This window comes from Danio aesculapii, chromosome 2 (genome assembly GCF_903798145.1).
Source record: "Danio aesculapii chromosome 2, fDanAes4.1, whole genome shotgun sequence".
Classification (NCBI taxonomy): Eukaryota; Metazoa; Chordata; class Actinopteri; order Cypriniformes; family Danionidae; genus Danio; species Danio aesculapii.
The window spans coordinates 36,600,324-36,672,412 of record NC_079436.1 but is presented as its reverse complement, the minus strand read 5'-3'; the positions used below and the strand labels follow the sequence as shown (position 1 = coordinate 36,672,412).

Genomic DNA, 72,089 nt, shown 5'->3' with positions numbered 1-72,089 from the left:
ATCCACAATATCATTTGTAAATAAAGAGGGAAAAATGCATCAAAAAGTTATCAAATCTATTCCTTTTATTAACGGCACATACATTTCTTAGAATTGCAACATTGATATATGTTTGATCCACCATTACGAGAACCGGACCTCATGCATGTCGCTATTTTGTCCTGCCCCTATTATTAAATAAATGTAATGTAAAATGTAAACACTGCTCATGCTTCATTGCTGATCAACTAGAATAATCCCAACTCCACATTGCAGATGCTGCGATGTGACTATTGCGAATGCACACATTGCGATATGGATGCTGAAATAAAATATTGGGCAGCCCTAATATAAGCATACACTGAATGCAATGTAAAATGTCTATTTTTTAAAATATTTGTGAAAAAATATTGGTGATATGATGTCCTATCATCAACATATTTAAAATAAAACCTAAATATTAAAGCAACAAATTTATTCTGTATATAATACACTAAATATTATTTTAGATGACTAAAAACTAACAAAAGTGTTTGAAGGATAACTGTATAAAGATAGTAAATGACATTTATTTAGTATTTTCTGCGCTGTTATTTGATCCTTAAATAGAATATTTTAATATACTGAGGGGCAGCGCGGTGGTGCAGTGGGTAGTGCTGTCGCCTCACAGCAAGAAAGTCACTGGTTCGAGCCTTGGCTGGTCAGTTGGCGTTTCTGTCTGGAGTTTGCATGTTCTCCCAGTGTTCGGGTGGGTTTCCTCCAGGTGCTCTGGTATCCCCCACAGTCCAAAGACATATGCTATAGGTGAATTGGGAAAGTTAAATTGTCTGTAGTGAATGTGTGTGAATGAGATTGTATGGGTTTCCCAGTGGAGGGTTGAAAAACAAAAAAAACATATGGTGGTTCATTCCACTGTGGCGACCTCTGATTAATAAAGGGACTAAGCTGAAAAGAAAATGAATGAATGAATGAATACAATGAATGACATTCTAGGTGTCAAAGTAACTGTATGTTGCACTGTAGTTTTGATGCTTTAAAAACCCTTCTCGTCTTTCCTTCCATCTTCAACAAAATAGATATATATGTATTTTACATTAAAGTGGAATTCCTCCTCCATAACTGATCTGATAACCCAGACAGACATCTATTGCCTTGGGGTCTTTGTCTTGCAGGCGTATCATTAGTATCTTAAGCAAAGCTATTGACCCTGGTTACTCTTCATACATGGCCTCAATCATCTATGCCGCCTCGCCAGATCAGTGTCAATATTGTACTTGACCCAGAATCATCCAGTTCATACTATCCTCTGATTTTAGTCTGCCACATATTTTGAGCCATTTTATATATTCATTTAGGCAATTTGTGAGTTTTATTTAAATGTATTTTGATAGTAATACTATGTGTTTTTAAAGGATTTACTAGGGAAGTCGACTCACTCAATTTATTTATATTTTTCATAAGTCTGACCTCTGGTGGTGTATAAAGGCATTGCAGAGGTTTTGCGACCACATACTAATATAATATATAGGCTACACTCTAAAATAAAACACTCATAGATGAAAAAAAGTATCAGTATATTATGCTAGAAAACCCTGTTTCAGTTTTTCATAGTCAAAATTCAGCTTCTTTAAAGGTTACGTTTTTAAAAAGATACACTTTAACCAACTAGAAATTAAGTAGTGCTTCAGACAATCATTAACACACTTAACTGGTGTAACAGAACAGGTCTTGTTGTAGATACATGAATGCAACTAATAATATGAAGGCTTATAATATCATGTGAAATGTTTGTTTACAGTAATTACTGCAGTAATACTTAAAGTTACAGCAAAGAGTGACCAGAAAAATGTTGCTTTTGATCATAATCAGATGTATATATGGAAACACTTCCCAGCAGGCACAGAATGTCAACATGACGTCAGATTGACTTTGTACCTCAATGTCGTGAGATGTTGCATTTTGTTTGGAAATAAAAATCGGGTTGACATCAGAACTCAATGTCCCATGTCCAACCTAAAATCAACCAAATATCAACATCTATTGATGTTACAGCTTGATGTTGTGTGGATGCTACCACTATGACATCTATTAGATGTTGGATTTTAGTTGCCAAATTTCAGTATTTGACTTCAATATGATGTTGGCTTGACATTGGATTTTGGTCACTTTCCAACACAAGCTAAAATCAATCAAATATCAACGTCATTTGAATTCGTTATTGGACATCTATATAACGTCCTTAGACGCTGGCTAGACATTCGAATTTTGGTCACCTGACAACATGACCTAAATCTAACCTAATAATAATGTCTTATGATGTTGTGTGGGTCTGAATCGTGGCTCAGTGGGTAGCGCTGTCGCCTCACAGTAAGGTTGCTGGTTCGAGCCCCGACTGGGTCAGATGGCATTTCTGTGTGGAGTTTGCATGTTCTCCCCGTGTTGGCGTGGGTTTCCTCCAAGTTTTCCGGTTTACCCCCACAGCCCAAAGACATGTGCTATAGGTGAATTGAATAAACTTAATTGGCTGTAGTGTTTGTGTGTGAATGCGAGCGTATGGGTGTTTCCCAGTACTGGGTTCCAGAACTGGGTTTCCCAGTACAGGGTTGCATCTGCTCCGTTCATTCCGCTGTATCGACCCCTGATTATCAAAGGGACTAGGCCAAAAAGCCTAAGCCTGCTGGGTTACATACAAATAGGCCCACACAGAATCTTTGCCCGCAGAATTCCACAGAAAAATGCAGATTCTGAATTGCCTATATATTTATTGAGGTTTTTATATTACTTTCAGTAATTTTATTGACTGATATGCAGATGGTTGGGTGATATATGAACAATTTAATTTGTGAAGTACTATTTTCTGTCTTTCACTGTATGTATTACATGACAGATCTTTTTTTACTGTAGCTTTGTTTACCAAACAAATGGTTCTAATTGGATTAGCAATGTAAACCTTAAATAAAAGTTATTTGTGTTACATTTTCAACCTATTTACTCTCCCATGTAAATCCGCAGATTAGATACTAAATTGTGTACAGAAATATATATATTTTATGTAAATCACCGAATTCTGCTTGTCACTATAGGTAAAACACAACTGCATCTGCTTTATTAGGCATTTTACTTATCTTTTCTCACAAACTATACCACAAATATAAAATATGGTCTTGTGTAGCTTAATAACACATGTGTCCCCGAGGGCTGTCATCATGAATTTTTTAGCAGGTGATGTTGAATTCATTTATAAAGAGCAAGTGCTCATCACACCCTGAGATCACCAAGAGATTTTGGAGAGCAAGGAAACTTGTCTTAGCACCATGTTTAGTAGACGGATTGTCCTTATCGCTGCTGCTTCTGCCCTGTCCATTATTATCACCCACTGTGATGACTCTCTTGAAGATCGCTCTTTGGACACTGCTGCAAAAAGACAGGACGAGAACAATTTGGTGAGTTCTTTTACTCTTTAAAGTTTTGTGTTTTATATTGAGAATCAATGTAAAAATATAATTACTTTGCAGATAGAGGCACTGCAAGAGGTTCTTGAGAAGTTAAAGAACAAACAACTTCCACAAACTGGAAAAAAATTGAGCCTACTTCCTTCGGTAATGTATTTTACACAATCAAAGCACATTTACAATGCATAATTGTCCAGAAGTTATTTTAGTCAACACTGCAGTGAGACAATAAGGGTGATTCTCTATGGTAGGCTTTAGTTGTATTTGAAAAAATTCTAGTTTCTAGTCTATTTCGATATACAGTGTAAATATATATATATATATATATATATATATATATATATATATATATATATATATATATATATATATATATATATATATATATATATATATATATATGTGTGTGTGTGTGTGTGTGTGTGTGTGTGTGTGTGTGTGTGTGCATGGGAAATTAGGATCTTGCTAAGCTAATGCTGAATATATTTCACATTGATAGATATTTGTTTGATATTTGATGCATTTTTTGTATGAAATTAATTAATTGTTGTTTTTGTTATCTGAAGTGCGATGCAGGTGAGCAGTGTGCAATACGTAAAGGTGCAAGAGTTGGAAAGCTATGCGGCTGTCCACAAGGAACATCGTGCCATTTTTTTATTCTGAAATGCCTTTAATAAGATTAAAGATGCTCAAGGAAAAATCTCTGTGCTTGATGTTTTGCTTATTGATCACGCATATTATTGCTGCAAAATGCATTGAGATTCAAAATAAAATTTGAACAACTGTATGGTTTAGTAGTGTTGCCTTCTTATCTATACCACATGTTCTTAATTCAAACACTTTTAAAAATGAAAGGTTCTAATAGGCAGGTTTGGCAAAGATGCCTTGGAAATCGATTTGTTTGGTTCACAGTAGAACCTGAACATATCTTAAAAGAACTGTTTTGATAATAATAACCCACTTTAAAGAATATTTTCCCAATGGAAACAGATGTTCTTAATTGATAACTAATGCCAGTAAAGAACCTGTTATAAAGTGTAGCCTGTATTTGATTCATATAAAATATGAGTCTGCCAAATGCATTGCTTAATTATTGAAGACTGCTGAGAGTGATGCACGCAACAAGGCGGTCCGAATCCCGCTTTGGATTGGCCAGCTTCAGTTCCATTCAAACCATCCGCCTATTCCCTCAATAATGCTTGATTGTTTGTGTATTACATCATATGAATAACTGTCCAACATGGCGTCGGGTCTCACGGCAGCGATGGAATCGGAGGACCTGACAGCCCATCCTGGATTCTGCAATGACAGATATTCAATGCTGATTGTCATCGGCGCGCTCTATAGACCGCATTTACTGGACTATGTTGTGGTGGAGATTGAGCGAGGTATTTCCTTTTTTTCTTACATAACTTGGGGTTAAAACGTGATGTTAACACTTATAATAAACGTTATTACATTAGACAATACAATTATCTTTCGTATCTGCATTTTGCAGAACAGGTTACGAGTGTTTCCGATGTTGCTTTTTTTGTCATTTTGAGATAGCTGCTTGCTGATTTTAAATGGTTGAAACACCGTCCTACAACGTGACGCCAGGCGTTTTCTTTCGCGCTGTGAATAAAATAAAAGATAATCTATATTCATATTTCAACGAATTGTCGTAGATACATGCATATATCGTTTAAAGAATTAATGTCATGTTTATTCTGAAACAAGATTTCTCGCAGATGTTCCCTGCACTGCAGTGTTATGGCATCAGGTAAACATCGGAAAATAGACACCTTGTGCTTTAGCCTTTTCGGTATGCTTAAGGAGCCAACATTTGCCTTAGTAGTTGAATATGTGATTATAGAATTGAGTTTGTCAAGATGTGGTTCTCCGTAGGTTTAGTGAAAGCTCTGCATATTCACACACACACACACACACCCACCACCCAGCGGTGGCTTTCTGCTTGCTTGTAATTTTTAGTGGCATCATCTTGAATTGCGAGAAATATTCATCTTAACCTAGCTGATCGTGATTTGCAAACTGTAACTGGTGCCTACTAGTCAGCTATAGAACATGGCTATAGATACCAGCTATGCTACGAAACTCGGTTATCTTAAAGGGATAGATCACAAAAAAAAAAAAAAAAATTGCTGTCTGTATTTGCCCTCAGACCATCCAAGATTAAGGTGACTTTTTTCTTCAGCTAAGTATTAAAGACGATTTTGGCTGAAACCATTTTTCTTGTAGATTCATATTGCAATGAAGGTTGGCATCTACTTTGAGAGTCAAAAAATATATATACACTAACAAATTTATTTCCTTCATCTCCCGAAGACACATAAAAGCCTGTAAAGATTGGTTTGTGCAAGTAACTCAACATTATATTATTCGCCCCAGCAGACTGTCATGAGCATGTGATCTCACTGAATCATCAGTTGTGGTCTTAATTTTGTTTTGCTTGCTTGTGTGTGTATTTCTGACTCTTAAAGTTCTGGTATTCTTTGAATTGCTTTATATGAATCAGCAAGTGGTGGTTCATTCTAGGCATGGGACGATAACCATTTTCAGGGTATACCGCGGTTTGGAAAAGTCAAGGTTTTAATTCTGCCAAAATTTTCTGTAATACCGTTCCTATGGTATGTGTAAGTTTTTTTTATTTACGTTTTTTTTTAGGACGGCAGTATCCCCAGCAGAAAGAGATATCCAAAGATGCCGTTTTAAATCGTAAAGAAATCTGTGTTTTTGAAACTAATGACGACAGCAGAAGTCGACGATTCATTTTCATTATTTAGCCTGACATGTTTACCGCTCCAAAGTATTTTAAATCTTTCAAAAAAGTTGTTGTTTATTTATCCAGACATTTAAAAAGAATATATTTAAGAGCAGTAATCACAATACCGTGAAACCGTGATATTTTATGCAAGGTTATCATATTGTCAGAATCTTATACCGGCCCATGCCTAGTTTATCCTGCTGTTGCGACTCCTGATAAATAAGGGACTAAGCCAAAGGAAAATGAATGAATGAATGAATCACCAGGTTGAATCACTATGATTTAGCAAATGGGGTTTAGTCTGCTTGTTTGCAAATCAATGCTGTAACTTATTGTATTAGTCATAAATTCATAGTAAGTGACAATAAGCTCATGTTGTAACATATTGAGCTTTTGATAATGCTTAGAATGTTTACATTTATTTACATCTCCTTACGCAGGTATCCGTGCATGGGATGTAGACCTGACAGTGTGTAACTTGGACGAGCAGCTGAAGCTTTTTATTTCTCAGCATTCTTCTTATGAATCCAAGGATATAAGAGGTACGTTTTTTATTGACAGTGAAAAACATGAGCTTCAGATAGGCTACACTTTTAAAGAACATTACTAGGGATCTTTTCAAGCTCATTTCGAGTGCATGATATGTGTGTGGGTTGCAATCTTATGAATAAACAAAGAAGCAACTGTGTAGTTCGGCCCCAGTAGAATACTATATACAGTATCATTGCTATACATATACTACATTATTATATAGTTAATAATGAAATCGTATTTTAAGAATTAACAATTGCCAGAACTTTAATAAACCAAGATTATTTTAGATTTTAAATCTATTTCAGTTTACAGAAATTTTTAAAAAGGCATATAGCATATTATGGGTCATGCAAATACATAGCTGTTAGATAATTATTTAGGCGGGCTGCATGGTGGCTCAGTGGTTAGCACTGTCACCTCACAGCAGGAAGGTCACTGGTTCTAATTTCTGTGGCATTTCTGTGTGGAGTTTGCATGTTTTCCCTGTGTTCGCGTGGATTTCCTCCGGGTGCTCCAGTTTGCGCTATAGGTGAATTGGGTAAGCTAAATTGTCTGTAATGTATGAGTGTGAATGAGAGTGTATGGGTATGGGTGGAGAGATTGTGTAGATTGTGATGGTATGGGTGTTTTCCCAGTGATGGGTTGCAGCCGGAAGGGCATCCGCTGCGTAAAACATATGCTGGATAAGTTGGCGGTTCATTCCGCTGTGGCGACCTTTGAAATAGAGACTAATCCAAAGGAAAATTAATGAACACATTTTTAGATGATGTTTTTTCTTCTGATCTTCAGAATTTTGCTACACAGAAGCAACAGTCTGAACATTGATCACAACAATCTAGCACCACTAAATGTTTAAAGTTGCTCTTGCTTCTTGGATTACAACTTTTTTTTTTATTAGAAGTTCTTGAAACAACATTATTTCCATTGATTACAAATCAAAAACGTAACTTTCTTTTTATTATTTGATCTAAGAATATGGTCTCCAGTTTATTTCGTATATACAGTTGAAGTCAGAATTATTAGCCCCCTGAATTATTAGCCCCCTGTTTAGTTTTTTCCCTAATTTCTGTTTAACAGAGAGAAGAGTTTTTTCAACACATTTCTAAACATAATAGTTTTAATAACTCATTTCTAATAACTGATTTGATGACAGTTGATTACAGTGCAAAATATATTACTAGATATTTTTCAAGACACTTCTATATAGCCTTAAGTGACATTTAAAGGCTTAACTAGGTTAATTAGGTTAACTAGGAAGGTTAGGTTACTTAGGGTAAGTTATTGTATAATGATAGGTAACACAAGGCTAACACAAAGCACACTGTCTGATGAAGAGCCGGGGTGCTCGAAACGTTACATGCTTTGTGTTAGCCTTTTTAATCTAATAAATTGGTATTTTTGACTCATACTGAAAATCAAGATCAAGGGAGTTTTTGTCCTTATGCTCTACGGGAGGTTTCTGTCCCCCCTGAGCTCGCCTTAGGACACCTGCGTTGCCGTTTGACAGGTGTACCACCCCAGTCAAACTCCACACCTGATGCTGGTATTTCTGGCTGGTATGTGTGTGCTTTTCGCGCATTTAATCATATTTATTATTATTATATTTGTGCAAATACAATAGTTCAGTCAGTACTGAAGCCAAATCTGGAGCTTATCTAACAAAATAACTTACGATGACGGTCCAAAAACTAGTACACCCAAATTTAGATGTTATAGAAAAATATTAAATACAAATTTTAAAAAGAGGAAAAATAAAGAAAGGCAAACAATGGGAAAATTTAGTTGAAATTTTGTAGGTTGTAATTTTTTTGCAATATTTTGCTTGAATTTAATTGTATTATCTTTCAATTTCTAAATATGTTTGATGACTAAAATATTACTTTAAATATATCTGTTTAATAAATCTGTTTTGTTTAAATGCACCAAAATACACTGCATATATTCACTGAGAAATGGATACAAATATTTATTTTCAAAATTAGGTGTACTCATTTATGCTGAGCACTGTATATGAAACGCACTATTGCAATATCTTTGCTCTATCGGAAGAGCAATCATTAATTTAATATTTTTCTAGTTAAATGAGGGATATTCAAACTGAGCGCAAGTAAACTGAGTGGCAGCTCATGTTATTCAGGGAATGTTGTATTAGGTTGGCGTGTTGGTCCTAATTTGCTATTCTAGAACACAGAGCAGAAAGGCAGGAAGGAAGTGCTTTCTACCAATTGTTCAGACTTTGGCTGCTGTTGGAAAAACAGCAGTGAAACATTTTTGTTGCAGCAGTTTTGAAAATAATTTTGCTGACAAATCAAGGACAGATGTGTTCAGAACTAATACTCTGGAAATCTCACTTTTTAAAATTTCGTTACTTGGTTCAACTTAAGATCAGACTGGCAGCATTAAGACAATTATATGTGACTTTTGTTTAGTATGTCATTTAAAAACATTACAGCTTAGTCAAGTCTTCTAATTCTTATGCACATGTTTTCTCTTTTAAGTTTAGTGGAATTAGAATTAAATGTATTAATTCACATTTGCACACCATCTTACATATTCTGGTTAATTCTCTTATTGACTCATTTAGTCTGTCTCCATTTTCATTACAGGTCAGAAGACATTTCATTTCAGTTCAGATGTTCTGGACATTAAAGTTGTAGTGAATCCATCTGAAGGGGTTCTCTACTCTGAGGTGTGTGACACTTAAATTAGTCTCTTCTTCATATTTTAAAATATATTGTATTGAAATACAAGCAATATAATAATATGCATAATTCTAATATACACATTTTTAAAAATAAAATATATATTTTAAAATATAATTTCAGGTTCACAGCTTGATATCGTCCATACCTCGACACAAGTTGCTGGTGCTCACAGGACAGTCTCTTGAAGACTCTGGAGATCTGGTCTTGCACACGGGGCAGTTCACTCCAAATGATTTCACCCAGATCTTTTCAGATGAAGAGGTTTGTTGAACAGAAAACATGCAAAATAATGTAAAATAATGTGTAAAATATAGCAGTATTTGAATAGATTGTCCTCATATTTGCAAGTCGAATCTATCTTTGTATATATGATTTCTCAATTGATTCTGTTATGCAGAAATATAATAGCTTTTTTCATATATGTAAATAATGCAATTTGTTTGTACATTTCCAATAGATTCAAGCTTTGTTAAACTCTGTAAGTTCTCATGGCAAAGCAAACCTCATCTTAAGCTGCCCTAAAACTGGAAAATGGAAAAACTCTGTGCTTGGGAAGCACAACATAAATGACATTATTGAAATTAAGGTGAATCCCCTAATGGTACTACCAAAAATGGGGGGCCTTCAAGAGTTCACGGACCACCTTTTTGAATCCTTAGAGTCACAGTCTCCATTTGACCTCTTAGAGCCTCCTGGCACAGTGGGATTTCTCAAGCTATGTCGTCCATGCTGTTATGTCTTTCCAGGAGGGAGAGGTGACTGTGCCTTTTTTGCTGTCAATGGCTTTAATGTTTTGGTCAACGGTGGAGCAGATCCACGCTCTTGTTTCTGGAAACTGGTCAGGCATTTGGACCGTGTTGATTCAGTGCTGCTTACACATGTTGGAATAGACAACCTGCCAGGAGTTAACAGCCTGTTGGAGAGGAAAGTCGCAGAGCTTGAGGAAAATAAACCAGACTCACAGGAAAAGGAGCAATGGGTGAAGAATCTAATCTCTCCAGAGCTTGGTGTGGTTTTCCTCAATGCCCCTAACCGGCTTAAAAAACTTCAGGGTGATCCTAATGTACTACGAAGCAGTGATCTAGCAGCACTTATATTACAGCATTTGGAGAAACTAAAGATCTCACCAGAGCCCCTTTTTCGCAATTCAAGTGGTCCCATCGAACCAATTATTCTATTCCAGAAAATGGGAGTGGGATGTCTTGAACTTTATATCCTAAATCCAGTGAAACGTAGCAAAGAGATAGAGTCTTTCATGAATAACTGGCCAGATAATAGCTCAAAATCCAAAAGTGTAGATGGACACCTAACATCTTTAGTCTCTATATGTGCTTTACTAGTTTGGCATCCAGCTAACCCAGCTGAGAAAATAATCAGAGTTCTCTTCCCTGGCTCTACACCACAAGGAAAGATAATGGATGGTCTGGAGAGACTTAAGCATCTAGAGTTTCTCAAGCAGCCTGTAGTGTGCTCCAAAGATTTTGAAACAAGAAAATCAGACAAGAATACAAAAATTTCAGAGAGTCAAGACAATCCCAAATCTGGTAAAAATGAATCAAGATCAAGTAATGGTGCTTCAAATGACAGAGTGGGTCGTGGAGTTCAAGAACACAAAGACAAAACCAAAGCCATGACTGGGAATGATCCAAAAAGTGAAGCAAATATGAAAACTGTAGAAAGCAATGCAAAACAAAACCCCTCGAGACTTGTTACAAGAAAGGAGTCTCTAAAGGACAAAAGCAATGAAAAAACAAACAAATCAGACTCAAAGAAGCAAGAAAATGGGCAGAAAAAAACATCAGGTAGCAAGGATTTTTCAATTAGAAGACCAAAGTTAGACAGCAAAACTGAAGAGAAAAAGGCAGCAAAGTCTCTTGGGAAAGATGCCAAGAAATTCTCAACAGAACTACTAAACTCAAATAAGCCTGGAAATGTAAAAATTGAAACAAAATTACTCAAACAAACAGAGGAAAAAGCCAAAAACTTTAAGTCTAACAAACAGCAGCAGAATCAGAAGTTGTCAACAGATTCAGAAGATGTAAATTGCTCCATAATATCCTCACCTGAAGATATGACTGCAGAATTTCTGCAAATGGATCGAGAACAACACGAATTACTTGTGAAGAGTCAAGCTGTTGAATCTGGAAACCTCAAAAGTGTCTCAATGGGACAGTCTAAGTGTACTAGCATAGTTAACCCTGCAGCAACTGCAAGAACCTTTGTCAAAATAAAAACAGAGCGCAATGTGAATCTAGACCTTACTCCCACTGAGTATACCTTGCTGGATGGTGCTTTAAAAGAAAATATTCCAAAAAATGAGCATGAGGAAGTTTGTGTCAGTCCGGATGAAAAAACATTAGAGCTAACAACTCCTAGATCAGGTCCTAACAGCGCTGGTCATACTCCTTATCACCTGTCACCTGAAGAGACCTGGGCCTCCAAGGATCATAGTAGTTTTGGGGTTAAGATGTGTCTTGGTTCAGAAAGCCAGCAGATGGGACTGTCCAAGTTTTCAGAATCTGGATGCCCTAAAAGTACCCAAGAGAGCATCTCGACTTCCTCTAAAGAGAAGCATTCTAGTTTCTTGTCTCTCAGCTCTTATAAGGATATAATGCCTGATATATCTCCCACTGTTACCACCACTCACTCAATGCCTGCAGAAGTAAGTTCACCACAGTCCACTGAGGTTGATGAGTCATTGTCAATGTCTTTTGAACAAGTGCTGCCAACTGTGAGTGAGTCCACCAACGAAGACGAAACTTCCTACTCCAATGGACACCATGTCAATTCTGATTTCAAAGTAGGGATGTCTTTGTCTTTAAAGAAGCCTCACACCCAGAGGACACCTCATGATGGCTCTGATGGGTGTCCATCTGGACAACAGGGCCTGGCGTTAGAAACTAACCATGACGTTGATCTCTGCTTGGTCTCTCCATGTGAGTTTAAACATTTCAAACCGGTTGGCGAGCAAGAGGATCCACTCTCACCAGGCATCTGTAACACCAGCCCATTAAACCTTTCTGATGATAGTGACCACTCCCAAGATGCAGCTAAGCCATTTCCACCTTCATGTTCAGGTAGCAAGACCTCTCATCCAGCTCAGGACACCCCTCTCACTTCTACCAGCGACTGTTTCCCTATGGCGACAGACTCAGATGTACATCCGGGTATAGAGGATTGCTCCATTACAGCAGACGGTCTTTTGGATTCTGATGAAGAAGGTGTTGTCCACTTGCAGTCCCATAACCTAAATGATGGTTTGAATTCTTACAGAGGGAATCATCCTTTGCCGAAGGATCCCCCACCTGTGCCTGTAAAAGACTTACCTCCTCTTCCACCTCAGCCTGGTGCCTGTATGCCTGATCCTGTTAGTGGTGTAAAGTCAGGTGTAACAAAAGGCAGAAAATCAGCAGGAGTCACACAGAGATTAACATCCTCTAGTGCTTCAACTCTAGGCACCAAATCCAGGGCTGGAAGTCAAGGAACTTCTGTTAGCGGCTCACGAAGCAGCTCAGTAGGAGATGTAGTGGCTAGTCGTAGTACAGGCTCTGCTTCTAAAAGATCCACAACAGCAGGTTTGGACTGATTTCACTTTTGTCTCATTTCAACTGAGCAGTACGGTTCAATACAGTAAATTTCCTATCCCAAAAGTACCCTTACTTGGTAGGAGTGGAGTATACCAGAAAGTTACATTCAAATCATTCTCACAAAAAAAGCTGTATTGGCCATTCCCATACCTCATCTTTTGCAAACTTAGGTTCATTATTTCAAATGTAGACATGCACAGTAAAAAGAGAGAGGAAGTAGCACCTCTTGCAATGAGATGAGATGGTTCAATGCTGCTCGCAATTTTAGTATTATTACAATGTCGTGATTCCGCTATCTACATAAAAATAACACTTCTTGTGTTGTCGTTCCCTTGTCTTGTTTGACGTTTGGGTTATGATCGTCTGGAAACTAAAGGCTGGTTTATACTTCTACGTCAAGTGATCAATAAACAACTTATTATAAGCTTTGTATATCCATGAGAGAATTTGCATTCCGCGAATCCCATGTTTCTGTGGAGTTGCTTCAACTGCACACATTTTTTTAAACGGAGAATCAGTTGCCTTATTGGTTAAAATTTCCATGATTACATAAATATTCAATTAAGAAATCTCATTAAATTTTAAAGTAATCACTATTAATTTATACTTTTGAGATGTAACTTGTAATTTGAATACCACAATTTAAAATGTAATAAACGAAAAAGCTTAAACCAGCATAGTCTGGTTGGCTGATTTTAGCTGGTCGACCAGCCTAGTTTTAGAGGGGTTTTGACCATTTCAGGCTGTTTTTCAGTGATTCCCAGCCTGGCATTAGCCGGTCAGGCTGGTAGATGACCAGGTGCAGAAAAAGTGGTATGGTATGGTTTGCTAATTTGTTAACACAGTGAAAATAAATGCATACCGTATTGTACTGTACCAAACCATACTGCTCAGCAGAAAAGGGCCATTTGTATAATTTTCTATGTCAGTGAATGTTTGTGTGGCACTCACTGATTTCTTGATGCATCAACAGGTAGCAAGGTTGGTGCTTCAGTATACTTGGACTTGGCTTACCTTCCATCGGGCCATGCAGCTTCCACTGTTGATGTTGAGTTCTTCTGCCGCATACGCTCATCCTGTTACATAATTAGTGGGGATGACACGCTCAAGGAAGGCTTGATGAGGTCTATTCTGGATGCCTTATTGGAGGGAAAATCTATTTGGCCTAATGATTTGCCAGTACGTATGATAAGATATACAGTATAAGTTGATTTAAAGGTGCACATCAAAACTTTTCCCTTTTCTGTCAACATCTATGCCTAAAACATACACTAAAATAGATCACCAATTTAGTGCAAATACAAAAACATCTTCTGATATTTTTATGGGCGAAAATAACACGCTTACTTTATATTAACTTTGTGTAATCTTCCAGGTGACCCTGATTCCTACGTTTGAATCATCGATGATGCATGAGTGGTACAGAGAAACTCAAGAAAAACAGCGGCAGCTGGGCATTACAGTCCTAGGCAGCAACAGCACTGTGGCTATGCAGGAAGAGACGTTCCCTGCGTGTAAAGTAGAGTTCTGCTAGATGGACATTGAGGGCACATGTTTTAATTTTTTATTTGTGTATCCCAGCCACACATGCATATTTTCACCACCATAGATCCACATGCGATGTAATGTTTTGGCAGATGCTTTATCTATCAACATACTGTATGTTGTGTTCATGAAAGATACCTTAAGAGGTTCTGTAGCTGAAACTGAAAATCACAGTAAAATCATGAGAATTAAATCAACACAGATAGATGTATTTACTCTAGGAGTATAACTCTAATGGCTAATTACTGAGGAGAGGATTTGCTAGATTTATCATAACCAAGATTTCAAATCCAAAGAGGTGTACCCAATTATTAATAAAAGGCTTTATTGTGGTTTATTCGGTTGACTGTAAGGCTACGTTCACACTGCAGGCGAATGTGGCCCGAATCAGATTTTTTTCCCCTCATGTGACTCAGGTGATGACAGTGTGAACAGCCCAAACCGCATGGAATCTGATCTTTTCAGTTCAGATTTGTGCCACTTTTGTACCACTGATCTTAAATCACTCTCAGATCTGATGTTTTGCATGCGACCGCAGTGTGAACGGTTATGTCGGATTTCATGTGACTTTTACATAATCTTTGAGCGACATGCGTCATCATTCTGTGATGCAGACTTCATCTACTCCTTAGCATCACAGTAGAATGGCACACATGGTGATTACCACAGAATAATAATAATGGAGATAAACAAACTCTGCCATCACAGTTCAGTCTGCGGCCGCTAACCCTTTATGAGTTCACTACACCGGTGGTCAGAGTGCCACGCACCGCTGTTGTCATAAATCACAAATGATGAGTGTTTTCAATCACAAGAGACTTATTTTAGGTCTCAAATGCCGAAGTACACATTAGTAGTAGCAGAACAACCCTTAACAGTTCATGAAATACACCACGGTTGTCTGTGAAAAAAACAATATTCATATAAGCATGATCTGACAACGTGCTCACATCATACAGTAAACACATTGTGTGCATAATTAGACATTTTGTCCTGTCCGTAGCTGTACTTTTGCGCATGCGGGTCAGTTTAGTAACAGGATCTGTTCACACTGCAAATATGATATTGGCCACATTTATAAGAGCAGTATGAACAGCCATGCAAAAAAATCAGATCTGAGCACTAAGCCTCGCAGTGTGAACGTAGCCTAAGAGTCTTATGATGATTGTCCAATTTCGATATGGAGAACAATGTGCCTGAACATAGTAGGACTAGCCAATTGCATTGATAATGTATCTCACTGTGCATGAAGACTATTTAAACAGCCATTCAGACACAGAAAATTGGAATTAGCAATTAGTTTAGATTATGTGTGGTCCCAATATATTTCTTTCAGGTTTCCAAACATATCATCATGATTGTACACACACACACACACACACACACACACACACACACACACACACACACACACACACACACACACACACACACACACACACACAACCACGCAAAACCCCTTTTTTTTCTTTTTTTTTTTTTACTTGACAACACAAGGTTTTGTTTTTTCTCTTAAAGCATCCTTTTTCTGATTGTCTTGGGACCAGTGGCTTTACTCTAAATCACACAAATATGGCATGAATGCATTGGACAATGATAAAAAAATCTATGTAAAATCAAATCTGTAGAAATATCATAGCATGTAAGTTGTCATTTTAATTCATCCCGTTTGGAAATCTGATATGTGGTAGGTGTGCTAACTGTGACACAAGTGTGACTTGTAACTGCAACGCAAAGCCTCTAAAATCTACTCTATGCCTACTGTGCTTGTGTTCTGCTGTAGTGGACACTGGACTTTATTTTCCTATATGCATTTCCTTAATTCAGCACTATAAAGAGAATGTCTGATAAGTTTGTGGAGCACAAGAGACTTTTGAATTCATGCATTGCTACAGTACATCCACATATAGAGTAACTTGTAAAAGCATTTAAATGTCATTGTAAATACTGTGCTGATCTCACAATGCACTTGTGTTTAGACACATGATTAATGGGAAAAATGCCTAAAAGTGGAGAGGGAAAATGAATAAATATAATTCATTCAATACTGTAAACTATCAATAAAATAGTTGCTGAAATTTGACTATTTTGTCTATGTGTGTGTAGTAAGTAATATGCTAATCAGACAAATTGTAGACCTAAAGTGTAGTTGAATTATAATGATAAATTTGATTATGTTTCTTTATTTTGAGTGGATTATTAAATTAATTGTTTAGAATCACTCACCTGTGCAGTAACATTTAAGTTAGCTTTCATAAGAAAGGATGCAGCCAATTACTAATTTTTAATTAGAGGAGGATAGTGTTGAGCTGATAATTGGTATTTGTATATGTGATTATTATGAATTATTTATTTTCTTTTCAATGCTTTGTATGCCTAGGATATAGTTTGTATTTACAGAATACAACATTTCACTCAAACATAACACATAATTACTAATTCTTTTAATCAAAGGCTGATCGAGGTATAATCAGGTCTTTGCTTCTGTACAGGTACTAAAATATTTAAAAAAATATATTAACCATATTTGATGTAAAAATATATACAATAATAAAATGTTTTGGAAGCATATTACTGATGAGTGTAGATATATAAAAAAAGTATATTTATATTTTTTAAATGGGTGTGCTACTTTTTACACTGATTTGCATATTGTTTTTTTTTTATTAAATAAATAAATTTCTCACCCTCAAGTGGTTTCAAAACCTTTGGGTTTCTTTCTTCTTTCGAAGAAAAACTTCAATCATTTACTTACATATATGGAAGACAATTGGAACAAACTATGGAAGTCTGTGGTTACAGGTTTCCAGCTTTCTTCAAATATCATTTTGTGTTCAAAAAAAGGAGAAAAACATCTGATTTGGAACAAGTCATGACAGAAAATGATGACAGAACTTTTGTTTTTGGGTGAACTATCCCTTTAAGCAAGGCCAGCAACTAAGCTGAATATTTATGACGAATGACGCGCTGGAATGTAGGCTAATGTCTGTTTCAGAGAAAACGAAAGTACGTAAACCCCTGCAGTTTGTTTCAGGTATCAAGGACTAGAGGTGTAAGCGACTTATTCTAAGGTACGCGTATTTCATAACGCTTCTGTAAAATAACTGCATGGTTATCTTATTTACATTGTATGTAATTATAGGAACATGTTTTTACAACGTTGGTTGCATGTTTTTTTCTTCTCCAGATGAGCACCGTCACATCTAGCTTGAGTAAATGGCAAGAAAAGAAACTCAGCTCATTGCTAAACCACGCCAAACTCAGCCTGCTGTACAAAGCCAGCGTGCATGGCTACCATATTACTACATTTCATCAAAAGTGTAATACGCAGGGATCAACTGTTATTGTAGCTTACAATAAGTCTGGGTATGTTTTTGGAGCTTTCATTAGCAAAAATTATACACAGTCAGGACAAAATGTTATCGACGACAAAGCTTTTCTGTTCAGTTTTAATGACAAAGAAATGAAAGAAGCTCCTCTGCGTGTGGTTAGTGGAAATCCACAGTTGTCTTTCACGGACAATGGGCCCAACTTTGGTTCTTTAATATTTCTTTACAATAATACGGCCACAGTCTACAGTTACCCAACAGGTCCATACCAATTTGATCCACTGCGGGTGCATGGCAATGACTTACAGCTGACAGAATGTGAGGTTTACAGAGTGGAAGGTTTGTATTATTTTAGTGCTTTTTATTTTTTAATATATTTAGATCATTGCAGAGAGAGTTGTGCACTTTCAGTAATGGTTGTGAATTACTTGCACATGTGAACTGGCAGTGTTTTGTCACCAGATTGTGGAGGACTGATGGAGAAACCATGGAGAAATGTGCACTGGGACCCAGAGTGAGTAAAGCAAAGCAAATTTTGTGTCCTTCCTCTTTTTAGTTTAGTTTTGTCTGTTTTCTTTATTACTTGCCATGTTCTTTGCTTAGGAGTGTCTGACCTTTACATATACTTGAAAAAATGTAAGTATTTTTAAGTAACATCCATTTATATTAAAAGATGCTTTATAGTATTATCATGTACTAATAGCATACTTTTCATTTTTTCATTTTTATTTCAGTACTATTTTAAATGCTTCTTTGGACAACTTTAAATTCATACAATATACTGTTATGTACAGTGGCTAATAAAGGTCAGCATGCTGCATATTAAAATACATGCAAATATAAAAAAACACCAGCAAATTAGCAAAACATCTTCATCAGTTTGACGGCATATGTGCTGCAAATCCTCACAACACACAATGGAAATGTTTCAGGGGGATGAACTGAAAAAAGTGACAGACCCAGTTGGGATTTGCATATTGTGCAGGGACTATTGGTTAGTGAAGTTGTAGGTGACTTGAAAGGTGGGTTTTTATGCTTATTTTAAGACCCTGCTTACAAGATTCATTTGTCTTTTGCACATTATAAGATGGCAAAATTATATTTTCCTTTATTATTATATAAGATGAAGTCAAAATAAAATGCAGATAAAAATAATAAGAAAAAATGTTCCCAGCCCTTTTAGTTAGCTAATGATGGAAAGGCCAATATAACAGTTGACTTTTTTTTTCAGATCAAAATGTGCATGTCAGTTTCAGTGCTATATATCATCAGTAATTGTTCTTTAGTTGTTCTTTGGGAGGTTAAGATGCTACATATCAACGTCTTTAAATATATAGGAGCTATTGTCTGTGTTAGTTATGTAAAATATGATTCAAAAACAAGTATTGAGTTTTTATATTACATATATTTACTACACATACCACACTTATAGAAAATGTCAATGTCAATTTTATTTATATAGTACTATTTAACACAACCAGAGGTTGACCAGTACAAATAAAAACAAATGAATTTATAAAATTATAGCTAAAACAGACAATTTTCATTGATAAAATGCCAAATCAAAGAGGTAAGTTTTCAACCTAGATTTAAAAACAAAACAGGATGAAACAGATCTAATACAGAGGGGCAGAGCATTCCACAACCTAGGACCAGCTACTGCGAAGGCACGGTCACCTCTGCATTTCAGCCTCGACTTAGGGATGCATAACAGTCTCTGGTTAGATGACCGAAGAGACCGACCAGGCTGATGCTCAATTAAAAGGTCTGACGAATAAGAAGGTGCCATGCCATTTAGATATTTAAAAACCAAGAGAAGCATTTTAAAAGTAACTCGATAGTGCACAGGCAGCCAGTGCAGTGAGCGTAAAATTGGGGTAATGTGGTCATGTTTCTTGTTACCTGTTAAAAACCTTGCTGCAGCATTTTGAGCTAATTGTAACCGGGATAAGGTTTTATGACTAATCCCAAAGTATAATGAGTTACAGTAGTCCAATCTAGTGGTAATAAAAGCATAGATTGTTTTTTCTAAAATTTTTCTAGATAAAATAGATTTGACTGTTTTTAAAAGTCGAATCTGAAAGAAGCAGGATTTGACCACTGCATTTATCTGTTCGTCAAAGCTCAAGCCATCGTCCAGAATAACACCTAGATTTTTTACCCAAGTTTTCTGTCAATGTAAGTCAAATACTTCAGTGTCATTTTATGTATTTTTTCTGAGAAGAACATAAAAAGTAGACTTCGATTAAACATAACAGTTTAAAAGAGGTAAACTCGTACAACACTTCAAAGAACTTTTTTTGTGCAAGTTAATGTAAAGTTTTTGTATTAGTAAAGAATTTGATAACGATAACTGATAATAATGTTTTTAGGAGAAGGAAGGCACTCTTGAGCATGATATCCAGCTGGAAACCTTCTGTTAACTCAGTTAAACAGGCCCGGATTCTTTTGGTGGGTCCCATTGGTGCTGGAAAATCAAGCTTTTTCAACTCCATCAACTCTGTATTCAAGGGTTACGTGAGCTTGCAGGCCAACACTGGCACTGCTGGAACCAGTTTGACCACTCAGGTAGAAATGTGTCTTGGTTACTCCATTTCTAATGTTTTTATGTTCTACAAAGTTTCTATATGTGCTTTGGAAATAACACTAACATTTATGCTATGTAGTTTCGTACCTACAAGATAAAGCCAGGCAGCAGTATCAGCCATGTTCCCTTTACTTTGTGTGACACGATGGGTTTGGAGGAGGGTTTGAACTGTGGATTGGATGTAGATGATTTTGCCAGTATTTTGAAGGGTCACATTCAAGACAGGTATCAGGTGAGAGTTTAGAATAATAAAGACCAGCGTGATTGCGGGAATTGAAAAAAATCATAGACCTTTCAATCGAATATAGTGATTTAAAGATATTCTGTTTCTTTTTTCTTAGTTTAACCCATCGATGCCTCTACAGCCAGACACTCCTCATTTCCATAAATCTCCTGGCTTGAAGGACAAGATTCACTGTGTGGTGTATGTGATTGACACCTGCAAAGTCAAGCTCCTCTCTGACAAAGTGATTGACAAGTTTGCAATTTTTCGGAGAAAAACCAACCAGCTGGGTGAGTGACTAATAATAATGGAGCCGCTTTAATTAATTCCAAATAACAATATTGTTTTATCACATTAAAATTAAAATGGAAATTCAATGGTAAGACACTTGTTACAGGTTCAGCCTGCACATTTGCTCAAGAGCACCTCTTGTGGGAGTTGAGTGTACAACTATCATAAATATTTAAAGGGGTGGACCAGTGCTATTTCATGCACACATGGTTATTACCATAGACTGTAAAAAACATGCACGTAGTATTTGTGACGTCACCCATAGATTTCTGAAGTAGAAAAATAAAGCTACAAAGTGCCCATGGCCAATCGTCAAAATTTTGTTCGCACGTCATCATGTCAACCCCGGGTAACGGAAAATGGGCAAAAAAAAAGGTAGTGTGTGAGCAAAGCTAGAGATACCTGCTAGGATTTTTCTTAGATGGGTTCACTCACCTGGGAAATGGAGGCCACGTGAATAGTTTGTGAGCACAATTAAAGTGCACACAGCATGCCCTATCATCTGATAATTGTAAGAAATAATCACAAAAGGCAATTGACTGTGTAAAGCCACAAAACAAAACAAGAATATGATATACAGTATATGCCGAGTTCAGCAGCTAATTAGCTGAAATCAGTTGATGTGACGTGACGGAAAGCAGCAAGACTGTCACTTAAGTGGCCACATCTTTAATTATGCAGACCTAATATAGATGAAACGAATAAAAGTTCAAGAAAAAAATTCACCTCCCTGTTGGCGACAGAGGTGTAGTGGTTAGAGTGTCGACACATGCACTCCGGTGCACACGGTGACCCGAGTTCGATTACTGCCTCGATGGTCTCATGCTTTCCTATCAATACTCTCTACTTTCCTATCCAATAAAGGTGAAATCTTAAAAAAATGTAAATAAAAAAAATTCACCCCCTCACAGTTGTCATAAAGGGTAACATTAGCTATATGCACCAAAACCATCTTTTGTACCAGGATTAAAATTGGTCAATTTAGCATTGCATTCAATATCTGGAGTTTCTGGAGCCAGCCCCAAATGTCGAGTCTATGAATTTCAGTTACTTCCGTATTTGTATACAAGGGAGAGCGGGATGTTGCCGTTTGGTTATTAGACTTTGAAAAAGGATAATTTTAGTCTCCTAGGTTTAATCTGTTGACTTGAACCATTTTTAAAATCCATTCAGCAATTACTTGTTCTGTTATGGTCACTTTTAGCTTAGCTTGCGCTAATTAATTGAATCTAAGTAGTAACAAAAGTCATATAATTGTTTTTAATAGCATTAATTTAATTTATTTTTAACACTGAGTTTGCAGTGACACTTATGCAGTCTGCTTATATTTCATTATATTTTTTGATATGTAATGTTAGATTATTTTAGAAGTGCTTTGTTTATAAGAACTATTATTAACTGTAATTCTCTGAATGAAAAAGGTTGGTTTGTTGGTGTAACACATCAAATCATACTAAATCTGTTGTGTTATCTGATGGAGTGCAACACAGCGTCTCATGTGTCCATAGTTTCTAGGCACCCTCTGAATTCTTACGATTCTCACACGTGTAATATCATTCCGCCTGGTGCAGGCATTTTATGGCAGCAGATGTTCTTGATGATTATTACGCCAGAATAAGAATATAGTTTAAAGAAATATTTGCCTAGAAAAAAGGAACTTTTATATTTTAGTTGATCATTTTAAACAGTTTAACTACAGAAAACTCAAGCTTTAAATAGGAAAATTATCGAAACTTTTTTTTTGTGAAATGCTAATTCGATTAATTAAATTATGCTAAGATAAAAGTGGCCCAGCCAGAACAAGGAATCGACTGAATATATAAAAAATTGCTTCAAGTCTAACTCTAGAAGACTTGTAAATTGAGTCTTTTCCAAAAAAAGGTGGAGTGTTTGTTCCTTTTAAGGAGTTTTACGAGAGCACACCCATCACCCCACAAGCAGTGCTTGGGTGAAAAAGAGTGCGCAAAGGTGTGCTTTTGGATGTGAATGAAAGCTGATCTTGTTCAGCTATAGTTAATTTAACCCCATACACACATAAGTTTTAATTACTTAAGCTGAGGGAGGTTATTTAGAAGACATAACTTTTATATTCCCATTTATATTTCCATTGTCTTATGACATGACGCTGCAGCCCCATTCACTGCAGATGAAAGATCAAAGTGCTGTTTAAATAAAAATCTCCAAGAATAAAGACCTGATAACCAATTCTGAATTACTTAAAAGGATTTGTCGATTATTTCTGTATTGCTTCTTACATAACCTTATATAGGTTTGTTCAGATCTGCATAATTCGGTCTTACAAATTTTGACCTTGGATGAATGTAAACCTAATGTATGAGACATATAACAAAATAAGTGTCTTTGATAACATATACAGTTAGATGGTGTTGTTGTTTTCTTCTTCAGGTATTCCTCAGCTAGTTCTGTTGACTAAGGTGGATGAAGCCTGCCCCTTAGTGGCAGAAGACCTGAAAAACATCTACCGGAGTTTCTACGTCAACAAAATGGTACAAATTAATTTATTTCAGCGTGTATTCTGTTATTGAGTATTTCTGATGAATATTTTTGTTTGGGACAGATGCAGGAGGTTAGCACTCAGCTTGGAGTTTCTCTGTCTGCTGTGGTCCCAGTGAAAAACTACTCCCAGGAACTGGAAATAGACCCTCAAAATGACATACTGCTTTTGAATGCTGTTGTTCACATGCTTAGAGCCGCTGAGGGCTTTTTTGATGATCTTCCAGAGGAGAGGTCTGAGTAGAGCACAGTTTCTAATACCTACCTTGCATGCTTGCATGTAGCTTAGTAATGGTAATCAATTTTCTAGTAGTATAGGAAATCCTGTCCTTATCCAGTCTTTTGGATATATTTTGTTATGAAGATTCAAATTATTTGTGTTTCAAATGATCAATGCCAGATGTCTAATATTTAAGTTTGTGGTTTTAGAATGGTATAATGGCTGGAACAATAAAGATATGATAAGCTAAAGTAGTGAGTGTTAATAGATGTTCAAAATGTGTAATGTGGGTTTGAATATAATTTTTTGGAAGCTCTGCATGGCTATAATGAAAATAAACGTAGATCATGTGTACTGTATTCAGTGAAAAACACTGCAATGAGGAACAAAACAATGTTGTATTGGATAAATATTCATTCATTCACTTTCTTTTCGGCTTAGTCCCTTCATTAATCTGGGGTCGCCACAGTGGAATGAACTGTCAACTTATCCAGCATATGTTTTATGCAGCGGACGCCCTTCCAGCTGCAACCCATCACTGGGAAACATCCATACACACTCATTCACACACAAACACTATGGACAATTTGCCTTACCCAATTCACCTATACTGCATGTCTTTGGACTTGTGGGGGAAACCAGGGCAAACACAGTGAGAACATGCAAACTCCGCACAGAAATGCCAACTGACCCAACCGAAGCTCAGACCAGCGACCTTCTTGCTGTGAGGCGATTGTGCTACCCACTACTCCACCGTGACGCCCTGTATTGGATAATTACTCATTTAAAAACAAGATAGCCCCCCTACTAAACCTTAAAAAAAAACTGTTCAGCCTTTAGTATATGGAAATAATAGATTTATTATTTTTTTACAGAAAAACAAAAGCAACAATGTCGAGTTACTAATTTAAAGAGTTAAAATTCTTGAAAATCAATAAATTTTTTCATCAGGACTGATGCTGCTAAATAAAACTGTCAATGAAAGTTAAACATAATAATGAAAAATATTTTAAAAGTGTTTTTTTGACTCAGGTACTCTTGTCCTTTATGGACTTTATATATGGACTCCATATAACTTATGTTTATCAATGCACAGTGGTTAAATGAAGACTCGACTAGATCATTTTGAAATTGAGACAAGAACTCATTCTGACAATTAACAAAAAATATATATAATTTAGCGCAATTTACAAAATGAATAAGAATCAAATGAAAATAATCATATTCATGAATAGGTGAGGATTTCCTCAGATTGTTTACTTCACTACACTTCTGAAATATTACGGAATAAACTAAATTATTTATTTGTAATGTAGTGAATTAAAAGTCACCTCCTCCCCAAAATACTCCAATAAAGACCAGATGTTTGAAAAAAATGTACAAGTAAATATGTTATTACTGTTCATATAATCTTCATCTGTGATTGCCTGAGAAGTAACTAATCTGTGGCATTCTTTTCTAGAATGGCAGATACTGCTTCCCAGTGACTCTCGTTGTCCTCTGGCCCTAGAGAATGGCGTTCTCATGCTTTCTGAGACTCATTTCAGGAGTGCTCTCGTTCATTAATTTTCACTCTACAATTATGATTTTCCCTTTCATACTTTGGTAGCTCTGCCTTCTCGATGGGCCCAGGAGAACCGTCTGGTGACCCAGCTGGACTGGGGGTTATTATTGGGGCTCCAGGCAGAATCAGCTTGTGAGGAGCTCTGTTGGCCGCTGGCAGCTGTTTTGAATGAGTCCAGGGTTTTTTTAAGCCATGTGTTCTTCGCAGCTTGAAGTTCAGTCATCAGAACCGCTTTTTGGTGCTCCAACTCCTTGGGACATCAAGATGGTGAACAAGTTGTTAGGAATAAAAGTAAAACTGAAGTAATAAGCTCAAATTCTGTAATATATGTAAAATGTGTAATAAAGATGCACAAAAAAAGCAAAAATAAAATAGAATGCTTGCTGAAAACAAATCTGAAAAAATGTATGTTCATGTAAATGTATTAATTTGCATTTTTAGTAATTGTATTCACAATGTTATTTATATAACATAGCTGAAAATGTATTATGTAGAAATTAACATTTAATAACTAAGCTCATGATACCTAAGGTAATGGTCTGTTGAAATTCTTGATTCTGATTGGCTGAACGGTTTAAACTTGTTTGAAACAGGTAGTTCCTGACAGTTTTGTTCACAGTGCTAAATGAACGAGCGACACATAAACGTTAGTAATAACCTCTAAAATGTAACCACTTGAGTAAAAATTGAGTAACAGTTGCCGGAGCTGCTTCATTCCACGAGGACACCGATGTTTGGCGATAAACCAACTCGCCTAATGCTCACAATTTCACAAACATTTGCGAAGGTAATATACATGCGCACGCGCTCACTCTTTGTCAGCGTATCACTGATGCAAAGCGGGGACTGTGCGGTAACTGACATAAATTAGACCAAATATTGCGCTGCACTAAGCATTCGTTAATTTTATTTGTCAGTATTAACTTTGCTAATGACCAGGAAATAAGCGGAAAAATCAACGCCTTCAAGGAAGCAACACGTCAGGTGGATCTTTGCCTCCTCCTACGTGTAATTATTGAGTATCCCTTTAACAAACACAACACAACTTTATATATATATATATATATATATATATATATATATATATATATATATATATATATATATATATATATATATATATATATATAATGGCAATAATAAGATGTATTCTGACCATATAAATTAATTAATTTCTACAATTTTTTTTTTTACCTGGATTTTACATTTCGACTCCACCATCTGTAGCTTGGTCTGTGCCAGCTCTTTCTCTAGCTCTTTGACCTGTTCTCTGAGAGAGGCCTTCGCTTCATCCTGAGCAGATCTGTCTTCACTCTCAGAGCAGCTCAAAATCGACCCATCCATACTGAAGATGCGACTGCACCTCTCACACTCCTGGAGCTTACTCTGAAATAATAACACACATTATATCATCATATATGAGACAAGAAGTAAGAATGAAAGAGGTTTTGAGATCAGATTATTTCTTACCTTGATAACGGCCAGATTCTTGTCTGCTTCTTCTTTCTGGTTTTCAAGTTTAGTGTTCAACTGGGAGCAAATCTAAAGGAGGCAAGAAAAAGAGCTGAAAGCTAACAACAAATGCAAGATTGTTTATTGACCAAGTTAAGTAATAATCAGGTGACAGAATTTTGCATGCTAAAACAGTAGTGTGACCACGGCATTCCCTGTAGGTTTCAAGTAAAGCTGCTGGTCACACTAGAGTTTAAGCATGCGAAATTCTGTCGTACAGCGCTGCAAAAAGAGGTGGGATTAAACAAAATGATTAGACATTTAAAAAAGCGAGCGATTGGTCCCTGTTTTAAATTTCTGTCCAGAGAGGTCTTATTTTGATCTTCGATCAGATCTTCACGCAGTCACGTGATGCGATTTTGCAGGTCAGAGGTTATCAAGCTTGAACTTTGCAAGGCAGCGAACTGTGAAACTTGTCGTGTGAGCTTGCATTTCCGGTCTGACGCATTCACGTGCGTATAAACGGAAGTCTATGGGTCTAAGTCTATATTTATTTCTGTAATGCATATGTGCAGTTTAACAAATGGTTAAAATGGGAAAGTTAGATAATTGGATAATTCTTCTCTCTAAATATACAAAACTTTAGTCTCTCAGGAGATATATAAGAGTTATCGCCAACTATTATTGTCCCAATAAATACCAGATAATATTGTGATATAGTTTTAAGTCCACATCGTCCATTCTTACTGTAGTTGTAAGGGAATGTTTACCTGCTTGTAGTCTGCGATGATGTTGTTTGATCTCTTAATGTCGGATTCTGCTTTGTCCAGCTCTTTCCTGAACATCTCTTTGAGCTGTGGGGCACGTCAGTGATTCAGACAATGACAAAGATTCTTGTTCAAACACTTTTCTGACACTTCAGTGATGTTCAAGCTCACCTGTGAAGCCTCCTCCTCTTTTCCTCGCTTCTCCTCCTCTGTAACCACCAGAAGCTGTTTAGCTTTTGAAAGCTCCTTGGTCAATTCATCCACTTGGTCCTCAGTCTGTAAATATATAGCGCATCCATAAACATTCACAGCAAATCAAACTGAAAATGAAACAGTTGCACTTGACATGCATGACAATTTGGCAGACCTGATCTAAAGCATTCCTCAATGCAATCTTGCTTGTCACAAGTTTTTGTGCAAGGTCGTCATTCTCCTGCTCCAGACGCAAACTGGTCTCCTGCAGCTTGCGGTTTTCTCTCTGGAATGAAAACACTTCATTTCACGAATCTACGCATGACACATGATAAAGTTCACAAAGTGTGAAAGTTGAAAAGAGTTGTGTGCTGCGGAGGACAGAAATGTTTTGTTTTTGGCAGGGTGTGTTCTCTTACCTCGTATTTGTCAAGTGGATCTTCTGGTTGCTCCTGGTTGTCTCTTAATTTTTGCTTTTTAGACGGCACCTGTTAAAGATATCATTATACAGTAGGTCAAGGTGTGCAAAATATGAAATTAATGTATACTGTAACATTTTATTTGTACTGATTATATTTAGTTTGATATTAGCATTTATGCAATTTTATCATATATAATAATTTATTAAATATTTAAATCAGTAAACACAAAAAAAATACACTAAAACGTGCTTAAAATGTGAAAAAAAGAAATGAATGTAACATCTTATTAGTACTGATTAAATTTATTTGTGATATTAATAACATTCAGTGCTGCTAGATATAGCGGTCCTTTACCAGCGCCAAATCTGTCCAAAACCCGCTCAAACGCACAAAAAACGCCCAAAATATTTAATTAATATATTATTTAATTTTAAAATAATTAAAAATTACTTTATATTAACCTAGTTACTTTAACTGTCTTAAGTTTAACCATACAGCAACCAACACCTGCAGTCACAGAACCAAAACATAACGTGATCACATCGAAACATTGCCCCCTCTCACCCACACATGGGGTGCAAATTTGTCCTATTTGGCATTATTTAAATTCTTTTGAACATAATTAGGGGCTGCTTGTCAAGCAGACAACGCTTCTATGTTTGTTCTTGATGTCAATTGAAAAAAAGATCGAGAAGTGTCATGATAAACCACTGTGAGTTTAACTGCAGGTGCTGCATGATGCATGTACGCAAAGGGGAGTCAGATTTTGATACAACTTTCATTCTCCTCTTGCGGGTGGGCCCATGTGGTTTGTGCTATGCACTGGTCAATACTAACTGAATGGAGTAGGAGCACACAGTTATGTTTTGTTAGATAAGTTGCACATAAAATTTACGTTTCAAAACCACCCAAATTTTTTCAACCCGCCAATGCCGTTTTTTACGTAAAATCGAATGTATGTATATGTGCGTATATGTATGTATGTATGTGTATATACATATATATATATATATATGTATGTTTATATCCATGTGTGACTTAAGCAAACATTCCAATAAAACATAAAGATGCAAATTATGAAAGGAGTGTACTATGAAATCAATATTATTATTTTACAATTCTATCAAATACATACATACATATATATATATATATATATATATATATATATATATATATATATATATATATATATATATATATATATATATATATATATATATATATTGATATGTATATATATTGATATGTATATTCTATGTATATGTCAAGTTGATATGTTTATTTTCATAATGTGAATATTTCAAAAAACATTAGCATAAAAACATTCCCAACATGCCAGCTATAAATCAACATGCGACAAACATGAGGTCAAAGTGTGCTTATTCTGAACTTACCACTTGTTTTGGCAGAGACTCCACTACCAGACTCGCCAGGATCTCTTCCTCAGACATCTGGTCAATAATATGGGAATCATAGGCCACAGCGATAGACACTTCTTCCATCATTTTGGCAGGTGAGCAGAACACAAGTGATCTCAAAATACAGCTTAGGCGACTGGAGAAATGACAACAGGTTTGACAGGCAGCAGTCTATATCTGTCTGCCGTAATACAAACCCTGCCCTGACTCAGGGAGGAGTTTCACTTCAGTCCACCTTTGTCCTTTTATTGTTTTCTCACTTACATAAAAAGCAGGTATCAAAACTTCATAGCCTCCCAATTGCTCCTTATGCGTTATTCCACCAACCACAATCTCAACAGCTTCTTCTAGGAGAACTATGTTAACAATTAACAACACAAGCAAGTTCCAGGACACATAGATCTCCCAGAAGAGCTTTTACCATCCATGTTAAGAGTTTTCTAGCCCGCCTGTGAGGCTAAAGACTGTGAAATTGAAATTCTTTCTGTAATCCTGTAGGTCACCGCTCACACAAAAACACTGTGGTTTGCCCTGGAAAAGAAGGTGCCAGTACATTCCTGCACTTCTTAAGCTGCTTATATCTGACTGCGCTATATGTTCAGCGGGATTGATGGTGAAAAAAAAAATGCTTTTATCATCTCACTGCAGCTACAGGGAGGTATAGTGCAGATATTATTCATCAGTATTGATGTTTTTTGTATGTAAGGCAAGGCAAGTTTAATTAAATTGCACATTTATAATAGATAATTCAAAGTGCTTTACATAAACAGAAATAAAAGAAACAAGTATAAGAAAATAAAAACAAATAATAAAAGTTAATTATAAACAAATTAAAATGTGTTAAAACAGGTTATAAAAGAATGAAAAGGGAAAGAAAGACATAATAGTGTGATTTGTTGGACATAGCACAGTGCTCATTCAGTAAAGGCACAGCTAAACAGATGTGTTTTCAGTCTTGATTTGAAGGTGCCTAATGTTGGAGCACATCTGATCATTTCTGGAAGCTGATTCCAGCAGCGGGGGGTGTAATAGCTGAAGGTGGATTCACCCTGCTTTGACTGAACTCTTGTAATTTGTAATTTACTTGATCCTAATGATCTGAGTGATCTGTTAGGTTTGTATTCAGTGAGCATATCTGTGATGTATTGAGATCCTAGGCTGTTTAGTGATTTATAGACAAGTAATAATACTTTAAAATTTGGATACTTTTAAAAAATGTAACTGGGAGCCAGTGTAAAGACCTGAGGACAGGTGTGATGTGCTCGGATTTTCTGGTTCTGGTCAGAATCCTGTCCGCAGCATTTTAGATGAGCTGCAACTGTCTGACTGTCTTTTTGGGATATATATATATATATATATATATATATATATATATATATATATATATATATATATATATATATATATATATATATATATATATATATATATACATACATACATACATACATACATACATATTATTTTTTACATTTATTTATTTATCTGTGTGTGTGTGTGTGTGTTCAACAGAAAAAATAAACTCAAGCTAGTTTGGAATATGTAAAAGGAGAGTATGATCTCAGAATTAAATTTTGGGTGAACTATCCACCTGACACCTTTATTATTAAGAGTGTCTGGTCATCAACGTGAACAAAGCCAAGCTAACACAGAGCAATAAGGAGAAAGAGAAATGTGTTCAAAAGTTGGAGAAAAGGATGTTATTAGTAATTAAATAGAGGGAGGAGAAAAGAGCAATAAAGACAAACAGCGAAGGATATCAAAAGTGTTCAAAGGTCCTTATATTGGAGGAGGAGCCACCTCAGTCCTAAGATTTCATCATGATCCTGTGAAACAAACAAACAAATAAACGTGAAGCTCACTGTAGGGCTGGGAGTGGCTCTCACCTCTGTTTGTTAAGTGTGCTGTTTGTTATGGCTGAAAACTCATAGTGAGTCAGTGAAAAGCTTTATCACGCTGAGAGTGAAATTCTTTAACATCTGATGAGCCATAATGCAAATCAGATACATGAAACAGCTATTTGTTTAACAAGATCTTAAACTGGTCCTTCAAGTAGTTTAACACAATATATGGAGAGAATGCAGTCCCAGCCCTGCTCGACACTCCCTGATCTGTCAAACGTCTTCAGTGCTCTTCAATGTCAAAGTGAAAGAAAAGGCTGCAAAGAGAGACCGACTTAAACAGTGGTTTTGGACATTACCATTTAGTTTGGTGCCAGACAATAGTTTTAGAGATTAAATTGATCAAAAGAGACAGTACGGCTGTATATGTTGTTTTAAAAAATGCAATTTCAAAAATCGTTTGAGAACAAAATACACTTTTTATCCAAAACTTTACCAATTTTTTATCTGTTCTTGCTTTCCATGAGAATCAAACTTATGGATAATGTCGCGTGCTATTGTTTGAACTAATTAATAATAATAATAATATTAATGGTAATGAATATCTCTTGAGCTGCTCAATAATTTATAAAAATAACGATTATAAAATAAATTACTTTTGAACTGTCTTACAATAGAAAACAAATATTGTAAATTGTAATATTTCAAATGACCACTGATAAATCAGGGACTAAGCTGAAGGAAAGTGAGTTAGTAATATTGTAAAATATGCTGTTTTACTGTAATTTCAAGAATTTAAAGGATTAAATTAATTTATGTAATCTCAAACTTACTGTCTTTCAAGCTAACATCACAAAATCATTTTACAGCATTATGCTGATGTGGATTAAACATGTAAACAGAAAAATCACACTGCAAGGCACATTTAGAGATAGATTGAGACATGAGTCAACTATGTACTGACAGTAGCTTTTAATCAAAGAACTAAACCTTTCTATTATTATTTTCTAGAATAAAATTGATTTCATTATTTTAATGATTAAAAATACTTATTTACTCTTTACATTTTACAGAAAAGCTCTGTTTTAATTTGACTTAACCCATAAGTGACCTGCCAGTGGGTCATGTTTTCACACAATATATATATATATATATATATATATATATATATATATATATATATATATATATATATATATATATATATATATATATATATATATATATATTTATATATATATATTTATATGTTTTGCATGCTTAGGCCAGGTCAGTTTAGCTTGTTAACCAGCTTGAACCAACATGCTGGTTTAAACTGGATCTTTCAGTGTGGCGAACAGAAATTTGGAAGAAAAAATGCACTTAAAGGAGACAGAAGCATTTGCAGTCAGCATAAGATACAGAAACAGATACACTTGATAGGAAACATTTCAAGCATTGAAATAATTTGATCTTTATATACAGATATTCATATAGACGTGAAATGGCTTTTATTACTCTGATCACAATTGACCAATTTTATAAAAGTCTACAGGCATTTATAAATGCTTTATTTATATTCAAAAGCCTTCTGTGAAATAAGTGGACAATAGGCTACTCTTTTTTTTTTCTTCAATATTTGAAACCATAGACTGATATACTTCCAGATTTTTTAACATAATCACCCAAAGTTTTTATAAGTAAAATAGAAGTGCCATCCTGTTATACTAATGTGATCCAGTTACAAACAAAGAGTGAATATAGACATCACAATTCATAAACCGATCGCTACTGAAACAAATATGTGAGAAAATATAATAATTTACATAAACACATTTGCAAAGACACGGGAAAAATTGTATCATAAACAGGGACGAGAATGTTTTCCAAATTTTCCTGTCATTTGCTCAAGAAGAGCAAAAAATGCCATGTATAAATCTGACAATTATACAACACTGGAAATCAACAGAGCAACTGTACTGAAATGCTACACTATAAAACCCAATAAATTAAGGTAACTCAAACCATTTGAGTAAATGGATTGCAACAAACCATTTAAGTTAAAAAATGAATGCTAATGAGTATTGTGAACTTATTCCATTTGAGTAAACAAAGCAATTTGAGCACAGTAAAACCCAATAAATGAAGAGAACTCAAACCAACTGAGTACTGTAAAGCCCAATAAGTTAAGGCGACTCAAAAGGTTTGAGGAAACAGATTGCTATCATATGAGTTAAAAAACTAATCTATGAGTACTGTGAACTTACTCCATTTAAGTTGAAATAATGAGGTATTTAATTAACTCATTACCTTCAACACGGAGTTCAAAACTCTTTTCTTTTTTTAGTAGAATTAACTTTCAGTACATTTTGAGTTAACAACACTCATTTCATTTGATAAAGTTGACTGTTGGGTTTTACAGTGTACCTTAAAAAGCTGATAATTATAACATGTGGTGGACAAGGAAATACGTCAGAATGAACAATATATCACTCCAGCCTCAATCATACTATATATTTTATCAAACATCTCACCCTGTGCCATTGTGAATTTCACGATGTGACAAACAATCAACTATAAATTGACCAATATATTCATCGTCAGTAATTCATTTGACATTTTCCCAACACACCAACACACAGGAAGACGATCACGTTTTGGTTAATTTCCCATCGTAAAATAGGTGTTTCAACATAAACAAATTCAGCATATCAGGGATATTAAGATAAAGCTGAAAGTCATGCTCTTTCCAAGAAAGATACTTTTTTTTTAAAGCCATTAAAAACTTGTGTGGAATGTTTGCCTTTTATGTCACCATAAAAAACAAAACACTTGAGATGAGCCTAAAAAGCTTCCTTCATCTGCTCCATTTCCTACATTAAAAAAAAATAGCTGTTTTATTTAAAAATGAGCTGAAACAACAAAATTGTTGATGTTTTTTTGGAGACAACTTTCCTGCAGGCACGAGACGTCATATTGACATTGTACCCCAACGTCGTGGGGACGTTGAATTTTGTTCGGAAATGAAAATCGGGTTGATGTTAAAACCCAATGTCAGGCCGATGTCAATGTCCAACCTAAAATCAACCAAATATCAACTTCTATTCATGTTACACCTTAACGTTGTGTGGACGTTACCACTATGACTTTTATCAGACGTTGGATTTTGATCACTTTCCAACACAACCTAAAATCAACCAAATATCAACGTAATTTGACGTTGTTATTGGACATCAAAATAACGTTGTCCTTAGACGCTGACTAGACATTGAGTTTTGGTCACCTGATGTCATGATCTAAATCTAACCTAATATTAATGTTCTATGAATTTGTGTGCCTGCTGAGTTAATTGTTTCATGTTCAATCCACTTAAATTTGTAAAAACTAAGTCAACTTAATTCCTTCATGTGTTATGTTGTCCCAACACAAATCGTTTTTTTGAAACCCAGCATTTTTAACCAGTCTTTTCTAAATTGAATATACTATTTACCTGACTTTTTCACCTTTAGTTCTTACATTTAAAAACACCAGAACCCCCAATAAACACTATGTCATTTAACACACTCCCTCACAGCAGAGGAAAAGAGGTATGTGCAAAAGAAAGAGGTAAACAGTACTGTAAATAAAATAAGATGATGGAAGACTGGTCGTAGACCCGTGTGTACTGTAAGAATAACATGGCATCCTGTAGGTCTTGGCTTATGGAGATGGCACGGCCCCAAGTGCTCTAGTCCACAGAAGAAGCTCTGTCCCCGGGGTCCATCTCCAGGTCTGAGAGGATCAGACGTCAGTGCTGATGGCTCGTGTATTGGTGTAAAAGTCTGGCGTACTGCGATGGCTCAGCACGGGGCCGTACATGGCGGCCAGACCAAGGGCAGTGGCGCCGTGGTTCTCGTAGTGAGTGGGCATGTAGGACAGACGCTCGCCGCCGTTTCGCATCTCATCCGAGCTGCGGAGGTAGTAGGGTGAGCACGTGGGGCAGTAGCTCTGCGGCGGAGCGGGGTCGTAGGGTAGGGATAGAGGTGTAACGGCTGCCCCGTCCACTCCCGGAGCACTGCATGCGTTACAGGCGAACTGTGGTTGAGGATCTCCGACCGAACCCGCCTCCCCTTCTGACTCATTCCTCTTACAGCAGTAATACTAGGATGGAGGATGGTTAGGAGAGACTATATCAGGGTATGGAGCTTCAAGACAGATCTTCGTCAAGTTGTTGAGTAACAGGCGACATTAATAATAGAGCTGTTCAGTCATGATGTCATTTTTAAGGTTAACAAGTGTAGAGAAGGCTAAAATGGCATGTAGTATTTCCCTATGGGTTTTTAGAATAGCTGTTTTTGAATTGAATGAAATCAAGGCTGCTTGAAGATGCACTTTTTAGTTTAGTCAAAGTCATACTGCAAGTGTTAAAAGGGTTGTTCAATTACATTTACACACCCTTTACTTGTTCCAAAACCTGTTTGAGTTTCTTTTTTTTTTCTGTTGAACACAAAAGAAGGTATTCTGAAGAAAGCTGGAAACCTGTAACCATTGACTTTCCATAGTAATTGTTTTTTCTGTCAGTGGTTTTCAGCTTTCTTCAGAATATATTCTTTTGTATTCAATTGAAGAAACTCATAAAGGTTTGTAAGCACTTAAGGGTGATTAAAGTGTGAGTAAAAATTTCATTTTTGGGAGAACTATCCCTTTATTTCTGCAAATGAATTGCAGGGCAGGGCGATGTGGTCTAAAATCAAAATCTCGATTAATTGAACATTTTAACTTGATTATGATTAATGAACGATTATTTTTTTTACCCTCATAGTTCACCGACCAGTTTTGTACAGTAAATATGCTCACATATTGCAAGTGAGCGATTTTTGAATGAAGAGTGCATTACTTGATTTTAAAATAATTGAAGGAAACACACACACTATCTACTATCTGTGATTATTTATTGAACATCAATGTTGAACAGCTGAAAGTAAAACACACACTGCCTAAAACTCACTTTTTTTGTTATAAAAAGTAAAAAAAAAAAAAAAACTTGCACTTTTGGAAACAAAAATAATTTTCAATGTTTTTATATTAAAAGTAATTGAATAAGTAATTGAAAAAATTGTCCTGGAAAAATTTGATCGATTATAGGTTCTGAATGTCAATTTCGATTACTTTTCTATTAATCGCCCAGCCCTAATGTGTTGCAAATTGTTTAATCTGAGAGTCGCAGATGTGACATGGAGGGAAAGAATAGATGATGTACTTGGTCGTGTTGTACTACATTATTCATTCATTCATTTTCCTTCGATATAGTCTCTGATTTATCAGAAGTCGCCACAGTGGAATGAACCGCTAGCTATTCCAGCATGTGTTTTACGCAGCAGATGCTCTCCCAGCCACAACCCAGTACTGGGAAACACCTATTCACTCTCACACTCATACACTACGATCAATTTAGTTTATTCAATTCACCAATAGCACATATCTTTAGGGTTGTGGGGAAAAACCTGGAAGAAACCCATGCAAACATGGGGAGAACATGCAAACTCCATACAGAAATGCCAACTGGCCCAGTCGGGACTCGAACCAGTGACCTTCTTGCTGTGACAGTGCTAACCACTGAGCCACTGTGCCACCCATACAACTTTATTGCTTCTGTGTATTTTAAAATGATGTAAGAAATTATCATGTGGCCACCAAAGATTACGGAACAATCTCTTTAAGAGATAGTTAACAACAATAGTAATTCCAGTGGCTCCCAATACTACTCTAAGGTCTTCCAAAGCAATTTATTGGTCTGTGCAAGAAACTGAACATTTTTGTTTTACAAAATCATTGTCTTGAATCCACAGCCTCGTCAAACTGCAATGAACGCATTCAGAAACACTTAATAAGGTTGTGCATTAAAGGTAATAATGCTGTTAATAATGTTCAATTTATTTATTTTTTTCTCAAAGACCAGTTGTTTCGCTTCATATCTATGTTTAACACTTGGAGCTGCAAGTCTTAATTTTAGTATTATTTTTTGCAGCATCTCAAGGCTGTCTAAAAACAACACTCATGTTAAAAGGTGAACTTTTTAACTATTTGTTTGAGCACAAAAAAATACATTATAAAACTTGGCGTTTCCTTACTTCCAGTGGGTCTTAAAAATCGTAGTCTATTAAGCCTTAAAAGTCTTAAATTTACCGAGATCTGTTCTAGGTTGTTCTAGACTAATATCCTGATATATGTCTTAAAATGAATTCATAATCTTCTTTAATAATGGTCTTCTTTCTGCACAAAAATCCCTGCAGTAAAATGTAAATGTAACGCTCACCTGGAGCCTACAGTAACAAAGCACTGCAATGATACACAGGAGTATCACTGTTGCGAGAATTCCTCCGGTTATGACAACAGTTCCAGCTGTCATCCGACCAGATCTCCATCAAACCCTGACAAACAAAAGAAGCAATCAGTTGTCCTATTGAAACTTAATTTCCATATGTAAAAAGAGACTGATACATATGTAAAATAGGACTGTTTACAGAAGCAAAACAATCAAAACCATTGTAGCTTTAAAAAACTGGTACAACATTTGGATTATTTGTGGAAAAACTGTTTTCTTACATTAGAAGAGAGCAGAGAGGATGACAGGACATGGATAGTTTGAACTGCGGTTTCTCCTAACACTCGGATCATGGGTTGCAGGCACTCAACAGTACAATTTCTAAACAGAAAGGAGAGAAAGATGTCAAGGGAACGATGCTAAATGATTTCTTTTTTCCGTAATCCTGACAACAATGGCTACTGTGTCCAGAAGGAGGCAGTATTATATAAGATATAGTTACATCAGCACAGCATACAGTTCTATAGATGGCATCACAGAGATACACAAATGTGTAAGATAATTTTATAACTAAAAAACAAAATGTTTCAACTAAAAGTAATGGGTTATGGATATTATATTATAAAATAAATGTAAATGATTTATCTTTATCTTTTTTTTCTAAATTAGTTGCAAAATAATAACTTAAAACTAAGCATCAGGGGAAATTTTGTATATGTAATTATATGAATAAGGTTATTTAATAACAACAACCCTAAAATATATAGAGACGATTATTTGTGGATTTAAAATATAAAAACCCCCCAAAATAATGTGGAAATAAATAACCAGAATCCAAAACATAATGTTAGGGGAACCCAAGAACCACAGAATGTTCCCTAATTTTCCAATCTGGTTCCAGTTTGGTTCACATTTGTTTTTTGTTTTTTTGGAACCCAATAAAAATATTCTTGCAATATTCTCTGTAGGTTTGTTTTATTGGTTACCAAAAACTAACATACCCAAATGTTTTCAGGTATTTTTTTTTTGTGCTTTTTGTAACAATTTAAACTATGTAAAGAGAACTTTCCTGACTAACCAACAGAGAATATTCTGGAAAACTATTTTTCTCATAATTTAAATTTTTTTGTGTGTGTTTTTGTTTTTATGTTATTTTTGTGTTTGTATTTATTTTAGTGTGTGTATGAATGTATACGAATTTATAAGAAAAATGGTCGCTAACATTTTTTTGGGTCATTTCAGAGATAAAAACTGAAATGAAGAAGATAATTGTGAGATAAAAAGTCATAGTTATTTATTTTATTTTATTTAGTGGCAGATATTGCCTTCTATATGGCTTAGGAGCCTGACATAATACGTTATACCAATGCAGAAACATGAGACAAACCAAGAGGCAAGATTACTACAATACATTAAATTACATCTTATGAAATGGCTCTGAATTTACAACTGAAACTAAATGAACTAGTAAAATAATGTTGTTTGGTTATTTCTTTTCAACCATTAATAATGTTCTTAAAATGTTCTCTGTAGGTTTTTTTATTGGTAACCAAAAACTAACCATCCCAGGTGAATTTAACCTCAGGGAGTTTTTTTTCTTTTCTTTTTGTAACAGTTTACAATTGTACTATTTACGTGAAGAAAACCTTCCTGGCTAACCAACAGGGAACATTCTGGAAAACAAATACATTTTTATAGAATGTTCTGGGAAATCTTGCATTACAATATATGCAAGCTGGTATCAGTCATTTCAGAGATTAATACTGAATTGTGAGAAACTTGCAAGAAAAAAAGAGAATCATGAGATATAAAGCCCTAGTTATTGTTTTAATTAATTTCAATTAGTAGCCTTTTATATTGCTTAGGAGCCTGACATAAAAATGTGTATATATCAGTACATTACTAATGTATAAACAAAAGACAAACCGAGAAGCAAGATTACTACAAAGCATCTTATTAAATCGCTCTAAAATTACAATTGAAACTAAATGAACTTGTAAAATAATGTTTCTCTGCATACAGAACCCAGACTCGATGGAAAGCAGAGGCTCTAGTTAAAAAAACAGGGATGTTCTCCCTGACACATCCTCTTTCTGTCCATTTTTTCAGAGTAAGAGCACTAAATTATATACAGCAATGGTGAATGCTAATGCTGTTAAAAGCAATGTGCCATCTATTCTCTCTGGAGTGTGTCCAAGCGGAGTGTTTCTGTCCCCTGTGCTCGTATTGCCAGCGGTTCAGCTCTGAGAAAGCTCTGATCTGGGATCTTGTGCTGGGCTGCTGGAGGTCAAACCCCTCCATCACGACGACACTGACAGCAATGAGCCCCTGATAGGACATGTTTGGACAAATATGAACACTTGATGGACTCACTGAGGTCACTGTTAGTACACTGAGAATGCTTTAAATAGCAAGGATGGATGAGGACTGGAGAGCGCTCGATGGTTAATGCAAATATATTTTGTGTTTTAATTTGTGTTTATACAGGCAGTATTAAAGTCATGGCATTGCAGCATACTATACCAAAATTTAAAGTCTGTGCATCTTGGCTACATCTCAACACAGCTATTTTCCATTATCTATTAAAATGGAGAAAGGCCAAAATGTGTAATTAAAAAAAAAAAAAAGAAGGAAGAAAATTTGGCAAGTATACCGAAGGCGTAAAATATCCCATCAAGCACACATAAAATTAAACACACACACACACCCACGCTACACTGTATATATACTGTATGCTGAGCATGTATGAGCACCAGCTAAATAAATAAACACTCATTTTAAATAAAACCTTAAATATTATACTAACACAAACAGTCTGTTATAACATAAAAAACAGTCCTACAAGACAAATATTGCAACATAAGGAATAAAAAAACACTTTAAAAAATAATACATTTAGCTGCAAAAAGATTCAAAGATCGATGTGAAACAAATTGAACGTCTTATTACTAATGCAAAAACCTGTTACTTTAATTTCAGCTCTTGTAAAAGATGATCAAGTGACCTTTTACTGACATTCTTGCTTTTAGTGCAGTCTAATTCATTTGCATATGTGTAGCATGTGTTCTCCTCTTTACACTCAATATGTTTCTGTTCATACATACTATTCTGCATAACCATGTTACAAGTAAAACCACACTGCAGTTTATCCCAAAAAATCCCGAAAGAAAACTATTATATTGAACTACTTTAAAAATGGGTCCTCAAGTTCATTGAGAGATGTTTTGTAAATGGAGAGTCAATTATTCATAGTGAAAAGTAAAAGACACCACTGGGCACAGAGAACACTGATATAATGCTGTAGCATAAGTTAACTGTTAATTTATTCTGTAAAAGGGTCTATTTTTATGCTATTTTGTATTTACTATCCTTTTATTATCTACTAGTTTATATTTATTATGTACTAGTGCTTATGCATTAGCTACTCATACTTATCCATTACACTGTTAATGATTTTTGTAAATTACACAGTATTTCACTGTAATATGAAGTGTACTTTACTGTACAGTTATGCAGTATGTTACTGTATATATTTAAAGTTGTGAAAATGACTGTATATTTTACAGTAAAGATTTACAATTCTGTAAATATACAGCAAGATAAAATGGTGCTGTAAATCTAAATACAGTATTTTTGCTGTAATTGACTTACAGTAAGCATATAAAACAAGTTCTGGTCTGAAAATGGTATTGTCACGGTCACCACTCACTATCACACAGACTACAATCCTGTCTCCATAAGAACTACAAATCCTGTCATGCACCACACACACACCTTCTCCAGTTCTCCTTTGATTACACACACAGCTGGGAGCTGCTCATGGACTGATTACATGGACCTTATGTACAGCACACACACACACACACACACACACACAGGGCTGAGTGTTGTTTGATTATCCTGTTTTGACAATCACCTTCCTAACTATTCTTTGTTAATAAAACTGCACGTGGATCCACATCTCCATTGCCAGCATCCATCAGTTACACGTATACTAGTATCTAATTAATATAGAATTTTATATAATATATAAATGTAATAAAAGCTAGAATCTATTTAATATGTATGAGTATCAAGTAACTATTACTATCTAATGATTAAGTACTAGTATTTTAATGTCTGAAAAATATATATATAAAAATATTAATAATATTTATAAAAATGTAAAATATTAATATTACATATTAGTCAAAAATGGAAGATGTATTAGTTAAGACTAATTAGTTTATATTTCCATGAGAGATATAGGGTCAAGAAGAAACAAAAACAATATAATTAGTAGTCGGGTAACACTTTACTTTAAATATTCACACCATTAACTACTGGCTTATTACCTGCCTATTATTAAGATATTAACAGTTTATTAGCACTTGTAAAGTATGATCTTACACTACATCGCTAATTCTACCCAATACCTGTAAGGTGAAGTGACGCTGACAAAGCAGTGCGGATCCAAACGCAGGGTTTATTAGCAGGATGGTCAGGTAAGCAACAGTCAACACAGGAGCAATAGATGTATACAGGCAATCCAGAGTCGTAGTCAAATAAACAGGACAAGGCAAGGAAAATGCGTTGTAAAGTTCACTAACAGTTCAACCAGACTCAGCCATGAGAGTCTCAAAGTGAGCCGTATATATGTGTGGTGTAATCAGTACGTGAGCAGCATCAGCTGTGTGAGCCTAATCAATGGAGACTTGGAGCAGGTGTGTGTGTGTATTGCATGACTGGATCTTGTAGAACATATACTGGCGGATTTGTAGTCTTTATAGTGATCTGCATGTTTACCAGCGATCTGCACAGGGTGGATCGCTGGTGATTGTGACAATACCTAAACCCAACTACTACTTTAATAACTATTAATAAGTAGCAAATTAGTAATCTATTGAGCTAAAAGACTTAGTTATTGGTTTGTTAATAGCGTGGACTGAACAATGAATTAAAGTGTGAACAGATATTCAAATAAGAATTTGTATTTAAAAATATGTACTAGTAATTAATAGGTGACAGTATCTAATAAATAAGAGCTAGAATCTTTTAAATAAGTTCTAGTATCCTTTAAAAAAAGTACCTAAAGAATGAGCACTACTGTAGTTATGAAGGATTAACTACTAGTAGTTAATGCAGTAATAGATAGAGAGGCTACTAACAGCAGGAAAATGTTCAATTAAATGTTTATTTTTGCCAAATCCAGTAAAAAATAAATATAAACAAAAAGCTGTTGACAGTCTTCCCATCCCACAGACACAATTATTATAATCATCAACTGATGAATACTGCATATGTGAGAAACCATGTGTAACAATGTTTCCATGCGCGAAATGTGAAAATGCTAAATAATCTGACTTGAGCATGCCATGTTCTTGTAAAGATGTGTTCAGTAGGAGAAGTGTGACCCAGCACAGGCCTTGTCAGCAGGCTCGTTTATCACCTGCTTCACTCAATTACACCAATGAGTCTGCAGATCAATAGACAGATGCTCGTATATCTGCGTTTGCCTTGGTGCTCAGGGCTGCTGACCCACTTCTCCCCAAATACCCCAACAACCCTCTCCCTTTATCCATTCTCTTTCCTTTCTTTTTTGGTCATTCTTGAATTCTAGTTACTGCTGGATTTCAGCACATCACCGGTTCAGGCCAACCAACTTCACAGTGCAAAAACACATACTGTACTATGAAAATGTGATTTGCTATTTAAAACACTTTCCATTGCCCTAAAGCTGTAGTTTGCATTGAATTAAGAACTGTCAATATGTGTTGTTAGGCTTATTCCGAACACGTAGTCCTTTTATAAATTTCTGGAAAGCGCGAATTATGTAGCCGGAAGTACGTATGGCTGCATTTCGCCTTTAAAACAAAGGCTACGGGTTGGTATTTCGCCGTTCCTCATCAGCTAACTGCTTCTCTCCGTATGGACGGCTTTCCTGCTGCTACCAGTTTATCCGCTAACCAGTTTATCCGAGTTGACCACGCAGACGGAGTTTGAGTGCGGCGAAGAACGCTTCCAGAAAGCGTGTAAGACAAAAACAAAAGCCAAAAAATAAATAAACAAGTAAATAACAGAGGGAAAATGTGGTAAAATCTGAAAACGTGGTAAAAATCATGCAAGGGATTTTTCTTTTTTCGGATTGCGTTTTAAAACTGTCAGTTGAGTTTAGGGAAGTGAGTGTTTGGGTCAATCTGTGCTTTTGAAAACACTATTGGTTGGGTTTAGGGATGGAAGAGGGTGGGTCAGTCAATCGTTCAGTCATTCATTCTGTGTATCAGTCAGTCAGTCGACAGAGGCCTCTGGTGGAGTTACGCGAGAACAGCAGGTGTGAATAGCACTCGTGAGACAAATTTAAGATCTCAAAAAGCATACACAGCGGCCTTGCTAAAACAAAAACTGCAAAAACATAGCTCCTGGGATGTATTTGGCACTCTCCAGAAAGGTATATAGTGGTACGTTTTCAGAATGAGCCTGGGTTTAGTAATTGTTTTTGCTGATTTCCACAGTTGTTATTTTGTGTTTTTACAAAAAGTCTTTTAACACTTCATCATTCATTCATTCATTCATTTTCTTTTCGGCCTAGTCCCTTTATTAATCTGGGGTCGCCACAGCGGAATGAACCGCCAACTTATCCAGCACGTTTTACGCAGTGGATGCCCTTCCAGCTGCAACCCATCTCTGGGAAACATCCATGCACACTCATTCACACTCATACACGATGGACAATTTAGCAATTCACCTGTACCCCATGTCTTTGGACTGTGGGGGAAACCGGAGCACCCGGAGGAAACCCACACGAACGTGGGCAGAACATGTAATCTCCACACAGAAACGCCAACTGACCCAGCCGAGGCTTGAACCAGCAACCTTCTTGCTGTGAGACGACAGCTCTACCTACAGTGCCACCGCATCATCAACACTTCATAGGGTTCCTTAAAATATGCTAAACTACTAATAAACTTAAAGAGCCCATATTATACATGAAATAGGGTCATATTTAGGTTGTAAGGGTCTCCAACAACAGTCTAATATGCATGCAAGGTCAAAAAACACTTTGATGGTCTTATAATCTGCATTTAATTTTACCTAATTATCCCAGCGACTCCCATATGAATCGTTCAGCGATTCATTTGTTTCCAAACCCCTCCTCAGCGCGAAGCTAATCTGCGCTGATTGGACCGATGACAGCCTGCTGCGATTGGTCGACACGGACAAGGCTTCAGCGCGAGACAGAGTGAAATGCCCAGCTGCTAATCTACAATATAAAAGTAGTCACAGTGTACACACACTTTATGGTGGATTTTGGCTGCCAGTGGGTGAATGTAAATACAGACGATGTACTAGAAAATACTGACGACTAACTATTTTATCAAGCAAAAGTCCAAGAACTGGCGAGGTCACAGTCTTCTTGCTCTTTTCACACACACACACACATGCACACACAGGGCCTGCGCGTCCATAGAGGACCGGCTGAATAGAGAAGGCGCGGCGCTCAGTTATATCCACGAATACCCGTGCGTTACACACACGAGGAGACACACACACACACACACACACACACACACAGAGGGCCGGCATCCATAGAGGAGCGGCGCTCAGTTATATCCGCGAATACCCGTGCGTTACACACACGAGGAGACACAGACACACACACACACACACACACAGGGCCGGCGCGTCCATAGAGGAGCGGCGCTCAGTTATATCCGCGAATATCCGTGCGTTACACACACGAGGAGACACAGACACACACACACACAGGGCCGGCGCGTCCATAGAGGAGCGGCGCTCAGTTATATCCGCGAATATCCGTGCGTTACACACACGAGGAGACACAGACACACACACAGGGCCGGCGCGTCCATAGAGGAGCGGCGCTCAGTTATATCCGCGAATACCCATGCGTTACACACACGAGGAGACAATAATATTGAGCTGAAATATTTTGAAACTTGACCGTTGCATGTGTGTAAACAGCTGACGATCCGTAATCAAAGCGGCACGCGTCGCGTTTTCAACGTGGCTTTACACGCGATATGAGAATATAAAGAGTTAACCTGATACAGTACACGCAGTTACAAGTAACAAAACACAACTAAAGACAGAATTTGCAAGATAGAGTAAACGAGGCAATAATTTTAATCGCACTTACTTACACTTGTGAAATGGGGGTAGAAACTGATCCATGATCCACTGATCCATGTTCTGACAGTCTATACTGATCCTTCCTTTAACAAACTGAAGAAGTCTTCTTTGAAAGCATATAGTTTTCAGAAGCACTCAGAACTGCTCAAGGCTGGGCTATATTGCTGATGTTTCATCTTTGATTAGACTGTCCATAATATCCATCTGCACAGCGTGACTTCATTCGACCGGTGTCTGTGTGTGTCTCTGTGTGTGTGTGAGACTTGTGTTTCGTAGCTGCGTCATCGCGAAACACCTAATGACTCGTTATCAAGGCGACTCGTTTGAAGCACTATGAGTCGACTCTTTTATAGATGAATCAATAGTTTTAAACACTGTACACTTACAGATTTAAGCCTTAGCTGGATATTTCACTTCACTTAGAGCTATGTTACACACTACATGGAAGGGCATTTTCAAAAACCCATAATATGGGCTCTTTAAATTGATGTTGTTAAATTGATAATAATTAATTGGATATGATTTTTGATTACTAGTATTTATTTTTAACCAATAAAATGGTCCAAGAAATAAAAGTGGTATAAAAGCTTTCCATGGTTATTTTTAGGCAGATTGAAAATTAAAAGCACAAAATACAATGTTAAAATCAAAATTTCTTCACTTGCCTTTGATTAGGTTTTAAGATTATAAAACTTCAAATTTTCTATTATATTATATTATATTATATTATATTATATTATATTATATTATATTATATTATATTATATTATATTATATTATATCATATTATATTATATTATAATGAATACTAAAAAATACATTTATTTTGTAATTAACAAGGTAACATTTAAAACAACAACAACAGCAGTAAAATACAAAATATTGTGTAATACTATTATAATTTAAAAGTTATTTGAAATGTAAATGTATTAATTTGTGTGAAATGATCCTTAAGAAATCATTCTAATATGATGATTTGCCACTCAAGAAATATTATCAGTAATGTTGAAAACAGCTGCGCTGCTGAATATTTATAAACCACAGGTGTATCCAAGTTTGCATACTTTTTAGGACGAATCCATGGTGTATAGTTTGTCATTTGGGTCTTATGAATTCATGAACTGAAATACAGAAAAAATTTCAAATATCTTTACAGTCATTTCAGGGTCAGCAAGATTTCTATACTGTATAAACTTTAAGAAAACTTAGTGTATATATATATATATATATATATATATATATATATATATATATATATATATATATATATATATATATATATATATATTGCATATTTTATTCATTGCATATATATTGTATATTTTATGCATTTCTTGATGTGGCATTGCATCTTTACTCACACATACACCTTTGGATCTTGACATCTTGAGCTCTTCACCTGTTCACTTCCTCTCACCTGCTCGTTTTTCGCTCTCTTTTTCTCTCCTTGCCTCCAAAAATACTTGACTCTTCTCACTTCCTTAGCTTCCTCTCTGCTTCTTTTTAAAGTAGCACATAATGACACTTCCCCTCGGTGATCTGCTGGAGTGTGCTGTCTGTCCTCCCTGTCTTTGCTCCAGAACACTTATGGACTTTTTATCTGGCAGCTCAATCTGACCTCTTATTTGTCCGACTGCACCAGCCCCAGCCCCAGCATCGCTGAAGGGGTTCGCATGTTTATAATATCTGCAATGTGAAACTTAAAGTCAATCACATCAAACATGACAGAAACTTCATTTAATATCTAGTGTGAAGAAGTCATACTCATGTCTCTAGGCTTATAGGCTGACATGAAACTACTGGTGACATGCTATAGTTCTAGATAACAAGCCAGCTGGTAAAATAAACATTGCACACTGCACTAAAAATATCCATAAATAAGCAGTTTTCCATATTTTCACGAGCCAAATGATCATTCTTGTTTATCTGAAAAACAATGCTGAAGACAGATATTCTTCTTTGAAAATGTGCATTACGTGCCAGAATGGATGTCTTTGTTTTGGTTCTTTAACCCACCCAATGCCACTTTAGCCAATTATATTTCAGCACCCAGGGTTGCCTTGTTGGAAACCACGTATTTTATTTATTTATTCAGAAAGGCTCTCAAAGCATGCGCTTGTTACTGAAATGCGACCTCCGGTGGATGGTAGTAGACTCTGAAATGAGACGCAGATTCAGAGCTTCACATGGGGTTTTTAACTAGCAAATGATATAAATATTACGAACCTAATCATCAGGTTACATTGTAGCCTGTGTCCTAACAACATGCTACGTGAGGAGATTTGCAGTGATTAATTAGACAATTTGGCTGTTTGAGTCACAGTTCAAAGGTTTAATTTCAAACAGTTTATTTTATTTTCAAGATCTAAGGTGAACTGTCTGCTGCTGCTTTCAGTAGTATAGCAATAAATGTCATGTAAAACGGCATTCAATCTCACATTGTTAGCATTTAACACTGAATAAAGCACATGAGGTGTACCTGAGGTAAACATTGTCAGTTTTCTGTTGTTCAGTTTAGCTGCAAGAAATAGAAGCTGTTTCTAATATATAAATTCAAGGAGTTGGTTAGAACAAAATTTCCTTTTAGTATGGAAAATATTCCTTCTATTGCATTCCGTTGCTTATATTTAGAACACAATTTAAATTAGCCTTTAGGCTGGATCGCCACATTCGCTCCTGTTGGTCCTCAATCTGGCAACCTGCGCTTGCATTTGTTTTGATACAGGAATGCAATACCTAGTTCAACTGTTGGGTGTCAAACTTGCGTTATTGCACCTTTAACCATGAAAAGTTAGAAAAAGTGACTTTTATTAATATTTTTAATAGTTTAAAGTGACTATGTTTACATGAACATCAGTCCCGTTTTACATGTTATAGCACATAATTCAATTAACGTCATTGCGTCACCGCACTATCCGCATTTCCTCTGGAGTTTCATGCAATTTCGGGTGTTTCATTTTTAAATTGTTGACTTGAACTGCAGTTTGGCACTTTCACTTTCATTCAGGAACATTCTTGCATGCAACTATGAACTGCTGGAAGTGTTGTTTTAATGGAAGTTCATACCGCACGCTGAAGGGAAAAAAAAACCCTCCCCATTTCACGATGCAGGTGTCTGTGGTCTGCACTGACTTGGTAGGTGCAAAAAGTGTCAAACAGCCGTGTGTGTGGACTATCCTGTCGCAAAATGTGGCGAAAAGTCCCACATGACGTAATAGTTTGATTAAGGTATTTGAATGCCTATACTGGACTTCAATAATGCGACTAAAATCGGCATACTCCACACGTCTTAATTAGATTTCTCTTTAGTTCGAATATGACCTTAATCTGATTAAATTTAATTTAAAAAATCGCTGTTTACATGGTAAACTCTTAATCAGAGTATTGTCTTAATCGCATTAAAATTGAATTATTGGTGTCCATGTAAACATAGTCAGTGATATATTGTCTGGGTTGATGTTGCATATTAAAGTACAAAAACATTTTTTTGTAATTTTACAGACTTATTTCTCATTATTATTATTATTATTATTATTATTATTATTATTTCTTATACATTATATTATTTCAAACTACAGTACTAAAAGGTCAATCAAAGTTACTTTGTTAAACTGTAGAGTTGAATTCTCAACATTGAAAGTTGACAGAGGAGAGATAAACATCCCATATTAATAAACAGAAAGCACAAAATACGGTAACTGTTATTTAACAGATATTTTTTACAGTGTGGTCTCCAACATCCAAAACCACATATAGAATTTTAGCAAGCAGTCGCAGTCTTTTCAACAGTGTTAAAACAGTGTTCAACTGTTCAACACTGTTGTTTTCTCAGAGTAAATAACCTCATATATCATCTATTTAAAGTGGCAGCAGCAAACAGTTTGTGTCAGTGAGCAAGCTAAACAGGACAAAATAAATGTCCTATGGTTAGGAAAGCGCTAAATATAATTGACAAGCACTGAACGAACCCCCTTGCTCGACAAGTTGAACACGGCGTGACTATCAAGCAGCTAATTTCCCTCAACATTCTCACTTTCCTTCCTTATGATTATGCCAGCTTTTGCAACAGCACAAGCACAGGCAGCGTGGCGCTAATAGAAAATAACTTGCAAAGAGCTGAGATTGCACTCTGTATGGACAGCCCTGAGGGCCGTTTCTGGAACACTCCGAGCTTTCATTTACTCTAATTGCAGTTCTAGTCTTTATAACGTACACTTAAATAAGAGAAGAAAAGAGAGACGGAAATCAAAATCCCATTGAGTGTAACTTTCCTCATAATCCTTCTTGGTGTGGAGATTTCTTATACAGTGGACTGGCTTCTTAAAGGATTTAGAGGGATTGGGTCCCATTTCTCTTTGGGAGCTGAAAGTAGAATTGAATGGAAAGTTAAAGGTTTTATATTAATGCATTTTTTTTCTTATCACAGGGAATTTTTTAAACTAGGGATTGTCCTCCTTTTTCCTTGTTAGATTTGAAGACTATAAAGAAGCATTTTAAAGTACAAATCAAATCAAAACTAACCATATGTTGTTAGCTCACATTGCTAGTTTCATCTGTGCATTAAGAAACAAATTGCCCTTGTAATCTTTAATTGAAATCTGAAAATGCATTTCCTGTTTTTTTTATTTTTTATTTTTTTTCAGTTAAATTCTGAGATTATGTCTGTTTTAGGTATTGGCCGTGGTTAATATACTTAACCACGCCCCCAACTGACAGTTTTGACAACAAACAGAAATGGTGAGAGGGAAGGGTCTGTTGTGAAAACTCTTTTAAAACCTATTTCCCCATCTTTCGGAATGAAATGCCTCCTTCACTACATCCAATCAGCTCACAGTAGAAAAAACAAGCCACACCCACTGTTTTCTCATTTAAACCTTATGTGCTGTTGGGGATGTTTTCATCATCTCTGGGGTGATTCTGAGTCTTAATTTGGCCATAATCTTTACTGTGTTTCAGCTAGTGGAATGATTTTTGGTGACAAATCTTATTTGACATATATTTTGAGAAAATGCTTTGAATTTTTTAAAAAGTTAATGATACACAGGGCAAATCTACTATCCTTTTGTTATGTTATGGATGAAAAAATCCAATGAATTAAACTGCTGTAAAAATGCATCAGATAAGTATTTTTTCTAGTTTTTTTCATAAATCTATTAATCATCCCCAGTCCTGATCAAAACTACTAAATTGTTTAGAAAATTACAGGATTTTAACTCTTTAAATGCCAAATTCATAAATGATGTCTCTGATTTGGTGAAAAAGCACACAAAATGTTTTCAATATAAAAAGTAATTGTGGACTGGATTTTTTTTGTACTTTTTATCAAAGTCTTAGACATGTGAAACAACATTGCCTTTTTGATGCATTTTTTAAAATTAATTTTCATTTTTTTCACCCTAATTTACAGTCGGTGGCTGTTTTTTCCCCATTGACTTCTATTATAACCATATTTTTTGGATTGCAAAGCCATGACACCATATAATCATGCATTTTTGATTGCTGGTTTTCCCTGTTGGGAAGAGGTAAGATTTGCACTGTTGATCATCAGTTGGCACCATTAACCCTTTAGATAGGTCTGTGCAAAATCTTAGTAAAATCAAAATCTTAGTATCTGGATTTTAAATGGCATATAACAGCAAATTAAAGTGTGTGTATGTGTGTCTGTGAGAGTGTGAGAGTGACCTTTATGCACCTTCTTTGACGTGTCTGAGAAAATCTAAATATGCTTCTCAGCTCTCAGAACTTCATATACTAAATAAAAACAAAGACTGAATTTGTGCATCACCAAATGTGGTTACAATGGGGCAAAAACAGCCACCAACAGTAAATTAGGAAACAGCAAAAAATGAAAATCTAACAATGCATCAAAGCCAATGTTGTTACTAATCTTTCACATGTCCAAGACTGATAAAAGGTTAAAAAAATCCAGACTACAATTACTTTTTATATTGAAAATGTCATTTTGTGTGTTTTGTTCACCAAATCAGTGACATCATTTATGAATTTGATAATTAAAGAGTTCAAATCCTGTAATTTTTGAAAACATTTAGTACTTTTAATCAGGACTAAGGTTGATTTACGGATTTCTGCAAAAAAAAATGTAAAAATATATTTATCTGATGCAATTTTACAGCAGTTTAATTCAGTGGATGTTTTTATCCCTAACATAACAAAAGGGTAGTAAATTTGAACAGTGCACAAGGGTTAATATTCTGTTTTTCTAGGAACTGGGTCACAATACTAAAAAACAAAACAAAACACATTGACATTAGAGTACTGAACGTGATCGGGTCCAAATATCAAAATGAAATGCTTGATGTTTGATCATGTTAGAGCAGTGAACAGGTCATAAGTGTTCAATTTAGCAAGTTAGTCATATACCAGAAATAAGCAAAAATTATTGAAATCTTACCTCGGAATTTCAATATGCAAATTTCAACATCCAACTTTTAAAAGGTAGCTTGGTGTGTCACTGCCTTAATTCACACGGTTTGATAGTGTTAAAGTTTGTCTTCAGTATGAGTAATGAACATACAGTTTAATTGCTGAGGCTGCCTTTACAAAACACTTGATGCTTTCCTACATACATGCCAGTGTCAGTCACAAAAATAAACAGGTTGTGTTCATATATCCCAATGTACTGTTGCTAAAATTCTGCAGTTTCATTGGCTGTTGTATTTGCTGACAACTTGGCAATGCTGTGTGTTGGTCTAAACAAATTTTCATTAATAGAGTTTTGACAACAATCACCTTTTAAGGTAGAACGATTTTTCTGCACTTTTTTGCTTACAAAAAAAAATGTCTTTTTAATCTTTTAAAATGGATTTGCAGAGTTCACATGTGTTTTTAAGGTCACCATGAAAGGGTAAAAGTTAAGATTGTCCTTTTTTCCGCTAAGATAATGTACATCCACTTGAATACTTGAGACAGTTCTGAAATGAGAAAAAAAATGTAGGGTGCAGTTGTGGAAAGAGTACTGAAAAATCTTAGACTCCGAAAAATGATTTTGCTGCTTGTTCAAATTACGTATTTAAAAGTAACTGAAACAACACAACTGGGGGACAGCTTAATTGTTTTATGTTCAAACCACTTAAAAACAATTAAGTTAACTTAATTCCTTCATGATATCCCAACACAAATCGATTATGTGGAACCCAGCATTTGTTACAGTGTACTCAAGTAAATGTACCATTACTAGGCCAAAAATGTGATACAGGTAGATTAAGTATCTGTTGTAAATATTACTCAAAGAATATGTAAAAAGTAGCCCTAAAAGTACTGAAGAGCTGTGAAAGGCTGCTTTACATGCAATTTGTGCATGTGTCTGAAAATGAAACATTCTGTAGTGCATTTAGTTTTAGTCTAAACCAGAAATGCCCAAAGTAGAGCCCCCGGGCCAAAGTTGGTCCATGGTAACCTTGGACTTGACCCACCATTCCATCTGAAAAGAGAGGGAGAAGTGATGGGAAGGTGAGATGTTAAGGTGGTTTGAGCGAATACCTTTAACAGAAATTGTGATTTTGAATTTACGTAACCGTTGGTTTGTTTTATTGCTGAGCAACAAAAAAGCCAACTAAATCAAATTTTTCGATTAAATGTAAATAAATCAGACTTTTAAAATGTAAATACTGTCACTTGACCAATAGAGGACAATGCACAAGACATCGGCGAGCAAATCAAGGCAAAGGCAGGAGCAGCTCAACCGTATTCAACATTGTACTCCATTGTGTTTATAAATGGGCTTGTTGTTGTATTTCTAGTTTTCTACATTTTCTAGTTATTTTTAAATTTTAGCAAATAAATTAGGAAAATACCCATGGCAAATTTAGTGTAATACGGTTTGGTCTATATATATTCGGCCCACAACCTTCAATCAAGGTTGGTTTTGGGCCTGTTATAAGAAAAACTTTTGGCATCTCTGGTCTAAACTGTCTCGGGTCATTGCGTGTAAAAATTTTGGAGATCTTTTCTGACACTTTTAATTTATTTGAAAGTTTATTAGCTTTATAAAGCATTTATAAACAGCTCATGTCTTGAGTTTGCTCAGTATGATATATTTTGTTTTTCTATGTGGGATTTGATTGGACAAGAATCACAGGACTGATTTTTCTACATAGCCAATCCTCATAGACAAGAAAAAATAAAGTAGTGACTGCAGGTTGAAGGAAAACAGAGGAGTAAAAGTACCAATACTGCACTAAAAATATACTCAAGGGGAAGTAAAAATACTACTCAATTACAGTAATTTGAGTATTTTGTTTTTTAATTAGTTACTTTACATCACTGGTAGGGCGGTGCATGATTTTGTTCTTTGGGACCCAATTGGATTGTTGAAAGACAGGTGTTGCTAACAAAATGAAGAAAGATTGATGAATAGACTAATTCAGAGCATAGATAAGCCTGTCCTAAAGGAATTCCATGTGACCAGGAAGTAAAGAAAGTCATTTCGAAAGGGAGGGAAGGTTATGATATTTGATTTAAGTGTATGAGGTAAAATACATTTTTACAAAACAATGAAGTGCACAGATACATCGTTTATAACAACAACTGCTAATTAAAAATAGGAAGAGTAAATTTTGATTTCATGACTTAAAAAAAAAATCAGTAATTTGTCAGTCTTGTCATTTGTTGTAGCAAGTAGTGCAAAAGCAAATCAAAGAGTAGCCTGTAAAGATCAGCATGCACATTGTTTACACAGAGGTTGAATAAATGTATCTTTTTTGATGATCTGATTTAACACCAGATTGCTCTGGGAATACCAGCAAGTCATTTAGAAGGAAGTGACAGTTAATAATATCAAATAACAAGCTGACAGCTGTAAGCATCAGCATACATGCATATGTTAAACACTCCCTGATGTATAAAATCACTCTGATCAGCTCAATGGGCTCTGACACAGTCAATGAGAGCCATTTAAGGAGCGGTTTAAAGCATGCCACAAGAGTGACTGACTCTAAAGTTGCATCAAATCAGAGCCCGTGTCTAAATGAGTCATAAAAGGCATAGCATTTGAGAGTGTGGGCTGTTTATAATACAAAACTCCAGATCTATATTGTGTGTGATGCAGCTTTAGTTTTAGCCTCTCTCTTTCTCTCTCTCCAGCTGGGCCTGTATATGCCAGCGGGTCTCTGATTTATGGACGTCCAGCATGCACATCCCGGCCCAAGGACAAATCAAGAGACAGCTTCAGATGTCAGGCTATAAAGCAGCTGCTGACTGGGTTCTTATTCAGCAATTGCTGCTACCCCACTTAATTCACTAGCGTTTATTTAAAGCACAAAGAGAGACAATTCAATTGTGGCTGTTTTTTTTACTCTATATGAATGTACATAGATCATATGTACACCAATGTATTTTTAAAAAAGATAAGGATTTTTTTATTTCTTTTTCTAGAACTTAATACAAATATTTAACTGCGTTATAATATAAATTATATTATATATAGAGATAATCTGATACATATTTTTATACAACATTTCTGTCTGGTTCTCAAATCTGATTGGCTGATAGCCAGGAGATGTCTAAGTAATATTAGCACTTGTACAGCCTCTCCACTCTTGTGTATTACTCCACCCAACACGAGTGGCAAGCAGAGGACACTCTACAGTTTGACAAATATTGCAGCTATTGGACAACATAATGTACTTTTGAGGCTTTTTTAGACAAGACTGTAGTTGTTTAGATTGCAACTATGCAGTTTATTTATAGAGATAGTGCCTATTTTAAATATTCAGCCAGTCATACTGAGCAGAGATGGTTGACGTTCCGCCACAAGATGGCGTAGGGAGACTGCATAATAAGCATTTTTTCAGCGTACGTTTCAAACTACAGCTGAACAAGTCATCACAGAAGAAGAAAGTGACATTCTAAGTCAATCTCTCTCTCTTTTGTATGTTGTAGTGCTGTATTTATGCTGCAGTATTCTGGCAGTGTTATAGTGATAGCTTTGCTCTGGCTTTTTCAGGGTTAATTATTATGATTTCCCGATTGCAACAGAGAAATACTGGGAAATCTCTGTAGACTGATAGCATTTCATGTCGTTCAGCCTTATAATCTTAAAATGTCAGCAAAATCACCTGTTTTGTCATCCCTTTAGACATTACAAAAGAAAATCATTCAAACACTAGCTCTAAAGTGACGTTTGTGAAAAAGCACTGGTTTCTGCTGTTCTGACGTCAGCTGCAGATGTGTATGAACGGCGGAAGAAGGTAGTTCCTCTTACAAAAGCGTTTTTGAGACTCTCCGTGTTAGATTTTTTTATATATATATACACGATTATGCCATCGAACTGTTGTATAAACGCAATATTACACTCGTAGCAGTGCGATATAGCTGTATATTGGCCTGCGGCCTCAAGCCAACCCACGCCTCCCACAAGTGCCACTATACAGCCACATATACAGCCACATCGCACTGCTTCTCTTGTGATATTGCTCGTATATCAGTTGAAAATGTTCAGTTCTTATATGTTTAATAGCTAAATATAATAGCTAAAATATACCTTTTTGTTTTGTTATATAAAGATCTTATAATATTTCTTACAAATTTCTAATTAAAATATTTAATTTGGAGCACATTCTTTTGGAAAAAATGGATGTTAGTATAATATAATATAATATAATATAATATAATATAATATAATATAATATAATTAATATAATATAATATAATATAATATAATATAATATAATTAATATAATATAATATAATATAATATAATATAATATAATATAATATAATATAATATAATATAGTTTTAATTTGTTGTGGTTGAAAATCTGAGCTATTTCATCCAACATTGATCTCTTATTTTTTCTGAGGATAAAAACTTAAAGCAATGTCATCACTATTTACAGAAAAAAACAAAAAATTATGTTTTACTCCTACACAACAATAAATCGCAAATCCAGAGAAATTGCTATTTTTTTTTCCATAGCAGTGTATACAGTATATATACTGTATATTATTGGCCATCTCTTATTTAGAAAAAGTGCTAAAATATCTTAACGTATAACAAGCATTTTATCATGTTTTTTTCTTTAAATCTGCTTCACAAATACACATGACTTGATGACTTTTTTCACTCCTGTGACTTTTTTTTCCTTTTTCAAATATTCCTCAAATTATGTTTAACAGAGCAAGGATTTTTTCACAATATTTCCTACAATATGTTTTTTTTTGGAGAAAGTCTTATTTGTTTTATTTCAGCTAGAATAAAAGCAGTTAAAAATTTATTTTTAAAAACCATTTTAAGGTCAAAGTTATCAGTCCCCTTCAGCATTACTTTTTTCCAGACTGCCTAAAGAACAAACCACTGTTATACAATGACTTGCATAATTAACCTAGTTAAGCCTTGAAATGTAAATATAAACTGAATACTAGTGTCTTAAAAATATCTAAAATAATATTTACTGTCATCATGGCAAATCTAAAAGAAATCAGTTATTAGAAATTAGTTATTAAAACTATTATGTTTAGAAATGTGTTGAAAAACATTCTTTTTGTAATACAGAAATTGGGGAAAGCAATATACAGGGGGCTAATAATTCAGGAGGGATAATAATTCAACTCTATATCAGGCGACAATTTTAGGGCAATAAATAAGATCAAAAAATTTAATCAAAAAAATTTAAATGCAAACTCTTAAAAATAAAGATTCTTGCATAAAGAATGTTCCCTTTGAACAAAAGCTTCTTTATAGTGGAGAAAGGTTCTTCACACACATAATATATTATTTAAAAAACTGTTCACTGAGAACCTGTTTGCTCCAGAACAGGCCTGTAGCCAGCCTGATGAAAGGGGTAGCTTTTTTTCCCAAAAGGTGACCTTTTTGCAGTTATACACCTCATTTTCTATTTAATTACGAGACTTAAATACTGCGTTTAAGTGATCATAACCACACTTAAATCTTTATGAAATATTTCAAATGTCCTCAATCAGAATTTGGCCATTTCAATAATAATAAAAAAATTACGGGCCTGCAGAACGGGCCTGCAGAACCTTTATTTCAAAGAGCGCTTTTTCGATTTGTTCAAACAATTATGTCAACGCATTGTGGCCTTGCTAATGGGTGCATTCAGGAGAAAAATGAACTTTGAAATCATTGTTAACACAGCATAAGTCAAGCAAAGTGCAAATGTCAAGTCCATCAAGCGTGCACATGTCCAGTTCAGCAGTAAGGATTAAAGTTCTGTCTTTGGAGAAGTGGAGCGATGTTGAGCTGATGACTCAGATGCCGTGCGCTGCGTTCACTCATAAACACATCGTAATTTGTTTTTGATGTGTGCTACATAAGTCAGCAACAAACAGAAAGCGCCGCAATCACAATGCTGAGAGGCTTCTCCTGACAGGCTTGTCAGCCTGATCTATGATGTCACTTATAACAACGCTGTGGGCAGATAGTAAGGTGAACGTCCTTCTTCATTATTAAAATGAATCTCTCCTCGGCAGTGGTGAAAGCCGGTTGTCGCTCTGTGAAATGGAGAGGCAGGAGCTCTGATCATTTTTGAATGAATCCCTACTCCTGATATATCCACTGTTAAATAATGGTATGAATATTTCGGTGAGGAAGCCTCTAACTTTGCTCTTGAAATCATGGCAAGCCTGCAATTTTAAAGCGGGCCCTTTTCAATTATTCAAATATCATTCCTGTAACAATATTTTTCCATCACCGGGCCATTTAGCCAGGTAGTGGAGGAAGGATTTTTCACCCCATTGTCTTCAGAAAGCACTCATCTCCGCTGTGTATGAGAGAATATATTTATGTCGAAATCTGGGACAGCTGCATGGATTTCAGAGAGAGAAGAGGAATGATCATTCTGTTTTTTATCAGAGTATAAATGAAATCCTGTCTGTTTTATTAGGGGGTAGAGTATGCAAATCAAGCACTCAAGTGAAAGTACAGATATAGACTTATGGATATTACTAAAGACCTTCTTTTACTCGAAATGGCCCAAATGAAATATAACACCCTAAAATGCATGATAAGAAACTTCATTTCAAATTTCACACCATAAGTCACAGATTTCACAGATTTTTGACTTGTTTCGAATCAGTTTGTAAAATCATTGACTCGCCTTGATTAGATAATTTGAATCAGTGACTCAATAGCTGAGGACTCACTCTGACCAGATCATTTGAATCAATGACTCAATAACTGAAGACTCACTCTAACCAGATAATTTCAATCAGTGACTCGATGACTGAAGACTCACTCTAACCAGATTATTTCAATCAGTGACTCGATGACTGAAGACTCACTCTGACCAGATCAGTTGAATCATTGAGTATGTTTACATGGACACCAATAATCCGATTTTAATATAATTAAGACAATACTCTGATTAAGAGTTAACCATGTAAACGGCGATTTTGGTTAATTTAATCCGATCAAGATCATAATCGAACTAAAGAGAAATCAAATTAAGACATGTGAAACTTTTACCATCATGTAGGACTTTTCGCTGAGTATTGTGACAGGATAGTTCACACACACGGCTGTTTGACACTATTCTTTGCATCTACCGAGTCAGTGAAGACCACAGACACATACACCATGAAATACGGAGGTTTTTTTTCTCCCATTCAGCGTGCGGTATTATATTCCATTAAAACAACACTCTTCCAGCAGTTCATATTTGCATCCAATATCTCGTTTGTCACAACATGAAATGTTCCTGAATGAAAGTGAAAGTGCCAAACTGCAGTTAAAGTTGACAAATTAAAAATGAAACACCTGAAATTGCATGAAACTCTGGAGGAAGCGTGAATAGTGATGTGACGCAATAACGTTAATCGAATTATGTGCTATAACATGTAAAACGGAATCATGAAAGGAACATTCAATAAGCAACTCATGTAAACACCTTAATCATATTATTGTCTTAATTAGATTTAGGCAAATAATTTGATTACTGTTGTCCATGTAAACGTAGTCACTGATTCCATAACTGAAGACTCGCCCTGACCAGATCATTTGAATTTGAAGTTGTTAACTGTAAAATTCCTGAACAGATAATTTGAATAATTGACTCCAAAACCCAGAGGTGGGCAAACTCAGTCCTGGAAGGCCGGTGCCCTGCATAGTTTAGCTCCAACACTAATCAAACACACCTGAACATGTTAATCAGTGTCTTCAAGATCACTTGAAATCTATAAGCAGGTGTGTTTAATTAGAGTTGGAGCTAAACTGTGCCGGCCACCGTGTTTGTCCAACCCTGCCATAACCAAAGACTTACTCTGACCAGATCATTTGAGTCAGTGAATCGACAACTGAAGTCTCACTCTGACCAGATGCTTTGAATCAGTGGCTCAGTAACTGAAGACTCACTCTGAACAAATCATTTGAATCAATGACCTGATACATGAATATTCACTCTTACCAGATCATTTGAATCATTGACTCTGTAAACCAGGGCTATTCAATTGGCGGCCCGCTGGCAGAACCCGGCCCCTGAGGCAATTTGTTCTGGCTCTCCAAATAGTGTGACCAAGACATCAAAAATAAATTAATTTATTACTAGTTCAGTCGAAAAATGGTCGCTAGAGTTATGAAGTGGCAATACAGCACGAGCTGCAGTTGAAGGCTGCGCAGAGAGTGAATCACCTGACATTAAGCGGGTGGCACGAGCAGCCGAAAACATTTGGATATGTTTGTAGAAAAGGCCTTTTGTACAATGCACTGATATCGTTAATAGGGATGCAATGATTAGCCGATTTTACTATTAACCCGCTTTTATTCATTACAGGCTTCTCAATGCCACATTTCTTTTGCACAAAAAAAAAGCTGCTGCAACTAAACAAAGTTATGCCAATATGCACGCACATTGGATTAACTATAGCAACAAGCTGTTGACATATTGCGTCTTTTCCGCAAGCAAGTTCCTTATTTCCAATAGAGACGTGAGCATATTGGGAGCAGTGTGTGCAAGGCTCACAAGTGGACCGACGCACTCGTGCCCTGCAGGTGCACACAGTAGAAATGATCTCAAGCTGTAGTGGTGTAGTTGTGCGTAGCTTTTAGTGAAATGTAAACAAAAGATATGTTAGACGAATTATTACAAATTATTCAAATGATTATGTATGTATGAACACAGATAATAACAACAGTTAATTTAAATTCTTAGCAAATATACAGCTTAAATTAACATTAGACAAATCAGTTTTTTTTATTTATTCTTATTTTTATTTATTTATTCATTGTTCTATCATTTATTTTCATTGTAAAATTATCACTCATGTTTCAATTAAAAACATTTTCATTTATTTTAAGTCCAAAGAGTCAAATTGACTATTGCTTGTTTTTAATTAATATTTTGTGCTGTATTTGGTTACTGAGCAGCAATAAACAACACTTTAAAATATAAGCAGTTTTCTTGTTATTTTCTAAACTAGTAGTGTTTTAAATTTAACAAATGCATAATAATGGTGATAACTGTGAAACCATGATTATTCTTCAGACTATAATCGTACAACCAAAACCTATAATCGTTGCATCCCTAATTGTTACGCAGTTTAAAACATAACATATGAACATATCTGAATGTAGAAGAAGCCTACTTAAGCAATACACTGATTTTGTGGCTCGAAATACAACAAACATTTGGATATGCTTGTAAAAAAGCCACTTTGTACAATGCAGTGATGTTATGTAGATTCAAAATACAACACATTAATATTTTAATATAGAAAAATACAATGTGGGTGTCTTAAGGAGCAAAAATACAGCATATGAGCTCTTATATGCTGTTGTGTCATCACTTATATTGCAAGTCATATCCTTCCATCCCCTCATTTGGAATGCTTTTCATGAACTGGACCCCATGACAAACTAATTGAATAGCTTTCTGACCAGATCATGTGAATCAGTGACTCCATAACTGAAGATTTGCTCTGACCAGATCATTTAAGTCAGTGAATCGATAACTGAAGACTCACTCTGACCAGATCATTTGAATCAGTGGCTTCATAACTGAATATTTGCTCTGACTATCATTTGAGTCAGTGAATCAATAACTGAAGACTCACTCTGACCTGATCATTTGAATCAGTGTCTTCATAACTGAAGATTTGCTCTGACCTGATCATTTAAGTCAGTGAATCAATAACTGAAGACTCACTCTGACCAGATCATTTGAATCAGTGTCTTCATAACTGAATATTTGCTCTGACCTGATCATTTAAGTCAGTGAATCAATAACTGAAGACTCACTCTGACCAGATCATTTGAATCAGTGGCTTCATAACTGAAGATTTGCTCTGACTATCATTTGAGTCAGTGACTTGATAACTGAAGACTCACTCTGACCTGATCATTTGAATCAGTGTCTTCATAACTGAAAATTTGCTCTGACCTGATCATTTAAGTCAGTGAATCAATAACTGAAGACTCACTCTGACCAGATCATTTGAATCAGTGGCTTCATAACTGAAGATTTGCTCTGACTAATATTTGAGTCAGTGACTTGATAACTGAAGACTCACTCTGACCAGATCATTTGAATCAGTGGCTTCATAACTGAAGATTTGTTCTGACTATCATTTGAGTCAGTGACTTGATAACTGAAGACTCGCTCTGACCAGATCATTTGAATCAGTGGCTTCATAACTGAAGATTTGTTCTGACTATCATTTGAGTCAGTGACTTGATAACTGAAGACTCACTCTGACCAGATCATGTGAATCAGTGAGTGGCTCACTTAAGAACATATTCAATTGGGTCTGTACAATGTTTGTACAACAAAACGTCTAATATTTGTTTTGAAATTTAGTGACGTAAAACCACTATATAAATGTTGTTACGCCTGAATATGTTGGGGTTTTTTTGATTCTCAAAGTCCTGGTAGCCATTGGGTTAAATGACAAAAGATCACATTTTTACTGAAGAAAACATGAGGGAGAGTAAATTAACTACATTTTTTTCTTTTCTTCCTTAAATGATCCATTTATTGTCTAAGTTAAAGCTAAGTAATTATGGGTGTAGCCCAATGTGAACATTGAAGAAACTACCACTAAAAACCCATCTTAACTGGCAACTGGGCTCCAATGTCTATAGGATTCTACAATGGTATTAAATTCTATAGCTTATTTTTCAACAAGTTCTCTTTTTACCAGTGTAGTCGTAATACATCGTTCGGATATGTCATCTCACTTACAACAGACAAGTCTCTTTGGCAGAAAAGCTCTTGATGGGATCTTCCCTGTCAAGGTGACTCACAGTAAAGCTTTAAAAACTTCAGACTGCGTGCTTTACCATAGCTTGACTCCAACAAACATGCTCCCTCAAGCAGTACATCTGCCAAGAGCACACTGCTGGAGAGCCTGCCATGTAAATCCAGCAAAACAAACAGTTGAAAAGCAGCTTCCAAACACGCCAGGCCCCCTTGGCAGAGAAAGCTTCGCTGGCCTAGAAATCATGTCTCCACTAAAACAGCATCTGTGTATGTGTCGTGTCCGCTAGAAACAGACAACATATGCTTTGCCCCTGTGGAAAACATGACTTCTTCGCCAAAAGCTATGATTCTGCATGACACATCTGACTACTAACACGCTCTTCCATCACAGAAATGAAATGTATACTGTGACTGTCTGTCTATAACCCTTTTTCACACAGCGATACAAGTAAATATCTGGAAAATTACCAGAACGACTTTACCGGTAAATTCAAAAGAGCACTGTTCACACAGGCAAGGACGTTCCAAAATTTTTCCAGAAAAGACCATTCACACATCCATTCCAAAATACCGGTAAATTCTGGCATCATTAACCAGAAATGAGCTCTAAACGGCTGTGCTTTTATTTGTAAACATAGAAGGGGTCTGGCTTTTGCTGTTGTTTTCACTTTTATTTAAAGCTTTAGCATTCATGCTGCTCCTTTGTCCCAGAGACATCCAAACACAGAAGCGAGAACCGCAGCTAAACGTTTACACATTTGACGACATTACAAATTCTGTGGATGGATAAGTATTGTGAATAACTTCGATGAAAACATATGGAGGAACATTTTCGCATGTTGAGATGCTGGTGCTCACCAGAGCACTCGCGCACACGCGCCAAGCAACTAAAGCAGAGCTTGAAGGTTAACAAACAACGGTTTATCATAAGCATTTTATTGATAATTCTTCACACAGTTGGCATTAAGGAACATAGAAACGTTATCTGACTAACATCTAGTAACTAAATGTGTCTGGGAAAATATTCTAAGGCAATTATTTACATAAACACCGCGGATGTGAATGCGGTCTGAATGTTCTGATTGTCTGGAGTAGACGTCTCGCGTCAGCGTGTTCTAATCATGAACGCGCTCTTTCCGGAAATTTTCCTTCTGCTTCAAACAGCGCAGCATTCTGGCAAATTACCGTTAATGTTACATTTTCTCTTTCTGGAAAATTGCCGGAACGAATTCACCGGTATTTACAAAAAGGCCCTGTTCACACATGATCCCTTTCATGACAGTTTGTTCATGATAAAGGTCTGTATGTGTGAAAGGGGCTTATGTGTCTATTTTGGCCAACCGTAGCCAAGTTAAACAATTAATGAGCAATATCATACAAGTAGAAGTGCGTTATGGTACTGTATCGACACTGGTGGGAGGCGTCTATATACCAATGACTATACCAATGTTTTTAGTGTCCCACCAGTGCCAATATACAGCCATATTGCACTGCTGTTAGTGTGATATTGCGTTTATACAACAGTTCAACGGCATAATGGTGTATATAAAAAGAAAATCATACAGATAGTTCAACCAAAAATGAAAATTCTGTCATTGTTTACTCACCTCTATTTTGAGTTTTATAAGGAAGTTTATGGTACAGGTTTTCAGCTTTCTTCAAAATACATTGCTTTGCTTAAAATATGGTCTTTTGTGTCCAACAGAATATTGAGACATATAATTGTTGGAAACACTTCAGGATGAGTAAATAGTGAGTAAATTTTCATTTTTGTGTGAACTATGACTTAAAACTTGGTATATAAAAACAGGAAATGACTATTTAACCACTTTATACAAACATAAAATCAAAAAATGTAAATAAACATAAGAATATATATATATTTAAATAAATAGTTGGCTAATATATGAAAAAAACTTAGTTTCTCTGTATTAACAATTTATTGTTTATTGTTACAGCATTTGAGTATAAAAAATGTATTACTCATGCTGTAACTAATTATGTAATAAAAATACATAGTGCACAATATATGGTTTCAGCATCGATATCGCAGTGTGCTCATTCACAAAAGTCATATTGAGAGTTAACGCAATGTTGATTCTGGATTATAATTTTATCATTTTGCATGTGTTTTTTGAGGCCTGTGACTGTGTGTGGTTTTAAAAGCAATGTACCGTTTGTAACATTAATAACATTAATAACAATTAATTTTATTGAATTGTTTATAAAACGAAGACTATGGAGTATTATTTTACATTTGGTTTTTCAATGACAGTATACCTGAATACATTTCAACTCTTGGCAAAACAATAAAACACTGTTTAATTAATATGCATATTTTTCTTTATTGAATCTATCTATGCTTGTAGGTTGTTTGTTACTTGTTATGCTCCACCTATCATCCCAATCAATCTAAAATGATCAATTCTTTATAAACAGTTTATCAACTCATCATCGCAATATATATCTCAGAATAAAAATATCGCAATGTGTAATTTTTTGTCAATATCGTGCAGCCTTAACTATACATAACTAATTATATGTGTAATACAAATAATTTACATTGATCTTCATGGCATACTCTACTTATGCCCACTTTGTCAAAAAATAAAAACAAAAAAACAATAAAATATTGCTTGTCATATTACATGTTGCAAATACCCTAACAATTAGCCTACAATTCGATTTTAACCTGCACTACAGACATACTTTTCTATGATTCAATGAACATACAGGATACCAAGATTCAAACTTGAACTGGCATGATTTACATTTGAACACCTGCATTAGACTACAAAATCCAAAGCATTTAAGAACAAGTGCACTTCTACTTATACAGAAGGACATTCCAGTTACCTTAAAACCTGTTTTTCCTCCTCCCCGAATGTTGGTAAAGCGACGTGCAGGTATTATTCCGAATGACTGCTGTCGGTCAGTCAGTAGTGAACACTACTGTATCTGTTCGTCTGGGAAAAAGGCTCGTCTGAGGCTTTGCTTCGTTAGCAGAAATGCCGCGTTCACTGCACCGCGAGCTTTTATTATCTACCCGATGCCTGTCACATCATCATTTGTTGCGGCTGTAATTCCGTAGTATCCCGAACAGCCGCGCGTTACAGCATATCTGAGCCCGCCAATAACTGAGTGGCATTACCAGATTGCGCGGTTGTAGTGTGCAGGCTGCGAGAGTGTCGACGGTCCCTCAGGAGGAAGCAACAGCCCGTGAGATGATGATGATGATGCTGAGCCACGAAGGGTCATCAAATGAACCCACACCTTTACCGACGCTCAACGCAAGCAAAGCGTCTCAGCCTATGAGCGGCGCGTCATCCTGCACATGACCAGCGGCCGAGGGGACGCGCACTGACAGCTTTCACACCACACAGCCTTCATCTGTATATAGGAAACGTGGAGAGATTATAATGGGCAGGTGACTGGGAAATAGTAATATAGTACTGATAAAAAGTTTAAGTTACATCTAAATAACAAAAAAGGTCAATTATGACAAAATATGAACATAATTATGAATATATTAGTTTATCTTGTCGTTACTCTGTTTGAATGATTATTGTTGTAAATATGCTATAGACAATATTATTTTGATATATAGTTTATTGTTACACTTGAATGGCATTTTAATGTCTGTCTTCTGTAAATCATGGTACAAAAAATAAATAATAAATTATCCAAGTGGACAAATTAACCACTTTACATTATGAATAAAATAATAAGCATTATTGCTAGTATAAGATAATGGATAATATTTTTAAATCACTTATAAAAAATACTACATACATAAACATACACACACCTCAAGAATTCAGATATAATATATTCTCCCCCGCACATGCATGCATGCACATTTTTATGTGCTCTGAGTCACACACACACATACAGCAAGGTGCCACATCATTGACAGATTTGATTATAAGGGCTGGCAGGGATTTGTTGCATGAATTAGAATAATACTAGAACAAAGCTGAAAGAAGAAGATTAGGAGCCTACTGAACTCATCTTTGTCAAAGTATTTAATTTAAGGAAAATGCTTTAGTGCAAATCTACTGTATTTGACATCCTTCTAATTAAATATTACATGTGACATGGGAATTCCATTCCCACTCCTTGACTGCCATTGCACTTATATGTGTATAATATATGTGTTAAGATATGAAAAAATCTTTGCGTTAAAATGACACCTCTGTTAGCTCACAGAATTTTTTTTTTGTATTTTTGTGACGTTTTTCTGGATAAAATATTGTAGTTTCTATAAAATCAATATTTATATTTACATTTTATCCAATATTTCATTGTTATTTGTTGGTGATTTATTGGTGCAGAACATTAACTTAAACTTCAAAACTTATACAAAAATAACTTATCCTCCTCTTTTAAAACAACTTTTCTCTGATTGTTTTATTTCAACAAACTAACAACTGACAGGATTGTGTTAATGCCAAATTGGAATGATCATAATTATGGGTTCCATTTAGTAAGAAGGGTTTTCATAGAAGTCATAATAACATAAGTTTTTCTGAGATAAGAAAAGAGTGCACAGTGGGTAGTGCTGCTGCTGCCTCACAGCAAGAAGGTTGCATGTTCTCCCCGGGTTCGCGTAGGGTTTCCTCTGGGTCGCACAAGTCCAAAGACATGCACAATAGATGAATTGGGAAACCTAAAATTGTCCGAATGTGTGTATGGGTGTTTCCCTGTGATGGGTTGCAGCTGGAAGGGCATCCGCTGCGTAAAACATGTGCTGGATAAGTTATCGGTTCATTCCGCTGTGGCTACCCCTGATTAATAAAGGGACTAAGCCAAAAAGAAAATGAATGAATGAATGAATGAATGAAAGAGATTTCTGTTTGAAAGTATGGAATGCTGTTGGTGACAAAATTCTTGAAACAAAATGCATGAATACATTATTTTAAACAAGAGTATCTTAGCATATGTAATGGAATGAAATAGAATATATGCATTTATGCTTACAGACATCATGATTGTTTGTGAAATGCTTTGTAATGGTTGTCTGGCAAATATGTTAACATCAGAAGTTACAGACGTGGACACAATTGTTGGCAGTTGTGGCCAGTTTTATTAGTTTGCCTTTATACATGCTTTTGTTGAACCACAATTCGAAGCAGTATCTGAGTTTTGTTAGGTTATTTTCATTCATTCTGTAATTTTTCTTTCTTCAGTAGAAGGGTAGTGTAATAAAGTTTGATGGCACCTTGACCATCTTGGAGAAAGAGGCGGAGAACTGATTAACTTTAAATAATTTTAATAAGGAAAATATACATAAATCAAATAGGCAATGGCAGCTCCTCACAGTGACTACCCACCTCCTAACTTCTGGGACTTCTAGAGCGAGTACTGCACTTAAGTCTGCATTCGATGCATCCTCAATATCAAGAATGCATCCGGGATCTTTCACGCGTTTTTCATTCTTGGTGTTGAGTGTTGGAAATGAACTGTTGATGACCTAACAGAAGAACACAAGGATGCAAGATCGGTTAAGAATGCATATTGAGAAACACATAGATTGTCTGTATGCTATTGGTATACTAGTGGTACAGTACGGTATGGTACGGGTCACCTTTATCAGGCTTGTGTCTCCACTGCCAAAGGATACCAATGGTACCCTTTTGGTGGGCGTAGTGTTTGACAAAGTTTCAGTCGACGTCATTTTTGCTTGAGGAAATATCACAGTATAGCTGGATCATATGAGAAGCAGTTCTCACAAAACAGATGCTTTATACACATAAATACTTGTGTATATAAATGTTTATTACTAACCTTTCTATGAACATGATTTGATTATAACTGCAGGTCAATGATAGTGTAAAATAGCCTACTGTAACGTCAGGAATTATATAAAATAAATCAATAAATTCAACATATATGAACACAAACAGACCCTTACAGTCTCCGATATGTTATCAATTACAGAAAAATTACACACAGCATACATTTAGTCTTTATTTGGGTTCAAAAACAACACAAAATATAGCCCACAGTCAGTGCAAACCTCTCATCTTTATCTTTTTTCTTCACCAGCACATGTAACCTCTGTTAGAAAGTAATTCAGTCATTCCGAGTTCATAATAGTCCAAAATGTGATGATAATAGTTAAACATGGCAGTTTGTTCATATTTTAGGTTGCTGAAAGAATCATTTGCAAATTCTCCTTTGTTTTTTTTGCGCTTCACTCTCGCGTTTGTCCATTTCTGAAAAGATGTCAAAAGCACTTCAATAATCACAAGCACATTATTATCATCAGCTCAAGAAGATCGTTATTTCATATATAGAGTATACAGCGAGTGCATGTGAGCTCTCTGGAGAAAGTGAAACCACTCATGCTTATACGGCCTTGTAAACAATACTAAAACATGGAAGATTCTGTTCTTCTTGGCTTTGTGGTTGGTTTGTTTAAGCTCGGGTCGACCATGGCTTGTTATTATTTGTATATTTGATTACAGTGTAATGTCTCAGCTGTGTATTTAAAAGGCTGTCTCCATTGTTTTCATTCTCCTGGCCAATAGTGTTAAGCTGTGCGTCTAACTCCGCCTTTTGGTACGGTTACTGTTCGCTTTTTGGTGCCTTTTGACAGTGGAAACGGCCATAAAAGCGTACCGAACCGTACTGTACAGTACCACTGGATAGTCACATGATCCAAATGCATTTTGATTAAAGACTTTGTCACCAACTGCCTTCCATATTAACGCAGATCAATTTATATGACACAAAAGAACGAAATGCTATTGCAACTTCTGTTTCATGACAAGTTTTTGGTTTTGTAAAAATAATATTTTTTAAGAGAACACAAATGAAACTTAATATTAACAAACAGAAGTAAAACAGACGTGGCAGCTTCATATAGAAGGCCTTGTTAAACTGTGGATGAGCAAATTATATTAAAATGATGGAAATTAAGGAAATTAAACCTTTGAACCATTTTCAACTTATATTTTAATAGACGGGTGACGAGGTGGCGCAGTAGGTAGTGCTGTCGCCTCACAGCAAAAAGGTCGCTGGTTCGAGCCTCGGCTGGGTCAGTTGGCATTTTTGTGTGGACTTTGCCTGTTCTCCCCGCATTGGTGTGGGTTTCCTCCGGGTGCTCCTGTTTCCCCCACAGTCCAAAGACATGCGGGACAGGTGAATTGGGTATGCTAAACTGTCCGTGGTGTATGGATGCTTCCCAGAGATGGGTGGCAGCTGGAAGGGCATTCGCTGCGTAAAACATGTGCTGGATAAGTTGGCGGTTCAATGCTGCTGTGGCGACCCCAGATTAATAAAGGGACTAACCCAAAAAGAAAATGAATAAATGAATTTTAATAGACTCACATTCACTGTTTTCTATATGACTAATGTAACAAGAAATAATTGTAGTCCAGAATAATAACCCAAATCATGTAAATGCACATTTACAGTTCAAAATAACAAAATAGGGTGAAAATGTTGAGAAGTTAGCATGATTAGTTTATACTGTTGGTCATTTGTTGACAAATTGGAATTTGTGCTCTGTTTCTGTGAGATGTAATTTAATTGGTTATGTCAATTATTTTGACACTGGCACTGTTAGTAGATACAGATTTTATGGTGCATTTTGTTTTTTTACAATGTTTGGCTTTTCAAACCCATAATAGTGCAGTTTTCCAAAATAAATTACAGCTCTGAATTTATCTGTTATAAAATTAGTTGAACGAGGTTGTCTGAATCTAGCATTAGATGGCATTATCTTTCTACTGAAAGGCCAGACCCAATTAACCTGCCTTACAGGAGCCCTTGTTTCATTCCCTGCGCTTTGCTGCCTGGAGGGCACACAATTCATGTCCTTTTTATATTTAACATGATCCGTGAGAGCAGCGAGACTCACAGCTCCATGAGTAAAGCTGAACTCCCTGTAGAGCAGCAGGCTCACCTCTTCCATATATCTGCCTTATTTATTTATATTACCCAAGCGTTTTTTCTCTTAGTTACACCTCCTTCCCACTAAAGCAGCTTGTCAATTAGGATGCCCCTCAGGAGTGAGATGAAGTAACTGTGGCGAATGTCTAACTACAAAAAGCAGGCCGTGTAATCAAACATAAGCTTATCCCTCAGGCAAGACGCTGGAGGTGAATTGGGTCAAATTTAACGAATATTTATCACCACACTTACCTTCTTGATTAATTCATTACAAATGGAGAAAATTTTGTATTACAAGTTTTAGAAAATGTTATATTTAAATATGTAAATGAGGCATTATTCAAAATTATGAAATATATGCTAATTTGCATATATTTCTAACCCATGAAAATAAAGAACCCTAACCCTAAAAATTAGAGGGTCATTCAAAATGGTTGTTTCATTGACATAGAAAGTAATTTAGAATGTGTTGTTTTGCTAGAGCACTTTGTTATTTAAAACAGTTAATTCGTGCAAGTTAATCCGCTGAAAATATGTTTGGAGTGAGGATCCTTCTCTGTTGACATCAGTTTGATGGCTTCAGCCACAATTTTCTTAACCACACCCCTCTTTCCACCATTATTTTGCTGCAAGGTAATGATATGCAAAAAGAAAGCCCCACCCCTGCTCAATATTCCATTTCAATTTAAATAAACGTCTCCGCCATGCACTTCCGGTAAACACAGACTTTAAACATTTTTACTAAGCGGATTTGGAAGAATGTGGAAATGTTCAACTTCCCTTACATGTTCATCAAGCCACTCTGTCATCAGTCTTGATGTATGTATTTGTGCATTATCATCCTGATACACGGCACCACCTTCAGGATACATTGAACTATTGAGTCCACATCCCTTAGGATGGTTTGGTAGTCCTTGGCAGTGATGCGCCCATCTAACACAAGTATTGGGCCTAGAGAATGCCATGATATTGCACCCCAAACCATATCTGATCCACCCCCATGCTTTACTGTTGGCATGCAACAGTCTGGGTGGTATGCTTATTTGGGGCTTATCCACAGTTACTCTCCAGGATGTGGAAAAGAAGGTAAAGGTGGACTCAATCAGAGAACAATACCTATAATCAGGCAAATTATGCATGAACAAATCTCTCTGAAAAAAAAAACTGAATATAGTAGACATGAATAAAATTGGGGCAACACGGTGGCTCAGCCCTGT

General features: G+C 35.8%; 5 protein-coding genes across 5 annotated transcripts; 3 read left to right on the top strand and 2 right to left on the bottom strand.

Moving 5' to 3' along the window:
• Nucleotides 1–3,146: 3,146 nt before the first annotated feature.
• Nucleotides 3,147–4,160, top strand: LOC130245597 (cocaine- and amphetamine-regulated transcript protein-like). Its single transcript, XM_056478353.1, has 3 exons — nt 3,147–3,422; nt 3,495–3,578; nt 3,998–4,160. Exons 1-3 carry the CDS (start codon nt 3,294–3,296, stop codon nt 4,103–4,105), a joined length of 321 nt encoding a protein of 106 aa, XP_056334328.1. The 5' UTR covers nt 3,147–3,293; the 3' UTR covers nt 4,106–4,160.
• Nucleotides 4,161–4,670: 510 nt separating this feature from the next.
• On the top strand, nt 4,671–16,649 carry map1sb (microtubule-associated protein 1Sb). The gene is made up of 7 exons (XM_056478328.1): nt 4,671–4,819; nt 6,636–6,737; nt 9,336–9,418; nt 9,555–9,695; nt 9,892–13,009; nt 13,995–14,200; nt 14,397–16,649. Exons 1-7 carry the CDS (start codon nt 4,672–4,674, stop codon nt 14,553–14,555), a joined length of 3,957 nt encoding a protein of 1,318 aa, XP_056334303.1. The 5' UTR covers nt 4,671; the 3' UTR covers nt 14,556–16,649.
• Nucleotides 16,650–17,548: 899 nt separating this feature from the next.
• On the top strand, nt 17,549–24,159 carry LOC130245573 (interferon-induced protein 44-like). Its single transcript, XM_056478316.1, has 8 exons — nt 17,549–17,637; nt 17,754–18,234; nt 18,358–18,409; nt 20,268–20,463; nt 20,562–20,714; nt 20,824–20,995; nt 23,403–23,503; nt 23,575–24,159. The coding sequence occupies exons 2-8, from the start codon at nt 17,754–17,756 to the stop codon at nt 23,752–23,754; spliced, it is 1,335 nt and encodes a 444-aa protein (XP_056334291.1). The 5' UTR covers nt 17,549–17,637; the 3' UTR covers nt 23,755–24,159.
• Nucleotides 24,160–24,618: 459 nt separating this feature from the next.
• Nucleotides 24,619–29,729, bottom strand: rabgap1l2 (RAB GTPase activating protein 1-like 2). The gene is made up of 8 exons (XM_056467367.1): nt 29,525–29,729; nt 28,125–28,193; nt 27,881–27,991; nt 27,685–27,789; nt 27,517–27,600; nt 26,765–26,836; nt 26,489–26,680; nt 24,619–25,544 (listed from the first exon to the last, which is right to left on the bottom strand). Exons 1-8 carry the CDS (start codon nt 29,633–29,635, stop codon nt 25,326–25,328), a joined length of 963 nt encoding a protein of 320 aa, XP_056323342.1. The 5' UTR covers nt 29,636–29,729; the 3' UTR covers nt 24,619–25,325.
• Nucleotides 29,730–32,706: 2,977 nt separating this feature from the next.
• fam163aa (family with sequence similarity 163 member Aa) lies at nt 32,707–66,208 on the bottom strand. Its single transcript, XM_056478303.1, has 4 exons — nt 65,830–66,208; nt 37,954–38,053; nt 37,664–37,778; nt 32,707–35,508 (listed from the first exon to the last, which is right to left on the bottom strand). Exons 3-4 carry the CDS (start codon nt 37,754–37,756, stop codon nt 35,149–35,151), a joined length of 453 nt encoding a protein of 150 aa, XP_056334278.1. The 5' UTR covers nt 37,757–37,778; nt 37,954–38,053; nt 65,830–66,208; the 3' UTR covers nt 32,707–35,148.
• Nucleotides 66,209–72,089: the final 5,881 nt, after the last annotated feature.

What these genes read in the sequence shown, in the direction of transcription:
- LOC130245597 (XM_056478353.1), top strand. Translation starts at nt 3,294, where the DNA reads ATGTTTAGTAGACGGATTGTCCTTATCGCTGCTGCTTCTGCCCTGTCC. An exon ending in GACAGGACGAGAACAATTTG is followed by an intron (nt 3,423 to 3,494) that starts GTGAGTTCTTTT and finishes ATTACTTTGCAG; the next exon opens with ATAGAGGCACTGCAAGAGGT. An exon ending in AATTGAGCCTACTTCCTTCG is followed by an intron (nt 3,579 to 3,997) that starts GTAATGTATTTT and finishes TGTTATCTGAAG; the next exon opens with TGCGATGCAGGTGAGCAGTG.
- map1sb (XM_056478328.1), top strand. Translation starts at nt 4,672, where the DNA reads ATGGCGTCGGGTCTCACGGCAGCGATGGAATCGGAGGACCTGACAGCC. An exon ending in AGATCTTTTCAGATGAAGAG is followed by an intron (nt 9,696 to 9,891) that starts GTTTGTTGAACA and finishes CATTTCCAATAG; the next exon opens with ATTCAAGCTTTGTTAAACTC. An exon ending in TTTGGCCTAATGATTTGCCA is followed by an intron (nt 14,201 to 14,396) that starts GTACGTATGATA and finishes GTAATCTTCCAG; the next exon opens with GTGACCCTGATTCCTACGTT.
- LOC130245573 (XM_056478316.1), top strand. Translation starts at nt 17,754, where the DNA reads ATGAGCACCGTCACATCTAGCTTGAGTAAATGGCAAGAAAAGAAACTC. An exon ending in GAACCAGTTTGACCACTCAG is followed by an intron (nt 20,464 to 20,561) that starts GTAGAAATGTGT and finishes TATGCTATGTAG; the next exon opens with TTTCGTACCTACAAGATAAA. An exon ending in GAGAAAAACCAACCAGCTGG is followed by an intron (nt 20,996 to 23,402) that starts GTGAGTGACTAA and finishes TTTCTTCTTCAG; the next exon opens with GTATTCCTCAGCTAGTTCTG.
- rabgap1l2 (XM_056467367.1), bottom strand. Translation starts at nt 29,635, where the DNA reads ATGATGGAAGAAGTGTCTATCGCTGTGGCCTATGATTCCCATATTATT. An exon ending in AAGAGGAGGAGGCTTCACAG is followed by an intron (nt 27,601 to 27,684) that starts GTGAGCTTGAAC and finishes CGTGCCCCACAG; the next exon opens with CTCAAAGAGATGTTCAGGAA. An exon ending in AGTCGAAATGTAAAATCCAG is followed by an intron (nt 25,545 to 26,488) that starts GTAAAAAAAAAA and finishes TGATGTCCCAAG; the next exon opens with GAGTTGGAGCACCAAAAAGC.
- fam163aa (XM_056478303.1), bottom strand. Translation starts at nt 37,756, where the DNA reads ATGACAGCTGGAACTGTTGTCATAACCGGAGGAATTCTCGCAACAGTG. An exon ending in TTTGTTACTGTAGGCTCCAG is followed by an intron (nt 35,509 to 37,663) that starts GTGAGCGTTACA and finishes CCTCCATCCTAG; the next exon opens with TATTACTGCTGTAAGAGGAA.